Below are 69,733 nucleotides of genomic sequence, written 5' to 3' on the forward strand. Positions count from 1 at the left end.
CCTGGAAGTCTGACTAAGCTGGAGAGCCTTTGCCTGTACCCTGGCCTGGGGCTCTTCTTGCCTCTGGGCCCTAGATATTAAATTTGTCACACTGGAATGGGCACCCCTGGGGAGTCCAGGAGACTATGCCAGGATTGGCACATGAAGAAAAGGATGGGAAATTGGGAAATCTTATCTCAGTTATTCTCCTTTTGTGATGCTTGTATGACCTTGGGTCAGACACTTCCCTTTTCTGAGTTCACTGTCCTCTGTAAAGTGAAGGAGTTGGTAAGAGAACTATTATAAATTAAGAACAAAAAGCCTCTGATGACCGATGTAGGAGTCTGAACTTAATAAATCACAGGGAGTTGTTAACAACAATGAGTTGTTAAAATACAGAGCCTCAGTTTACATATCTGTCAAGAGGGAAGGAGGTTGGTCTAGATAAGGTATTCTTAACTTATGGGGGCACATGGTCCCCTATCATGGTCTGCTGAATTCTTTGAATCCCTTCTCAAAATAATTTTTTAAAGTATAGAACACAATTCCAAGGATTACCAGCTAATTATGCTGATGCAAAATTGTATCTGAGTTATTTGTTCTTCAAAAGAAGCTAAGGGGTTCGTGAGGAACGAATACAGTCCAGGTATGGGAGCCACTTCTGACCATGTTGCCTGGAATAGAAAGTGTCTGGAAAAAACTATCGTAATGGAATCTAAGCCTGGAAAGGGAGGTGGGTGCCAGATGGAGGAGGGTCATTCCTTGAAAATTTTGAAATTTAACCTCGAGGTCACAGGGAGTAAGGGGAAGGGTGTGTTCAGATCTGTGGTAGAGGAAATATTGTTTGTCTTTCAGTTTTGAAGAGGATCAATGAGATCATTGGGGATTGTGACTTTTGTTTTTGTTTTTTCAAGGCATGGGGTTAAGTGACTTGCCTAAGGTCACACAGCTAAATAAGTATTAAGTGACTGAGGTCAAATTTGAACTCGTGTCTTCCTGACCCCAGGGCTGGTGCTCTATTCATTGTGCCACCTAGCTACCCCCTTCTGGGTGATGTCTTGCCTGGTGTGTGAATTGGATTTAAATGAGGAAGAGTTGCACAGAGTCATTGACCTTCCTGACTGGGGAGCATAAAGAAGATATGGGGAGATGAGACAGAAGAAGAGATAAGTCAAGACTTTGACCTCAGATTTGTTGTTTCTATGGAGTGGTTAACTTACAAATCTGCTGCCCATTCAACATACCCGTTGTGGTTCCTTGTGAATAGCCGACATAGAATATTTTTTCCTGGCCCGTTTTCTGCAAAATAAAGTTTATCACTGCTGGAAGGTCAAACCTAGCCATCTCATCATAACTACAAGGGGAGAGAAAGTTTTGTGCAAACATTACCATTCCTGCATTGGGAGTTTTAACATTTTAAGTACAAAACACAAGCAACATATTTACAAGAATATTTCTGAGGGAGCAATGTAACCATGAGTCCCATAGTTTGGATTCTGAAGCATGCTCCTCAACGGATGGCCCAAGCCAATGGGCATCTGGCTGGGTCTGTAGAACTGACCAAAATCCCACAGATCACCCCAGGCAAGAATCATCAGTAATACCTTTTTACAGAGCATACCCCATGCCCCATTGAGGTAGGAAGCACGTCTTACTGTGACTTCTGTTTCTATTGAAGTTTGACATCACTGTCTTAAAGTAGCAGACAAATGCTGGTATTAACTCATTTTTATTATTTTTTTTGATGGAGTTCAGAGAGACATGACCCAAAGATGAGTCACTGTCTTGTTATTATGAATATATATATATATATATAATATCCTATAGACTTTGGTGCTGAGATGAAATGACTGGTTTTTGTTACAAATAAAGAATATTCAGATGTAGATCCATCTTTTGCTGAATCATTGAAAGCATCTTTGGAATGACTTTTGTCATGATTAGGGTTAGGGCTAGGGCTTGGATTGGCGATTTCATTGGTTTCTACATGTGTATATCACAGATCCCTTTGGTACTCTAGAGAAACCCATGGACCCCATCTTTAAGTACTGTTTCTAAATGCATAAAATAAAATATATAAAATTGGAGAGGAAAGAAGTGCTATTGAGGATATTATCAAAATATCAAAAATAAATTAATAAATTCACAGACATCAGGTGATGAGCCCCTATCCTATATCAGCATAGGTTTCTGTGATGTACAGCCTCATTGAGCTGTAGAAGTTATAACTAGGATTACTTATTTCATCTGGGTCAAGAGCTCTTGCCACAGAGTCTTCCATGCCTAAAATAGTCTCATTTTCATCTCCTGGCTTCCCTGGCTTTCTTCAAGATTCTGACCCAATCCTACCTTCTTAGAGAGAGAGCTTGCTGGCTCCTTCCACAGTAGCCCATTCCACCATTATTCCCAACATCCCCATCTACCTGAAAGCCCAGAACTCATCTTGGTCGACTGAGAGGGTCTTGTGCTTGCAGGACCAGGTGTTCCCTCGACTGTTACCCATCCACACGTCATAACCGGCATCGGCCAGGATGAAGCCCAGGCTATTGTTTGGAAGATTCAGGATCCAGTTGCTTGCATCACCAAGCAAACCATGTTGGAGTAATACCACTGGCCTTGGCCCTAGAATGGAAAAGAAAACCATTCAGATATCACAAAGGGCCACCATATTGGAGGCCAAGAAGGAAGTTGGAGGAATGATGTTGGTCACAAGACAAAGACCTCTAGTATTTGCCTTTTGGTGGCCCAGCAGGAACCCCAACAGGACATCAAAATTACCTTGGCTATCAGCCTGTCAGGTAAATAAACCAAGGTTGTCTTCATGGAATAAACAAACAACCTCCCCCCAAAAAACCTCCCAAACTAGAAGAACAATTTCCAGTTGAATCAGTTGGTTTTTCTCATCTGTTCCAGGGGTATTTTGACCTAACCCCCAACCTTAAACTGTGTTAGACTTAAATTTGCCCTTCCCCCCATTAAATCTGTCCTTATTAAATGCACACATGATGACTGGATACTGGAGTATTAAAAGGTGGATTGAAAGTCAGGAAGGGCGACTTGGAGAGCTCTAGTCTCAGATTTATCAGATTATAACCCTCCTCTCCTAGAAAATGTAAAGGGGAAGGGCTACTTGAAAACAATACTTTATAAAAAAATCATCATGTCCCCTGTTCCCCCAAAAGAATTCTTAATTACTTTTTTTAGTTTTTTTTTTTTGCAATGCAATGGGGTTAAGTGGTTTGCCCAAGGCCACACAGCTAGGTAATTATTAAGTGTCTGAGGTCAGATTTGAACTCAGGGACTCCTGACTCCAGGGCTGGTGCTCTGTCCACTACGCCACCTAGCTGCCACTTAGCCATCCCCCCCCCCCCAATTACTTTTCAGATGTACTCATAATGGTAACTTGGTGGAGGATGTCTGCCCAGAACAGAGGAAGGAAGGCAACAAGATTTTATGAAGCACCTGCTATGTGTTAGCCGCCATACCAAGCACTTTACAAATATTCTCTATTTGATCCTTACAACCATCCTGGGAGGTAGAAGCTATTATTATCTCCATTTTACAAGTGGGGAAACTAGAGAGGGGTAAAGTGACTTGCCCACACAGCTAACGAGTATCTGAAGCTCAGGTTTTCTTGCCTCCAAATCCAGCCCTGTCTCCACCAGGGCACCCCTTAGCATGAGTGCTTAGCTATTTGGGGATCCTCAAGACTGAGACTCACAGAGCACACTCTGCTTCACTCAGCTATGCTTCCTCCAAGTTGGGAGCATCCCAATAACCACCAACTGAGGTGCCTCTTACCTGGGTCCTCTGGGGTGTTTTTGCCCCAAGGAATCCTGTTGACTGTGAGGATGTAGCCATCTTCTGTGGCTACCTCATACTCCTCCCAGGGGTAGCCATGGTGCTGTATGATCTCACTCTATGGAAAGAGAGCAGGACTTTTGGTTCAGGCTTGGTAGGAAGAGAATATATACTAACTCCTTCAAATGCAGAGGGAGTAAGTCTGCAGGGCCAATCTTAGACCTGACCTAGCAATGCCATCCTTCCTTAAGCCCTATCCTTTGCCTGGACCTCAGTGTTCCTTTCTGTAAAATGGAAGGCTTGAACTAGATCTCTATACTCTTTTCTAACTATTAAATTGACTTTTTTTCAAAGTGACTTGGGCGTTGCCCTAGGGGCCCAAGATTCTGTCAGTGGTGAAAACCTAAGTTTGGCATCTAGTTAGCATGATGATCATTTAACCTAGGGAGCTAGTGTGTGGCATCCCGGATGAGCTCCAATGCAGGTGTATATATGTGTATGTGTATGATATGTGTATGATATGTGTATGTATGTGTGTGTGTGTATGTGTGCCTCACCTCACACAAGCATTTCTAACTGTGAGTCTGGTTGGGCATTCTGGATGAAGCCCAGCCCAGTGGAGAGGGTATTGAATTTAGGGTCAGAGGACCTGGGCTTGAATGTAGACTTGGCCAATTGCTCTCTGTAGGATTGTAGACAAGCTAAAATCTCTCTGGGCCTCAGTTTCCTCATCTATGAAATGAAAGAGCAGCTCTAATTGACTTCTAGAATCCCTGAGAGATCTTGTGTGTCTGGTACAGGACCACATGCACAGTAAGAGTTTAGTAGATGATTGCTGAATTGAATGAATGAACAATGTTTATAAATGTTTAAAGCTCTGACATCACAAAACTCCTGGGTGAAGAGTAGACTTCTTTCCGTGGTCCCTGAATGTCTCATGGACATGACTCCACATCGAGGTGAATGGGAGCATTGGAATGAAGTGGGATGGATATTAGAGCTCTGCCTCGGGAGGTGGGAAGACCTCAGTTCAAATGTGGTCCCAGATGTTCGCTACTCTGTGACCCTCTGTGAGCCTCAGTCTCCTCAACTGTAAAATGGGCATCATAGAAGTCCTCACCACCTAAGGTCACTGTGAAAGTCAAATCATGATTGCAAAGTGCTTTGTAAAGGCCAGTTCCATCGGCCCATCTGCTAGTCTGGCCCACTAAGCAGTCACATCTGTTCAGAGCCCCTCGGCCACCAGGCGTAAACCAAGATCATCTGAGCACCCCAAATTGATGCAACCGCATCCTACAAGTTTTTAAGGTAAATATTCCCAGATTCTGACTCAGAGTGAGCATTAGATGATGGTCTAACTATCTGGAATTGACTGTGGGGAACTTAAAAATAAAATGAGTTCGAAATGGGAGGAAAAAGATGGGTCCTAGAACTTAGAACTTGAAAGGGGGTAGAGATAATTTAGGCCAACTCTCTATTTCGCAGATCCTGATAATAGTAGTCATTTCCATTTAGAAAGCATGGTGAGGTCTTCAGAACACACACTCACTGGCTGATACTCAGAAGAATGTTATGAGGCTATTCCTTTTATTGCTTCCATTTTACAGAAGAGGAAACTGAGGCTGAGAGAAGGAAGGATTTGAACTAATTTGAACTAAAAGAAAGTGTAAATGAATGAAAAAGTGCTATTTACTATTTGCCAAGGGCAGCTAGATGGCACAGTGAGCACCTAGGGGATGCCAGAGTGCACAAAGCTTGGAGTCAGAAAGACTCATCTGATGAGTGCCTCAGTCACTTATTAGCTGTGTGACCCTGGGCAAGTGACTTCTCCTCTGTTTGCCTCAGGCTCCTCATCCATAAAATGAACTGGAGAAGTATCTCTGCCAAGGAAACCCCAAATGGGGTCATGGAGAGTCAGATATGACTGAAAAGACAGAACAACAGCAACATTTGCCAAGCACTTGGCTGTCTGCTGGGGGCATGAAGGGGAAAACAAGACCAATTTGCCCCCTCGTCTCCTGGAGCTCACAATAATGTCCAGAGGCCTCACCCTAAGTCTTACGAGTCATGAATAATAGAGTTAGGACTTCTAGTGCTGCGACTACACAGTCAGGCTCCTTCTTATTGGACCTTTAGAGAGGAACTAAGGGTGATCTCCCTGGGCATAGCTTACAGGCATCTGGGCATGATGGATGCTCTTAAAGCAGAGTTGGACCCCAGGATCCTGGAGCTAGAGGGATCACCTCATCTAACAGCCCCCTCTGAAAGAGGAGGATCCAAGACTTGGAGAAGAGCCATCACCCGCATTCAAACCCACCTCTTCTGATTCTAGCCAGAATAGTGTTGGCAACAAGGTGAGAGAAGAGACTGCATCAAGAGCTGAAGGGAGCCAGCAGGCAGGGTAGCTTTGTTAGGGGCAGAGAGTTCTCCCCTCTCCCACCACCACAAGCTCTTCTTTGCATCATAGTGGGCATCCTTGGGGAGGAGACCAGAAGGAGCCCTGCCCAGCTAGGAGAGCAGAAGACTCTGTGACACATGGTGAGGAAAAGGCCTTTAAAAGCCCTGGTGCTTCTACTAGTTTGGGAGGTAGCCTTATGTGAGCAAGGACCCCTCGCCATCCAGGGACAGTGGCCAAAGGAGGCTCACCAGACACAAGACAGTGGGTGTTTCTCTCTGTCTCTCTGTCTCTCTCTGTCTCTGTCTCTCTGTCTGTCTCTGTCTCTCTTCTCTGTCTGTCTGTCTCTGTTTCTCTTTCTCTTTCTCTCTGCCTCTATTTCTGTCTCTTTCTGTCTGTCTCTGCCTGTATCTATCTCTGTCTCTGTCTCTGTCTCTTTCTGTCTCTCTTCTCTATCTGTCTCTATCTCTCTCTGTCTCTCTATCTCTGTCTTTCTCTTACATCCATGCACATATGCATATATTCATTTCATTCACAAGCCTCAAACAGGACAGAGATACATGGAAAGACTGGGGAATCCATGATTCTGCCCTGAATATCCCAGACAGCCCAACTTACAATGTTCATAAATGCCTCAGGGTCCACAGCCTTGGGCCCGATGAGCCTGGTCTCTGCTTGTCCTTGGAGCAGCCAGAGCACCGCCATAAGCAGCCACATCTTGGTCTTGGGGGGAGGGGTGACACCATCCACCATCTACTGCAGATCTCCTGCTTAGTCCAACATCAATCTTCACTTGGGACTTTAGGAAAAGTCTTCTTTTGTTTAAAGCCCCAGTTAATCCTGCTCAGAGAGAGAGAGGTTGGACCACAGGAAGCTTCAAACCCCCAAATCTTGGAGACAACTTTCTGTGATGATGGTTTGCTTCTGGAGAAGCTGAGGAGTGAGTCAGAGGCTTTTCTAGGTCAGGTTTGGCTGCCTCTCTGTTCTCCCCCGCAGTCCCTGAGCCATCAGCTGATGGGCGGGGAGAGCTTCTTTGATGTCACCTGGACTGGTGGTTTGGTACCCAACCCATAAATCCAGTGCCTGGCCCTTCCCTCTTCTTCTGGGCAGGGTTGGCTTCCTTACACTATCCTCCCCCACCCCCACTCCTATCTGATTGTCCTTTCTGGAAATCTGGTCCTCTTCAGAGACAATAGTAGTCATCCAAAGACCATCATTTATAGGACACTTTAAGATTTTACAATGGGTCTTAAGCAGATCAGGTGGGAGAGCCTGGACTTGGAGTCCCAAAACCTATGGCCTTCGTGATCACTTGGGCTTGGCCTCAGTGTCTGCATCTATATAAAAGGGGATTGGACTTGATGACCCAAGACATCCCTTCCAGATCTGATTCTATGTTTCAGTGTTCTCATTTCAGCCTCAAATAGCTCTGTAAGTCTGTGGTATTCTGAACCCCATTTTACAGATGAGAAAACTGAAGTTCAGAGTTGTTCCAATGTCATACAATTATATGTCTTAAGGTAAAATTTGAGTCCAGGTCTTTCTGATGAGGCCAATAGGCCACACTGCTTATAAATGAACTTCATGCTCAGCTCAAATCTCGTCTGGTACAGACAGACCTTTCCTGCTCCCACCCCAGCTGTTGAGGACTCCCCCTTCAGATGATGTTGCTGTGATGATCCGGTGTCCCCCATCTGTTCCTTTGTTCCCTGAGCTGACGAAGCGCACCACTCCTGTTCCTTTCTTTGCAGACCTTATGATTAGCACAGCCATGTAGTAAAAGTTTAATTAAGGCTTGTGGACCCATTTTTTACATTCTGCATCTTCTGCAACCTTTCGGGGACTCGTCGACAAAGCTGGAGGTCTAGGATTGGAGAAGCCGGGTTTGTATCTTGCCTTTGGTGCTTCCCATCCATGAGCCAGTGGTCAAGTCCCCTTTCTTCTGTGGGCCTTGGTAAAGCAGGTGCTGACTCAATGAGCCATGTCTAAAGAACAGCCTGGAGATACCTGATCATTAGAGAGTCCGGGAGAACCGGCCAAGCCGTTGTGATTCTGGCTATTCCTAGCAGGGAACCAGATCAACTTATTTGTAGGCTTTTTGAGGGTTTTTCCTTTTTTTGTTGTTTTTTTTTGTTTTGTTTTTTTAAGGCAATGGGGTTAAGTGACTTGGCCAAGGTCACACAACTAGGTAATTATTAAGTGTCTGAAGCTGGATTTGAACGCAGATGTTCCTGACTCCAGGGCCAGTGCTCTCTCTATCCACTGCACCACCTAGCTGTCCCTCCATTTGTAGGCTTTTTGGCAAGGCCTTTACACTTAAACATATTTTTTTTAGATTTTTGCAAGGCAAATGGGGTTAAGTGGCTTGCCCAAGGCCACACAGCTAGGTCATTATTAAGTGTCTGAGACAGGTTTTGAACCCAGGTACTCCTGACTCTAAGGCTGGTCCTTTATCCACTGCGCCACCTAGCCGCCCTACTTAAACACATTTAATGGAATATTTCTGGGATAGCTTCCATCAGAGACACCAGATAGGATAGATCACTGGCCAAGAAGACCTGGATTCAAGTCTTACCATTGATACAGACTCATTATGTGACCCTGGATTTGTTACTTTTCAATAGACCAGACAGGTCTCTGAAGATCTCAGCTACAGATGAGCTGTAGAGGCAACTTCTAATCTTGAAATTCCCCCCCACACACACACATACACACATACCTAGAATAGTCTCCCTCCTCCCCTCTAGCTCTTAGAAGCCTTTCGAGGGTGAGCTGGAGTAGCACTTCCCATGGCGAACCTTCCTTAATTTCCCAGCTGCAGGTGCCTCCCCTCCCCCAACATTGTCTTTTGATTTATTTCACATATATTTTGTTTATACATATAACTCCTATGTCAGCATATAACTTCCTTGAAGGCAGGGATTGCATCAATTTTTCAGGGTATCCTCAGGCATACAAAGCATAGCTGTGAAACACTATTTGTTGTTCATTCATTTGCATTCATATCTGACTCTTTTTGACCTTATTTAAGATTTTCTTGGGAAAGATTTTGGAATGGTTTGCCATTTCCTTCTGCAGCTCATTTTGTAGATGAAGAAATGGAAAGTAACTTACCCAGGGTCATACAACTAGTACATGTCTGAGGTCAGATTTGAACGCAGGAAGATGAGTCTTCCTGATGCCAGGCCCAACGCTGCATCCGCTGTCTGCCCAGCATCCCTTGGACAGCTGGGAAATACAGATAAATTCAATCCAATCATAAATCATTCCCAAGCATTTATTAAGTTCCTACTATATACTGGACTTTCTAAGTGCTTGCAATTCCTACAAAGGCAAAAACAGAAAGGCCTAATTGAGCTGGCCCGCAAGGAGCTGAAATTCAAATGGGGGAGACAGAAAGTTAAAGCCTAGGTAGATACAAGATCCAGAGAGTCTACCTCCAATGTCTCATCAGAGTGTGAAGGCAATGTGGGTCTCTCCAGGGCTCTGAGAGTGAAGCATGGACCCATATTGATGTCACCAAACTGGAAAGGATGAGTGGGGGGCAAAGTTGAGTGTTGATCTTCTGGGACCATCGGACTATCCACATCCCTAGGGGATGCCTTTGGTGTGTGTGTGTGTGTGTGTGTGTGTGTGTGTGTGTGTGTGTGTGAGAGAGAGAGAGAGAGAGAGAGAGAGAGAGAGAGAGAGAGATGCATGGATGAAAGGGTTCAATACTGAAAGGGTATAGATCCTTGCAGCATCTCCCATTCGAAACACATTTATCTTACCACAATCTATCTGAATATCTTGTCAACAAGCCCAGACCAGAAATAGATGTGCTGACATGTTCACTCTGTCTTTGGAATGCTGTTCTAGAAGGACCTAGCCTGAAACCAGGATGATCAGAAGCTTTGTTCTGAGAACATTTGTTCTTGCTAAATTAATAGCGCCATTGAGCATGCTTTCTGAACTGGTTGGATGGGGATAGGGCACCCACCCTAATATCTCAGGGGTCTAATCAGAATTTATCAGAACATTCATGCTGTCATCAAGAGGAGGAGGAGGAGAAGGAGGAAGGGTGTGGGAGAGACATTCTTGCTTTGGCTCAATCCTACCTGCCACTACCTGTGTGACCTTGGGGAAGTCACCTACCTCATCTGGACCACAGTTTCATCATCTATGTAATGAAAGGATTGAATTAGATCATGTTCTAACTGTGGATCCATGATCCTACGACTCCATGACTTTATTTGTCTCTAATAATTAGTAATGAAACACCTGAAACAATAATCAGCCTATTTTAAGGCCAAAGGAATGCGTGACATAATAGGCCCTAAGACCCATGAAGTCTTCTCTTCTTTGGTACTGGGGAGCTTAGAAAAGTGGCTTTATAAATGGTCACTATTGCCCTGAGCTTCTAGCTAGGAAAATCCTTAACTTGGGCAGAGGATGAACTTCTCTGTAGTTATCGCTAGTTCAGTTTTGGCTTTGTTGTGGTTGAGGCAAAATTCAATTCCCTGGAAATGTTTGGATTACAAAAAAAGGTTAGTTTAGTAACTGAGGAAATAGGCATTGGAAAGAATGCTGGGGAAAGAGCCAGCCTCTTCTTGGAACAGCCTCCAGATTGGAGACACAATAAAATATTATCCCCTCCTATCAGGAGATCTGAATCCAGGCTCACAAAGATCTCATTGGAAATGGCCGAGGACTTCCCCTAGAAGGGTACTTTGGATCTACTGTGTACCTGGCTTGCATATCGCTTCCCTCATTAAGAGATTTCCATCCACCTTTGAATACCGATTTAAGGGCGGCAACGTGCTTTGCATGCATTATCTCACTTAAGCCTCCAGAACAACTCTAGGAAGTAGGTATCATTAGCCCTATTTTACAGAAGAAGAGACTGAGGTCTGGCAAAGTAAAATAACTTGCCCATGCCTCCATGGAGAGTGCCCACCTGAGGCGGTTCCACCCCGATATCTTTATTATCCCAAGGTCAGCGTGCTGCTAGTCATGGCTCTCCAAAGCATAGGAGACTGAGAAGAGAATAGCAAAGATGGAGGAGAGACAAGACGAGACTACTTAAGAGACAAGCCCAACTACCAGCTGAGCTTAGAGAGGAGCAATGATTTGCCAAGAGCACCGAGTCATCTTAGGCAATAATTCCCTTGCACTAGGCTGTCTTCTCACGTGATAGAAAATTTAAAAAGAATAATGATTTTAATTGGCCCTCTTCCAGACAAGAACTCAACAGAAAAGGAGATAAAAAACTCACGAGGCAAGCATTTTTGAGTCTTACCTAGGATTCCAAACTCAGAGATATTCAGTGATTTCATTATTTCTCCAAACAGTTCTGTTTCCCAGAATTATTTCCAATTTCTTTATCACTTTACCTGCAGCATTCCCAGTAGATTACAAGTTCCTTGAGGGCAGGGTCTGTTTCCCTTCTATTTCCGTGCCCCCCATTTAGCGGAATGGCTGTGAATAAGTGGTTGGTACATATTTAGTACAGTCTGGCTAAGGTGATGCTCAGTGTAGCCCTATCACATCTCACAATGGTGAATCCCTGAAGACAATTTAGCAAGTGATTATGTATGTAGATAATTAATAAAAGTAAGATCTTATGAGTTTATAGACTAATGAACTTCATCATATACTGCCCATTTATTTTTTAATTTATTTAAGGCAATGGGGTTAAGTGATTTGCCCAAGGTCACACAACTAGTCAATTATTACGTGTCTGAGGCTGCATTCGAACTCAGGTCCAACTGATGCCAGGTCTGGTGCTCTATCCAATGTGCCACCTAGCTGCCCCATGCATACTGCCCAGTCAAGAGTAGGGATTATGACACCAAGATGTGAAGATGAGCTGCCAAGATCTGTCTGGGTCTACTTGGAGTCTCCGTCAGGTAACTGTGTCCCAAAATCTCAGGACTAGATGAAAGTTTCGTGACCACTCAGTTCAGGACATCCCTGTTGGAGAATGCCCTCTGCAACGTTCTTAAGAAGTGATCTCCCAGTTGCTGCTTGAGGACTTTAGCGAAGGAAGAACCCGCCATCCTGAGGCATCTTCCATGTTGGGACTCCTCTTATTGCTAGGAAGTTTCTTCTTTCAAACCTAAATTCATGCTTTAACTTTTGTTCACTACTTTTTGTTCAACCCTCTGGGGCAAAACAGAGCAAAACTGCCCCCAGTCACACAATTCATGTTTCTCAGGAACCTCTTTTCCCTTCAGTTTAAGAATCCCCATTCCTTAACTTAGTCCACATCTGACCTTTGGAATTCAGAGAAATTCAGCCCTTAGGAAAACTGAGATAATTCTATCTAATTACTGTCAATGAAGAGGAAGGGAAAAAATGTGTCCCATGGGTTGTTAGGTTTTTAGTCAGAACCACAGATGACTGATTCCATTTTCCCACTAGTGAGTTTAGTGTGGGGAATACATGGCTCAAAGGCCTGTTATTCAGTAAGGACTTTCTCAAGCCCATTCAGGAATTCAGTCTTTAGGCAGAATACCAGGATATCTCAATCTCATGTGTTCATCTCTAGATGACTTTATTGTAAAGTATGGGGATGTATTCTGCATAGAATTGTCTTTCATCTTATTTGGAGAAAAACTTAAAGATACCCTAGAAGGCTTCAGCATAAAAGGTAATGAGAAAGGATGGAGTCAAGGGTTGGTAGGGAACATGGATCTCCTTCTGGTTAATAGTCTTCCGTGACCCTCTCTCCTTTCCATTGCACCTTCCTTCATTCTGATTGTGCCCTTTGGGGTCCTTTATGTACAACAAGGGAATTCTCAAGTATTCCTTGAGCCTTCCCATGTTCAGGTTACACATGTCCAGTTCCTTCAAATGATAACCCTCTCTTCCCTGGCTGCCCAGGGATTCATTCTCCTTTATTAGTGTTTTCTACAAAAAGTTGTACAGCTCAGACTTAGGAGTTTATGCAGTGAAGGCCCATTGAATTTGGAGCCAGAGATCCCAGCTCTCATTTTTTACACCTGTGAAAGTGAGAGATCGGTCTTGATGGCCTCTGCTGCCTTCCTGCTCTAAGCCTAGGACCTTAAGGTTTTGTGAACTGAAAACATTTCTCTCAATGTGATCTGAGATATGCTGTAGCTATGGCTGGAAAGATAAGAGGTTATTCCCCCTGGGGTTTAGGGTCTGAATTTCTATGAATGCAGACTAAACTTGTTCAAGCTTTGTCTTAGAAGCCAATGTGATTGCAGCTACAGATTGTCAAAGATGAATTGTGTGGTAAATAGCACTGAGCATCATCAAGAAACAAGGAACTGGGAAAGGAGGGGACCTGATGCCAAGAGAAGATTAATGGTTGACCCCAAGGAAGGGGAAAAGACCCTAAGGAAGCCCCCAGCACCTTGAATGGATGCCCCATAGAGTTTGTATGGAAAAACATGAAAAGGACCACAAGGAATGGGGATGGGTGGATGGCTTAAAGGTCAGAGTCTGTACTGATGATAATGGGCAGAAGTGCCCTACCTAGGAGATCCCTCACTGGTCTTCAGAACCCCATCAGGATCACATTATTGGCTCACATGAACCAACTAACAGTCCCAGGACTTTGTCCAATGAGTGACTCTCAAGGTAAGTCTTTAAAATTTTGTACTTGTGTAGTTTAAACTTTGAACCAAGTTGAAGGACTTTTCATTTATACCTACAGCAAGATCACAGATCTCCAGATGAAAACCACCTTGGAAGTCATCTAGGCCGATCGCTCTTCATTTTGCATATAAAAAAATTAAGAACCAGAGATGAAATGGTCTACCCAATTTCCTATGGGTAGTTATGAGTTCATGGATAGAGCATCAGATGGGAAGCAGGAAGACTCATCTTCCTGAGTTCAAATCTAGCCTCAGATACCAGCTTTGTGACTCTGGACAAGTGAACTTGCTTGCCTCAATTTCTTCATCTATTAAATGAACTAGAAAAGGAAATAGCAAATCACTCTGGAGTCTTTTAAGAAAATCCTAAATGGGTGGCAGCTAGGTGGTGCAGTGGATAGCACACTGGCCTTGGAATCAGGAGTACCTGAGTTCAAATCCAGCCTCAGACACTTAATAATTACCTAGCTGTGTGGCCTTGGGCAAGCCACTTAACCCCATTGCCTTGAAAAATCTAAAAAAAAAAACCCAAAGAAAATTCTAAATGGCTCCTTCTCTTATATACACATATGTGAACTGGGTGTGCTGATAAATGTTTAACAACCAGCTTTAAAAAAATGTATGTATGACCTGCTTTTAAATGAACTCTTCATTAACATTTCCTCCATGACTTTCTTAGGGAGACAGGTAGGTGGGTAGACAATTAAGAAAATGATGAATCCAGTCCCACTCTTTTCCATTTGTCTATTTCTGAGATATAAATGCTCATATTGAATATTTGACACTTGGCTCTAGCTGATCTGTTTGAACTGGCTCCAGCAGATTCCAAAATAAGAATTTTCTAACTATTGGCACTATAATGGACTGCTAGTCATGTTAGAAATGTTGTAGAGGTGACCCAAGCGTCCAAGGAGGTTTGGAACAGAGGACACTCAAGGTCTCTTCTATCCCTGATAATTTATAATTCTGGCAGCCTTTGATATATTAAATACACCTAAAATACCACATATTAAACTGATTTTAAATAAATAGCATTTTCTGTGTAAATGTTAAAGCTTTTCATTTTTTTCTCAGGATATCGAATAGAGGAAGTTGTCTGATATTAATTGTTCCTTATATTAGAGAGTGGTCGTTTGGAGGTTGCTTTGTAGATTGACTGTGGTTGGGGACGGGCGGAGGTCCTCACATGGAGTATAAATGAGGCCAGAAGTCATATATTAGCGATTTGATGGAAGAAAAACGGGATTATGGAAAGTTTATGCAAATCCCTCCGGCAGATTCAAAGCTGAAACCCAATCACATGCTTGAGAATCAGGTACCATTTTAGGATTCCCAGGTTTTCCACTAACTAAGCATACAACCTTGAGGAAGTCTGAAGTTTTGGTTTCCTCCTTTCTAAAAAGGAGATGAAAACACCTGCCCTTTCAACCTCAGAGGGTTGTGGGAAGGCAGAAGCAAAACAATGAAAGGGGAAATGGTTTACAAACTCTAAGATGTCGTAAAAATAAAGCATAATTCATTCCAAACTCTCACATGGATTTTTGAGACTATTTGCACTACTCTCCCTTGCTACCTCTAAGGGCAAGCACTGGTTTTTAAGCTCAAACACCTTAATTCTAAACCCTTCATTGAATGATCTAAATCCTCCATTTCATGATTGAATTAACTCCCTGTTGCTGACCCAGAGCATTGTTTCCACTGATAACCGAGGTAGCAGGGGAGGGCTGACTGCCTCACCCATTCCTGCTGATCCGGCCTGTTATACCTGTCTGGGATCCATCCCCAAGTGATGAAAAATATGTTGGTGCTTTGTGTGAGACACTCTGCCCGCCTCCCTAGATATGGGAACAGTGGCATGGCAGAGAAGAGGAGTTCTCACCATTCATTCTGGGGATGACTCCTAATTTCTTAAAAATCTGAGAGGGAGACTCAACCCTAATGCCTCTCTCCATTTTACATCTGAGAAAATGTGACCAGAAAATTTCATTGGCTTGCTCCAAATCGCAAGAGCAAATGTGGCAGGTAGGACCCGTGTCCAGATCTTTTGATGCAATATTTACACCTCATGGCTTCTCTAGTCAGTGGGCACATAGTACAAATCAAATAAAGATAACTATTCCCTCACCCACCCCTGGTGCTGGTGCAAGGAGATGGTTTTCTGCTTTCTCAACCAAATCCTCCAAGCAATTTGCAAACCAGAGTATTTTCTTTTCAGGGACTTTATGTCCTAGATCCTGAGGTGGACATGCTCTTAGAAGCTAACTAGGCAAATCCACACCAACCCCCCAAACCCCTTTCTACTACTCCCAGGCAGTGGTTGTCCACCCTCTCTTGGGAGCTCTCTAGTGTGGAAGGACTCACTACCTGCAGAGACAGCCCACAGGGTCACAGATGCAGTACCGAAGCATCCTCAGAGCCCATATGGATCAACTCTTTCATTTTATAACTGAGGAAACTGAGACCCATGGAGATGAAATGATTTCTGCAAAGTCACGCTGGTTCTGTGACGAACTGAGATTTGAACTCATTCTAGAAATCTAAAAACCACATTTTCTATTGCACCACTTGCAAAACTCCCGGGGAGAGAGGGTAGGGCCAGATTTTTATTACGGAAGCTTGTGCATGAGGAACAATTGGAACTGGTTTTGGGTAGGGTATACTGTGGGTGGAAATGTGCCAGAAAGCATTGTATTCTCACATCCTGGAAGGGAGTGTTTGGAATAAGACATGCACCTCCATAGAAAATCTATTAAATTTGGATTCGGGGGACCTGGGCCCAAATTTCTCAATGTTCTACTAAATATCTATGTGACCTTAGGTACAAAATCTCCCTTCTAAGACTCAATTTTCTTCACAAAATTGTGTGTCATCCCTGCACAGGGGCCATGCTAATCTTCTCTGTATTGTTCCAATTTAGTGTATGTGCTGCTGAAGCAAGCCCTGAGACTCAGTTTTCTTATCTTTAAAATGAGGCATGTGAAGGGCAGCTAGGTGGTGCAGTGGAGAGAGCATCAGCCCTGGAGTCAGGAGGACCTGAGTTCAAATATGACCTCAGACACTTAATAATTGCCTAGCTGTGTGACCTTGGACAAATCACTTATCCCAATGCCTTAAATAAAAATTTTGGGGTGACTAGATGGTGCATGGGGGTGGCTGGGTGGTGCAGTGGATAAAGCACCGGCCCTGGAGTCAGGAGTACCTGGGTTCAAATCCGGCCTCAGACACTTAATAATGACCTAGCTGTGTGGCCTTGGGCAAGCCACTTAACCCCATTGCCTTGCAAAAAAACCAAAAAAAATGAGGCATGTGGACTCAGAACTACAACTAAGGTTTTTACCATTAGCATTTACTTCTTTTGTGACCCTGGACAAGCCATTTCCCCCACTCGAGGACTCAGTTTCCCATTTTGAAAAATGAGGGGGTAAGTTATATAATCTCTAAAGTCTTATCCAGCTCTTAATTCTAGGAAGCCTGTAGTTTCCCTTAACACGGTGTAGACGTGAGACTGAAGAAAGTAAGTGTTTGTGTCCATCTGTATTAGAAGACTATGCCAGGTCATGGCTGATTACTACAGAACCCCTTAGAAGTTGAAAATACAGGAAGTCTGATGTTGAAAGGACAAATGCAGAAGTCACTAATTTCCAGATCACTAATGATCATTTTCGTTGGTTGAGCTTTCTTTCATTCCAAAAGCATTAGAGTACTAGTCAGGCTTTATAAAACTGGCCAATGAAGGAAGGAAGAGCAGGGTCACATGGACTTGGGCTTGATGCCAGCTATGTGGACGCTAGTTATTGAAGGGTTCCAGGATGGATCCAGGATGCAGTTTCCTTCACGGGTACAAATTACAACCCATCCAAGCCTTCTCCGCTGTGGGACTTGCAAAGCTCTTTCAGACAGCACCCAAGGGAGAGGCTGGTGGTCCTTGGGCTGGACTTCTTCCTCTTGTTACATGCCATGCCCACTCCTTCTCTGGCATGGGTCATTTATGCAGCTTCTTCTGTTTGAGTCAGTTGGGGAGACATAGCACGGTCTGCTTGCCCCCATGTTTTGTCCCTTTCATGGTGCCTGTTTGCAGTGGTCTCTGCTGAGACCTGGAACTAACAAGGAAGCAGACATTTCAAATATGAATCTTGTCTCCTTTATCCCCATGTCCTAAGTCTGTGTCTTCAAATAGGATATCTCTCACACCAACATTACCTACTATCTCCAGAATTTCTTTCAGGACTCAGCTTAAATCCCACCTTGTGGAGGAGTCCTTTCCTGGTGATTCCCCTCTTCCACCTGCTAGGGCCTTGCCTCTGAGCTTATTTTCCATATCCATAGTGTCTATCGTGGAGTACCTACATGGTTATTTATGTCTGTAAGCATCTAGATGGCACAGCGGATAGAGAGCTGGCCTTGGAGTTAGGTAGACCTGAGTTTCAAATTCAGCCTCAGACACTTACTAGCTGTGTGACCTTGGTCAAGTAACCAATCCTCTGTTTGCCTCAGTGGCCTCTACTATAAAATGGGGGAAATAACATGTCTCCTTCCCAGGCTTACTGCAAGGATCAAATGGGATCAGCTTGGTAAAGTTCTATAATGCCAAAATTCTAACAATTCTTTGTATAGTTTCCCCCCAATTAGGATGTGAGTTTCTTGAGGGCAGGGACTGAGATTTTGGTCCTAAACACACAGGAGCTTTTGAATGACTCACATACTTGCTGACTGATGACAGTCTTTAGGACCCTGGACCCAAGCTCCTTTCTGCCTTTTTTTTTAGATTTTTTTTTCAAGGCAATGGGGTTAAGTGGCTTGCCCAAGGCCACACAGCTAGGTCATTATTAAGTGTCTGAGACCGGATTTGACCCCAGGTACTCCTGACTCCAAGGCCGGTGCTTTATTCACTGTGCCACCTAGCCGCCCCTTTTTTTGTCTTTTCTTCAGACCAGTGACTTATTCTGTCTAGGGAGCACCTAGGAGGGAAATGCCTCTGCCAAAGGAGCCCAGCATCAGCCAGACAAGTTCTACTCTTTAAAGGGTGCCTGGACCCAAGTCACCTCAAGTCACTGGGCCCGACTGCTCAGCACAAGTATCCAGGCTGCCCTGACCACCTGGCCAGCTCCTTATCCACTCAGCCACACTGACCCCTCTAAGAGCCCCCTTCCTGTTTCTCAGGGACATCCTTCAATGATTAATCTCCCTGGAATATGGGTCAGGGCTATCTCCAAGCTGGCAGGGACCTCAGAGGCATCTCATCCAACCAGTAATTGAACCATAGCTGCCACCACCAACCTTCTTCAACATACCAGAGAAGTGGTCAGCCAGCCTTTCTTAAATACCTCTAATGATGAGGGGTTCATGACTTCCCAAGACAGACCTTCTGCTAGGGGATGCCTCTGTTGTTATCAGAAGCTCCTTGCAACAAGCCTTAATCTCCTTCTTTGTGATTTCTCCTCATTGCACCTGGTTCTATTCTCTGGGGACAAGAAGAGAAAACATAAAATGGATCCCCTTTCTAGGGGGACAGTCTTTGGAATATTTGAAGCAGACACATTCTGGCTTGGCCATTTAACTGTGTGAGCCTGGACAAGTCATTGGATGCTCCTGACTCTCAGTTTCTTCATTAATACACTAAGATAGTGCATTCAGTAGAAAAAGCATGACTTTGAGCTCAGGGCTTGGGTTCAAATTCCAGCTCTGAAACTTCCTATGTCAAGAACACTGCCTCCCCACCCTTCTGCTCCACATGAACATCTGTCTAGAGGCAGCTGGGTGGCACAGTAGGCAGAGTCCTGGGCCTGGAGGCACGAAGACCTGAGTTCAAATCCAGAAAGTCAACTAATCAACATTGCTATGGGCACTGGATTCAACAGGATTTGGATTTTCTGTCCAAAATCACAGATCTTAGCCCGGGTTTACTTGAGCAAGTATCCTCTGCAATGTCTCCAGCAGGTGGCAGTCCAACCTCTGCTTAAAGGTCTCCAGGGACGGGGAACTCACTACCACAGAAGCAGCCCATTTCTCTTTTGGGTAGCTCTTACTGTTTGGGAACTTTTTCTTACTTCAAATGAAAATTTGGATAAATCTTTGGAATTATCCTTGATGCCTCATTCTCCCTTACATCACCACCAATCTAGCTATCTGTTAAATCTTTTCAATTTTACCTTTACAAGATCATTGATCTTTTCATCCTTTCGTCCCTCTATTGGGGCAACTTGGGGATTTATTTGAATTTTTATATATTGTATCACAACTCAAGAGTTCTATCTTTTAATTACTCCCATACTGAAATAGGAATTTCCCTAAGGGGTTGGGGTGGGTGTCAGTTTTAATAGTGTGTTCTTTCCCTGATCTCATGCCAAGAGAAATTTTATCCCATAGGAACCCTTCAGTATTTAACTCTTATTGAAATCTATCATTCCTTTAAAGTGAGTTATCCTTCCCCTACCTTCAGGGTTCCCAGCAGTGTGGGTGGAAGCCTTATCCCAACCCTAAACCTTAGCTTGGGAGAATTTGAGATCAAGAGCAGTCTTCTGCATCAGTGAGAGATTAATTCGAGTGTTCTGGGGAGTTTTCCTGAGAGTCTGTCGTCTTGAGGGGGGGTCACCCAAAACTCTGGTGAGGAGAAGACATTACTCGGAAGCAAGGTCTGGTCTTCCAAGGGTATTGACTTTAATAAGTGATACATGCCAGTGTTTAAGAAATAGAGACAAGGTCTCCTCAACTTGCCCTGGGCCCCTCCATCCAGGGAGAGACAGATTCTATTTATTGAAAGATAACAATGAATAGAATAGAAACCAGGATAAAAGATTAGGCCATCTGATTTCTAATCGGAGGAAATATTAGGGACTTTACAAGTTGGGAGGAGGGAGCAAACTGGTGCAACCCCCTAAAAAAGAAGTGTCTCATTCCCCCACCCAGCCACCCCACCTCTGCCAAATGTCTATATTCAATCAAAGGAGCAAGGAAACAATAACCAACCCATATGGGATCAATTTTTAGATAAAATATATGACTTTCTTGAGATATAAAATCTTGAGAATGACTCCTTGCATCTATCCTTGGATGTGACTGAGTTTCTAGTTAGCATAAACCAGGTCCCAAGTTAAGGGTCTCTAAGAAGCAGGTAGAGGGGGTCCTGCCTCCCAGGCACGCAAGGCTAGGTTCAAACAAGGCAGTGAAAGTTTTCTCACATTTTTATCGTTCACAAATTGAACTAGATCCAGAAAAGGGACTGAGCCAGATCCAGAACTGAGTCACAACTTGGAATCACTTGGGTTCACTCGACTCCCTCACAGGGTATGCTTCGGTTGAACCCAGTTAAAAGAGAGCGAGGGATGCTATGAGGCAGAAGAGGGGAGAGAATTCTAGTCAGGGGGACCATGTGGAGCAGGGTGCTCTGGGAACAATAAGCAGATAAATGAAATGTCTAGAAAGCTAGGTGGGGCCAGTTCCTGAACGGATTTAAATAAGGACATTTTTATTTAATCCTAGAGACAATAAGGAGCCAGCAAAATATAGCGAACTCGAAAAATCACACAGTCAAGTTCATTCATCAGTAATATTCATCTGACTGCTTTGTGGATGATGGGTCAAAAAGAGAGACTGGAACATGGAAGAACAATCAGGGAGAAATTTCAATAACCCAGATAAATAGGGGTGAGGACCACTCGGTCACCAAGGACCTACTATTTTTCAAATAGCTGATAATTTTAAAAGACAGAAGCGTTCGTTTTCCAAGTTAGATCCTCATGATTTTTTCAAAACAAATTATTTGAGGTTCAAGGTTCAAGGTAAAGATAAAAACAGCAAGTAGCATATAAAAATGGAAAGACTTCAAACTCAGGTGAATCATGGGCTTCTAATGGGATTTTTTTCCTTAAAATTATACTGTTACTAGGATTAGAACCATAAGACTTGAACTGATTTTCCCCACAAGAATTAGTTATTGGGAAATCAAACAGAAATTTGTACTAAATTGTATTGTCTTATAACTGGAAAACGAGTAGGATTATTATCTCTACAAATCATTTGAAACCAGGAAAACAGAGACCCCTTCAGAGCTGTCTTGAATGAGACCCATTTCAGAACATCCAAGAGGACATGTTTTCAGAGACCAGATGATGATAAGAGACATCCAGGACTCAAAATATGCTGAATTAATGAACATTGGGAATAGGTTCCTGGGATACAAGGAGACATGATATTATTTAGCTTTGACCTTTTATTTCCCGGTATTTATACCTGCTGAGTTTTCTTGGTTACCTTGGTGACATGGAAACCTCCCTTCTGAAAATTAGTCCATTGTGAGCCCTCTAAAGCAGTTTGATCTGGAACCTAGCTTTTGTAATTCCAATTAAGAATATGAAAAACCTTCTATATTGGCTTATAGAGAAGTGATCCATGGAGGGAGTGGGCTGACCCCTCTCCCATGAATCAAAAGGAGAAATTGAGGAAACTGTGGGAGGTCAGTGAAGCACATTGACTCCGTGTTGGGACCCAATTCGGAATCTAGTTCAACTGCCTTTCTAGTCCGTTAGAGATCTAGTCCAATTTCTGTCTTGTGAGAAGACTTTGCTCTATTATGGGAATTTATTACTTTCACTTTCCTACACTTTTCTATAACTTTATTGCATTGTTTAAACCTAACCCTGCATGGCCAGGAAACCTGCTGCTTAGAATCCCTTAACGAAGGACCTGAGTTATGCTGATGAGAAATTATGTAGCTCAAGCAACCCCTATGTCTTATCTGAAAACTTTTCCAATATTGATCAGTTACTGGCTTTTTACATGATTGAATATAGACACTTAGGGGGGAATGGGACACCTCTTTTTCTGATTTCAAGGAATAGCATGTTTGCTCTCTCCCTACCAGCTCATTTTCCTTCCATTAGAAATAAAATGACCTAATTTGTATTTTGATTTGTATCCTGTTAATCATCTTCTTTTCGTTGATTTTATTTGAGTCAGGGTTTTTTGTTTTATAGTTTTTGCAAGGCAATGGGGTTAAGTGACTTTCCCAAGGACACACAGCGAGGTAATTATTAAGTGTCTGAGGCTGGATTTGAACTCAGGTACTCATGACTCCAGGACTGGTGCTCTATCTACTGGGCCACCTAGCTGCCCTGATTTGTTGTTTTTAAGGCATAAAAATCTGTCTTCCCTGTGTGTTCAGGATCCAGGGCCCAGAAGAGGAGGTCCAGTCCCTCTTTGTTTGAAATTGATGGATTGATATGATCAGAAGCTCAAACCTTCGCTTCCTCAGTCATTTCAGATTTTACAGGCCACACCTGCTACACTTGGTTGTTCTGGATATCATCGGCTTTTTTTTGTGTTCCAGCCTCAGATTGTTTCTATTATGCATTCATTTATGAGTGTGAGTGTTCTCCACTCATGGTCATATTAAATTAATTGGAATTATTCTCATTCCCAGGTGAATAGATTGAGGCTCAGAGAAATAATGGGAATATATTATGTCAAAAGAGTCTAACTCCAAACCCTGGTTTCTTTAAAAAGAGTATGCTATCCATTGATTGCATCTAAATCCCATTTATTTGATTTGGGAAGAATTCACTCTTACCATAAGAGGGCACTGGCCTTCAATTCTACTCTGAAATTTTAAAGTTTTACTCCTTGGGTCAGTTCTAATTGCCTGCACCAGCCTCCTTATCTTTTGTCCTTTTGAGGTATAGAATTCCTTAGTTATCGGACTCCGAGTGCGGAACAGTCCGGGCAGCCTGCAGAACAATTAAGCCCATGGAAATAAATGCTAACATTGTGTAACAACAGAGAATGTGGCTGCTCAGTCATTTCAGTCATATCTGATTCTTCCTGACCCCATTTGGGGTTTTCTTGGCAAAGATAAGGAAGTGATTTGTCATTCCTTCTCCAGGTCATTTTACAGATGAGGAGACTGAGGTAAATAGCGTCAAAGTGACTTGCCCAGGGTCATCCAGATAGTAAGTGTTTGAGCCCAGATTTAAACTCAGAAAGATGAGTCCTGACCAGTATTCACTTTGACCATCTTGGTTAGATGTTTTATCCACTGCCTTGTAAACCTTAAATGATATTCCTAAACATTTGGAGACCCTAACACCCAGAGTCCAACTGCCTTGGTTTTCACAGAGGAGGAGACTAAGACCAACCATTTCCTGACATTGTTGGGTGAGGTTAGGTCCTTTCTTTAGGAAAGCTTTTCTTGAAATACGGTGTCATACTTCATGCTATAGAGTAATGGAAAATTTCAAATTATGTGACTCAGGTCTCTGGTTCTGAGGCCATCTTTTCTGTGCATCTTGCAGTCCAAATTAGACAAGAAAGCTGTTATTTTTATTATTATTCTCAATCATAATAAGAGAGGCAGCTTGCAGCTGGGATCGAGAGCTGACCTTGGAACCAGAAACACTAAGCTAGCTGTTTGACCCTGGACAAATCACTTATCTTTTCTCATCTGTAAAAACGGATAATGCTGTTCTGAGGATAAAATTAGATAATATTTGCAAAACTCTGCAATATAAATACGAGTCATTCTTATTCTTTTTTATGTCCCACTTAATACATAACCACGGTTCCCTATTTCTGGCCTCCAGGAGAAAACACTAGCTCATTTGTTAGACATTTTAAGAGCTTCACCTCTTGGACCCTTGCTATCTTTCCAGTCTTCCTGGAAGTTTTCCAGGACCTCCTTCCTTACACTCTACCCAATAGACATTCTACTAGTCTCTTTGCCACTCCTCATACACAGCATCCTTTGCCCTGGCTGACACTCCAGGCCTGGAACGAGCCTCCTGCTCACCTCCACCTCTTGGGATCCCTGACTTGCCTTCCAGACTCAACTAGACCACATTTTTCATGAGTCTTTCTTAATCATTCCTGGTTTGGCCTCCCTCATTCAGCTATCTTTCGTTCAATTTATACTCATATATGTTCTCTTACCCCACCTTATTAGAATGTAAATTTTTTGAGGGCAGAGACTCCTTGGGCTTTTCCCCTCATATCTCCACTGCTTAGCACAGGGTCTGGCCACTTGTTATGCCGAATTTTAATAAACACTTAGTGATTGACCAATTGGAAGGCCCAGAACTTGAATCCAAACCTTCCAGTTTAAGATGATCTCTCTTCTATCATCGTTATCTCAAGTGACAATTATTGAACCATTTCAAGTTTTCAAAATACTTTTTATACATTATCTTATTTCAACCATAAATCTGGGAAGGAGAGAAGTGAAGAATATTTTAACCATTTTACCAATGAGCTTCACCAAGGGCTTCAAGAGTTCAATGAACATATACAGGATCTCTTCAAAGGCAGTGTCAAAGGCAAGACTGCACCAACATCTGCCTCTAAACAGGGCTCTATCCCCATTCTCCTGCTTGCGAACTCAGAATGTTCAAGCTAGAAAGGATCTGAGATCATTCCCCAGTTCAACCAACTCCTTTATGAATGAGGAACGTGAGACTAATCAAAGCGTAGCGTCTTAGCTGCCTTGAGACATAAGGTCAGTAGAGACTAAAAGTCAAAGTCTCCCTTCAGCTGGGTTGGCATGCCCTCCATCTGTAGTCACTGCAGTGTCCAAGCTCCCAGTGAAAGGCAGGTAGGCTTTAGAGAGTAGGGGTCAACTGAGTGATTGGACTTTCCCAGATGCTACAAAGACTATTGACTTGTGAATACTTCCATCTTAGTAATAGTGACTTTTTTCTTTTGGCAATTTTTGATGGCAAATTGCTTTTTTTTCAGCCCACAGGCCTCAGTAACAATATTAACAACAATAATAATAATTAGCATCGTGAAGCTCTTTAAGGCTTGCATCCGACCCTCACAACAATCCTGGAAAGAAGATAGCATTATCCCGATTTTAAGGGTGAAGATCGTGAGACTGATGGTGGTTCTGTGATTCATGGCAGAATTCAAGCTCAGACCTTCCTGACTCCCAGGCTAGCATTGTCTCTTTTATACCATTCAGCTGCTTGGGTACTTCTGCTACCTGTCATGAGTAATTGCCCCAAAGTCACCAAAAACCAGAAGCATGCTGGGAAATTTGCATTGATACCGTCCATAGTTTCCCCACCTCCCTTTCTCCTTGCCTTCCGTTGCCTTCTTTAATTTTAGTCAAAGAGAGCAGAAATGATTGATTGATTTTTAGTATTGATTTTAGAATTGAATTTAGCATTGATTGATTTTTGGGGGGGTGGTTTGCAAGGCAATGGGGTTAAGTGACATGCCCAAGGCCACACAGCTAGGTAATTATTAAGTGTCTGAGACTGGATTTGAACTCAGATACACCTGACTCTGGGGCCAGTGCTCTATCCACTGCACCACCTAGCTGCCTCCCATTGATTGATTTTTAAAAGCAAAGCAGAAATCCCAATCTCTCTTTATCAATCAAGTGTGTTCTGTACCTATTCTGCGCTATTCAAAGTGGAGTAAATGTTGTCTGGCTAACAAGGCCAGAGCCGAGCCGACCACAGCTTCCCTTCAGGATATGAGGGTGCCATGAAGAGCTTGAGGCTGTCTCTGCTCTCAGTTTGAGGCCTCCCATGTTTCTCCACTATTAGCCAAGCATCCTTGACAAACACACTTGTACCGTTTAGCTACTCGATCTCAATCAAGTTTTATAAAATGATATTTATTTCAAAGTTATAGTAAAAAACAAATCAACATGCCTCCCCGATACCCTCATTATCTCCATCTCTGAGGGAAGTAGGATCTCTCTGTTCCTGCATAGCATTGGCTCCAACACATTCACACCAAAAGGACATTGACACCAGATTGCACCAGCCAGGTCCCTCCTGGCTTCTTAAGACATCAATGCCAGATTGGCTGCTAAGCCCAGCCTGGACTATGCTTGGATTCCTGTGACTTACTCTTCTGCCCCCTCACATAAATCGACTTCTCCAAAAATGGAAAAGGGCAAATGTAGAAACTAAGACCTGAAGTTCATATTTTGGAGACCAGAAGGAAGAATTCTCCTTCAGCGTGGCTTCTCACTGAACATTGAGGACTCAGGTCCAGTGACCAAATTGGCTAATGCTCAGGTAGACAGTCAAAATGCCTCCCTTGTCACCATGTAGTTAGCAGGTGGGATCAAGTCCCCACTCTTCCAGAAGCAGGCTACTCCACAGGGTGCAGGTTCCTGATGCCCATTGCAAAAGACAAAAAGCAAAAAGGTCTTGATTCCCAGGGGATTACAATTTATAAAATTATATGGATCATGTGGAAGAACTGGAGTTGAGATAAGACAGAGGCCCTGCCCTCATGGTGGTCACAGTTGAGTAGGGATCCAAGATTTTACACAGATATGACTGCAATAGAGTATCTTGTAAGGAAAATGCATCATAATATTACCAGAGAAAGGGAAGAGTGAGCTGGGGGGCGATAGGGGATATGTGGGCAGGGAGGCATTCCTGACCAGGGCAAGCCACAAAGACTTCTAGGATTAGGAGGACCTTCTTAACTTGCTTTAGGTTAGAGATGGGGAGTATACTTTGTCATGATTATTTTTGAGTCCTATCAAAGGGTGGCAATTGCTGATCACAATTGAATTTGTGTGTGTGTGTATGTGTGTGTGTGTGTGTGTGTGTGTGTGTGTGTGTGTGTGTAAGGTGGATCTACATGGACCCACCAATTATTCATCAGGGTGAATTTTTCTTCATTTCTCATGCAATGATTGTGGAAACTTGCAAACCCTACTTGGAGAAAGTAGACAAAAGAGTTGGAATCCAATCCCTTTATTTAACTCTTGAGGAAATTGAGGGCCATGGAAGTAAAGTGACTTTACCAAGTCACACAGTAAGTCACAAAGATGGAATTTGAATTCAAGTCCTTTGTGCAATGAATAGAGTACTGCTCCTAGAATCAAGAGGACCTGAGTTCAAATTTAACCTCAGATACTTGCTAGTTATGTGACCCTTAGCTCTTTTTGCCTCAACTTCCTGACCTGTAAAATGAATTGGAGGAGAAAATGGCAAAGCACTCCAGTATCATTGCCAACAAAATGCAAAATAGAATCAGAAAAGTCACATATGACTGAAACAGCCCAACAAACAACTCTGACTATAAATCCATCTCTCCCAGTACACCAGGATGAACAGGGAAGTGAGGTATGTAATGTATGAATCATCACTCTTTAGTAAAAATAGAAATACCGGTTTGTTGTTGACAATAAATTGCAGGATTTCTGGAAGGCAGAGTCATCCCTAATCATAGGCACAGAAGGTGGCTACTACCTTCACAGGAATTTCCAGGGTGATGTCTTAATCATGGCATCAGAAAATTAGATATGACTTTAGCAGGCACATTAGGTAAGTCTTGTAATACAAATGAGGAAATTGAGGACCAAACAGAAGTAATTTGTCCAAATTTACATAGATTGTGAATGATTGAGGTAATGGAAAGGACTCCAGTCCCTGAAATGTCTCCTAAATGGCTTCTACTGACCCTTTTCTCTCTTCCTATGAAGCTTGAAATATTTCTCTTTAGAGTCATTTTTTTGATTGAGACAATAGAAATTGGGGCTTTGCTTCCAGGTCACTGTAAAAGGAAAAGAGAAAGGGGCATCTTCTTTCTCCTCTGGAAATTTAGGACACATATATCAGATCAGCTAATTAGCACTGTCTGAAGACTAAAATGAAGAGGATTTAAGAAGGCCAAAGAAGAGAATATCAAAAAGCAAATGAAGTTTAACATTAAACAATGAAACAAAAAAAAAACCTAATTGGTCCCATCACTTCCTGGCATATAGAGGAAGAAGAAATGGAAGCAATTTGAGATTGTAAATTTTTGATCTCAAAGACCATTGCAGAGAGTGATTGTAGGTGTGGAATTAAAAGATCCTTGCAGGGGCAGCTGGGTGGTACAGTGGATAGAGCACCAGCCCTGGAGTCAGGAGCACCTGAGTTTAAATCCAGCCTCAGATACTTAATAATGACCTAGCTGTGTGGCCTTGGACAAGTCACTTAACCCCATCGCCTTGCAAAAAACCTAAAAAAAAAGATCCTTACTTCTTGGAAGGAAAGCTCTGGCAAGTCTGGATAACTTACTAAAAACTCAATTTGAGAAACTCAATTTGCTGACAAATGTCCATAGAGCCAAAGCTATGGTTTTTTTCAGTAGCAGTATGTGGCTGTGCTGTTTTTGAATTGTGGTGCTGAAGACTTTTGAGAGTCCCTTGGACAGCAAGGAGACCAAATCAGTCAATACTTAAGGAAATTAATTCAGGTTATTCACAGAAAGGTCAAATACTGAAGCTGAAGCTTAAATACTTTGGTCACATCCTAGGAAGACTCATTGGAAAAGATTGTTGGGAAAGATTGAAGACAAAAAAGAGAAGGGGATGGCAGAGGAAGGGTTGGAGAAATAGTATCATGGAAACAATGAAGAGAAAGGGAAACAGATTTCAGGAAATAGTAGTGGAGAAAAGAGCCTGGTATGTTGTAGTCCATGGAATCAGGAAGAATCAGATATGACTGAATGGCTGAACAACAGCAACAATTAGCAGTGGAGAAAGGAGAGTTTGATGATGACGACGACGATGATGATGATGATGATGATGATGATGATGATGATGATGATGATGATGATGATGGTGCAGCTGGTGACTCATGGAAAAACCTGAGTTCAAAGCCAGTCTTAGACATTTATTGTCTATGAGACTTCCATTTGACTCAGTTTCCTCATCTGTAAATTGAAGATAATCTTTTTCAATTGTTTTCAGTCTCATCTGACTTGTTGTAAGCCTATTTGGAGTTTTCTTCACAGTAGAAAATTTTGCCTTTTCCATTTACAACTCATTTTACAGATAAGAAAACTGAGGCAAACTGGGTTAAGTGACCTACCCAGGATCACACAGCTAGGAAGTGTCTAAAGCCAGATATTAACTCAGGAAGAGGAGTCTTCTTGACTCCAGACACAGTGATCTGTCCACTAGCACATTGTCCTTCCTAAGCATAATAATAACACCTACTTGTGAAGATCAAGTGAGATAATATTTACAAAATTCTTTGGTTTCCAGCACATAGTGGGGGCTTTATAAATACTTATTCTCTTCCTTCCTTAGTAATAACTAGTATTTACATAGTCCTTTCAGTTTTGCAAATAACTTTATACATAATTCACAATTCTAAAAGTTATTCTCTCCAGTATTCTCTCATTCTCTCTCTCTCTCTCTCTCTCTCTCTCTCTCTCTCTCTCTCTCTCTCTCTCTGTCTGTCTCTCTCTGTCTCTTCTACCTTTTTTTTTTCTCTGCCTCCTTGTCTGTCTCTTTCCTTCCCCTTCTCCCTGCAATTCCAACAGAGATCTATCAGTGAAGAAACTGCTTTTATCAATACAAATCCTGCAATTCTTTTTTCATCTTACAGATTGGACTGCAAAGAAGTTAAATCACTTGCCCAGGATCACCCAGCCAACTGTGCCATAGAAGAGGCATAAAGCAAGTCTTATTGTCTCTGTGCCACACAGATGCTAAAATTCTCTTCCCTTCACCTTCCTCCTTCCCTCCTTCCCTCCTTTACTGACAAGGCTAAATGTCTTCTCTCTGATTACCAGGATTTTCCACTATCCCATAGAGCCTCTTCCTTGAGATTCAGACTAGCAAAAGTTCAGAGGAGGGAGAAAGAGACCACAGGGCCTCAAGAGCTTTGGGTAGCATTGGGCCACTTTGGTGATTACCAAGCAAGGGGCGAAGGGCCTGAAAGTCTGACTCTTTGCTTATGGACTTTGCCTCTGATGGACTACTTGGCTCTGGACCTCCAGGATGATTGACTCTTTTTTCATAGGTTCTGCTTCATCAGAGAGAGGATTTTACTGTAAACTCGTTGGGATGCATCAAGGGCCCAGATGAAGTCTACGTGGTTCCAGTCTGGCAGCATCTGGTAGAATTGGAGATTCTGGATTTGGGGGAGCAGAATGGCCACATCAAGTGGGTCGACAAGCAGATCTTTCCCACCAGCCCAGATAGCTGTGGGTACCTTGATGGTAGTCAAGTCATAGAGTGGGGGGAAGCTCTGTTGGAGAGGAAACAAGGGTTTTTCAGAAGAACGTTTATATTATAGCTTACCAAAGTTAAGCATTTTTAGAACTGGAAGGGAACTGAAAAGGATCCCCTAACTTTATAGAGGAAGAAATGGAGGCCTATGACTTTTCTAAGATCTTTCCATGACTAGTAACATGACTAGTTCTTGCACTTAAATCTCTTTACTGACCTTCCAGTGTTCATTCTACTCTTACTATCTCATCTTTCATCAAGTCATATTGATCTCTGTTCTCCCCACTCCATAGGCACTTAGTATCTACTTAGACTCATAGATCATATGGCTCCAGGAGGAAGAATCTTGGAGATCATCACATCCAACTCCCTAATTTCATAGACAAAGAAATTGAAGCCCAGATAGGGTATATAATTTATCCAAAATCAAATAGCTCCTAAGTGGCAGAATGGAGATTTGATTCCAGGTTCTTTGACTCCAAATCCAGCATTTTGTCCACTATTTACAGAAAATGAGAGACCTTTGAAGGTGGAGTTCTCCTTAGCATGGAAAGTCCTTAAGCAAAGAATAGAAGACCTCATGTCAGGTACATCAAAGGAGAGATTTTTGGTTAGGTAAGGGTTGACTCATTCATTCTTTTAATTTTTGATAGTGTAATTTGGTTTTCTTTAGTTTTCTAATCAAATCAAACAATCATTCATCTACCCAGCTTCTGGTTTTATTTATAAATTCAAATTTTTTCTTTTATTAATTTCTCCCTTGATTTTCAGAATTTCTTATTTGGTGTTTAAATGAGTATTTTTAACTTGTACTTTTTCTAGTCTCTCTAATTGCACACCTAATTAATTGATCTTATATTTTTTCTATTTTATTGATGAAAGTATTTATAGATATAAACTTTCCCCTAACTGCTGTTTTTGGCTACATCCTAGAAGTTTTGATATGTTTTTGCCATTCTCTTTGATGATTTCTTATTTCTATGATTTGTTCTTTGACTCACTCATTCTTTAAATAAGTTTCTTTAAATTTAGTTTCCAATTAATTTTTAATTTATGCTTCCAAAGCTCTTTATTGAATCTGATTTTGATTGTGTTACAGTCTGTAAAATATCTATTTAATGTTTCTGATTTTTTTGACATGTTTGTGAGGCTTTTATTTCCTTGGTCAATTTTTATGAAAATGTCATGTTCAGCCTTTTATGATTTTTTTCATGTTTACTTTTTAATGCTACTCTTGATTTTTACTCTTTCTAGTTCCATTTATTTTTTCCAGAGATCTATCATATCTATTTTCCTCCTAAAATTCTATTTAAATACTTTTTTCTTATTTATTTTATGTTTAGATTTACTGAGTTTTGAGGGAGAAATTGAGGTTCTCTTCTACTATAGTTTTACTGCCTATTTTCTCCTGCAACTCATTTACTTCAAGAATCTGAATGCTCTACTATTTGGTTCATGGATGTTTAACATTGATATCACTTCATTGTTTCTAGTATCTTTTAGCAAAATGTAGTTTTCCTGTATAATTCGCTTATTAGTTATACTTTTGTTACCCTGCCTTTCTGTCTTTATCTGAAGCTTTATAAATTTTCTTCCAACCACTTATTTTTATTCTGTGTGTATCTTCTCTATTTCAAGTGTACTTCTTGTAAACAACTTATTTTTGGAGTCTGATTTTTAATCCACTCTGTAATCTGCTTCTATTTTATGGGTGAATTCACCCCATTTCAATTCATAGTTATTACTAGCTATATACCTCTCTATTTTTCTTTTTCTTTTTGCAAGACAATGTGATTAAGTGATTCACCCAAGTTCACAGAGCTAGGAGTGTGTACTTCTTTCCAACCTGTTTTCCCCTCCCTGTTTGTCTTCCCCTTTCTTACTTTTTATCCTATCCCTCATCAAAAGTCTGTTTTGCTTTTGACTATTCCTTTTTTTTTTTAGGTTTTTACAAGGCAAATGGGGTTAAGTGGCTTGCCCAAGACCACACAGCTAGGTAGTTATCAAGTGTCTGAGGCCAGATTTGAACCCAGGTACTCCTGACTCCAAGACTGGTGCTCTATCCACTGCCCCACCTAGCCACCCCTATTGCTTTTCTTAATCTCTCCTCCCTTTTATCAGCCCTCCTTCCTCTTTCTTATCCCCTTCCCTTCTTAAATACTTGGTGGGTAAGATAGAGATTTGCACTCAATTTAGTGTGTATGTTATTCTTTCTTTGAACCAATTCTGATGAGAATGAGGTTCAAGTATTTCTCACCACACACTCCTTTTCCCTTCCTTTGTAAAACTCTCCCTTTCATTCCTCTTTCATGTGAGATATTTTTCTCATTCTTCCTTTTTCTTCCCCTTTCTTTCCCTTTCTCCTGGTATATTCATCTTTCTTACCCCTTGGAGTTTTTTTTTTTTAAGATTCTTCCATTAAAGTTAACTCACATTCATGTCTTCTGTTTATATATGCTCCTTTTAACTACCTTAATAAAAATAGCATTTTGGGCAGCTAGGTGGTGCAGTGGATAGAGCACAGGTCCTGGAGTCAGGTATACCTGAGTTCAAATCCGACCTCAGACACGTAATAATTACCTAGCTATGTAGCTCTGGGCAAGCCATTTAACCCCATTTGCCTTGCAAAAACCTAAATAAATAAATAAATAAAAATAGCATTCTTAATAGTTACAAGTATCAACTTCCCATAAAGTAATGTAAATAGTTTAAACTTATTGAGTCCTTTATGATTTCTTTTTCATGTTTACTTTTTAATGCTACTCTTGATTTTTGTTTTTGAATGTAAATTTTTCTATTCAGCTCTGATCTTTTGTCATTGTTGTTGAATCAGGAACACCTGAAATTCCTCTATTTCATTAATTATTCATTTTTCTGCCTAAAGGATTACACTCAGTTTTGATGAGTAGTTTGTTCTTGGTTGTAATCTTAGTTCTTTTGCCTTCTGGAATATCATGTTTCAAGCCCTCTATTCATTTATTATGTAAGCTGCCAAAACTTAATCCTGACTGGCTCCAAGATACTTGAATTTTTTCTTTTCTTTTTCCTTTTATTCTGACTGTTTACATATTCTCTCCTTGTCCTGGAAGATCTAGAATGTGACTGTAATATTCCTAGGAGTTTTCATTTTGAAATTTCTTTTAGAGAATGTTTAGTGGATTCATTCAATTTCTATTTTATCCTCTGAATCTAAAATATCAAGGCAGTTTTCCTTGTTATATATTTTTTTAATTTGATGTCTAAGTTTTTTTCAAGTATGGCTTTCAGGTATTCTAATAATTCATAAATTACCTCTTCTTAATCTATTTCCCAGGTCACTTGTTTTTCTGATGAGATGTCTTACATTTTCTTCTATTTATGTTTATGACTTTATTTTATTTCTTGATGTCTCATCAAGTTACAAGCTTTTAGTTGCCCACTTCTAATTTTGAAGAAATTGTTTTCTTCAGTGAACTTCTGTACCTCTTTTTTCATTTTGCAATTCTGTTTTTAGAGAAATATTTTTCTTAAATGAATTTTTGTGCATCTTTTACCATTGGATTGTTTTGGCATTGCTATCTTCTTCTGAGTTTGTGTTTTAATCTTTCTTGTCACCATAGGAGATTTTTATGGTCAGGTTATTTTTTTCTTTTTAAACTCTTATTTCTCAGTCTATTTCTTGACTATTATTTTGTGTTAGAGTTGGGCTTTGTTCCTGAGAAAGGGGAGGCATTGTCTCAAATTTCAGATTTTTCTGCTCATGTTTTCAGATCTAGATCTGAAGGGCTTTAAGTTTTTGATGCTTCAAAAACAATATGATTAAAGGAGAACTGTGGTCACTGCTCTTCTGGCATATACTCTGATCTTTATTCAGAAAGGGAACTTGGTTCCCCACAGTCATAAGTGCTCTATTTCCTTTTGCCCTGTCAACTATGCTAATGCTCCTTTCTGTCTTGAAACCGAGATCAGGGTTCCTACTTCCTTGTGAATGACCAGATTCACCCATTTCTACCCTGGAACTATGACTAAAGGTAATGCTTGTCTTCACTTAGGATTTGTGATGCAAAACTGTGTATAGGCAATACAACAGCATCCTACACCCAGTGCCACCAAAGGGTTCCCTGTAATTTCTTTCTGATCAATTATTTGACCTTCTTACCACCTCTGAACTAAGAACTTCTAAAGCTGCCACCACTTCTGTTGCAACCACCTCCAAGACTTGTATGTACCATGCTCCAGGTTAAATATTACCCTGGTGTTACAACCCTCTTCTTCTGACCTCCTACATTATCATGGACTGGACAAATTTCTCACTGTGACCAATTGTTGGTTTTGGTCCTCCAAAATTCTATTAGTGTCATTGTTTTAAAGTTGTTTGGAAAAGAATATTGGGAAAGCTCAGCTGAATTTCTGCCTTTACTCTATCATATTGGTTCTCCATTCCTGTTTTTTAATCTCTCTCCCTAGGACAAAAATCCCTCTGGGGAAATAGAGAAAAAGAAGCCAGGGAAGAGGAGACCATTGAATGGGAAGTAACTTTGGAGGATGGATGACAGAAGAGAAAAAGAGGAAGGAAGGTAGAGCCAAGATGGTGGAGAGAAACTAGGAACTTTCTTAAGTTCTCCTGGGTTTCCCTCCAAATCAACATAAATAAAGACTCTAAATGATTTTAGAGCAAGAAAACTCACAAAGAACAGAATGGAGCATCTTCTAGCAAGATCATGGGTGTGCCCAGGGTAGGGAATGGAAAACTAGCATGTGGACAGTAGGGTGAGGTTCTCAGTTACAGGAGAGCTGTGTATCAGAAGCCCCTAGATTTTAGCCTCAGCATGTACATGGCTTGACAGGCAACCTGGGAGAACTACAATACAGGTACCCCAGGCTCTCATTCAGCCTGCATGACTGGACTGGATGGGCCAGCTCAGACAGCATGCCACTAGCCTTCCCAACCTGGAAGACCTGACCCAGTGAGCAAGTTACTGGTGTTCCCAACACAGATGATCCAGAGAACAAAGTTGCTGGTATTTCCCACTTGGGTGATCCAATGAGTAAGTTGTTGGATTTTTCAGTGCAGATGGTCCCAGGTCAGTGAGTAGGGCTTTAGTATTCTCTGTACAGAAGACCTGCAAGTGAACCCCTCCTGCAACACATGAATCTTGAGATAGTGCCCAGTAAGAAAACTCAAAATGAGTAAGAAAGGTCAGAAAAAAGCAAGGTCTATAGAAAGTTACCTTGGAGATAGGATGGACAAAATACCATCTCTAAAGAGGATGGAGGAAAAAGCACTACTTGTGAATCTACAGAGGAGAATATGAATTGGTCTCCAGCTCAAAAAGATTTCTTGGAAGAGCCCAAAAGGGATTTTAAAAATCAAGTAGCAAATTGGAAAAAGAAATGCAAGAGAAATTCAACATCTTACCAAAAGGAACAATAAAAATTCAGAGTAGAAGATAAAAATACGCAAAAATACAATTGAGCAAATGCAAAAAGATAACAGGGCCTTTAAAAATAACATTGATCAAATAGAAAAGTAGAAGCAAAAGCTAACTGAAGTAAATGCTTGAAGAGTATGCTGGGGCAAAAGGGGAATAAAGGACTCCATGAAACATCAAGAATCAGTCAAGCAAAAATAAAAAAAGGAGCAAATAGAAGTAAATATAAAATACATCATTGGAAAAACAACTGACCTGAAAAATACATCAAGAAGAGATAATTTAAGAATTATTGGACTACCTGAAAGCCATGATTAAAAAAACAAGCCTGGATAACATCTTTTAAGAAATCATCAAGGAAAACTGTCCTCATATCCTAGAACCAGAGGGCAAAATTGTTATTGAAAGACTCCATCAACCCCCTCCTGAGAGATTCCAAAATAAAAATGCCAAGAAATATTTTAGACAAATTCCAGAATTAGCAGATCATGGAGAAAATCCTGCCAACAGCCAGAAAGAAGCAACTCAAATATAAGAGTAACAATTATGCAGTACATGGTAGCATCAACATTAAAGAATCAAAGGGCCTGGAATATATTCTGGAGAGAAAAGGAGCCTGAATTACAACTAAGAATCAACTACCAAGCAAAATTAAGCATACTCTTTCAGGGGAAAAGATAGACATTTAACAAAACAGGTGACCTTCAAACTTTATTGATGAGGAGACCAGAGATGAACAGAAAATTTGATCTTCAAACAGGAGACTCAAGAGATATATAAAAAGAGAAACAAGGGAAAACAAAAAGACTGCTATTTAATAATATTAAACAGATTACATCCCTATGTGGGAAGAAGATTTTCATAACTCTTGAGAATTGTAACTCCATTAGAAGGAGTATATTTAGACTGAAGGTATGGACATAAATTGATTTTGATGGGATGATGTAAAAAAATTTAAGACATTAAAAAAGGGGGATCATAATGAGACAAGAGGAAGATGTGGCATAATGGGGTAAATTTAATCACACAAAAAGGCACAAAAGACCTATTACTGTAGAGAGAAAGAATAGAATGGGTAAGAATTGCTTGAAATTGGATTTGGCTCAAAGAAGGAATAACACATACAACTCAGTTAGGTTTAAAAATTTATCTTACCCTTTAGCATTAGGAGGAAAAAGGGAAGGATGGACTGATAGAAGGGAGGGAAAGAAAGGGGAAAAGTAAAAGGGGAAAGGGGAAAGAAAAGATGGGTGGACTGATTAAGGGAGGTTTTATTCAGAAATAAAATACTGCTGAGTAAGGTTAAGAAGAAAGGAGAAAAGTATAAATGGGGGACACAGGATGGAGGGTAATAAAGAGTTAGTAATCATAACTATGAATATGAATGGGATAAACTTTCCCATAAAACTGAATATCTACAGATAGTAGGATGGATTAAAAACCAGAATATTACAACATGCTGTTTTGAAGAAATACATTTAAAGCAGAGAGATACACATAGAATAAAGATAAAAGGCTGGAGCAGAATATTATTCTTCAGGTGAGGAGAAAAAGGCTGGGGTAGTAATCTTGATCTCATACAAATAATAAAGGACCATGGAAAGATTAAAATTTAATTGGAAAACAAGTAGCCTAATTTTAAAGAATGAAAGGATCATACAACAAATCAAAGAAATAATTAATTTCATCCAAGATGATGACAATAATGAGGCAACATACCAAAACCTGTGAGATTTGACCAAAACAGTTACTAGGGGAAACTTTATATCTCTAAAAACTTACATGAATAAAACAGAGAAAGAGGAGATAGAGAATTGAACATGCAACTAAAAAAAACTAAAGAGAGAACAAATTGAAAATCCCCATTTACATACCAAATTAGAAATTCTGAAAATCAAAGGAGAGATTAATAAAATTGAAAGTTAGAAAACTATTAAACGAATAAATACAACTAAGAGTTGGTTTTATGAAAAAAAAAACCCACAAATATAATAGATAAGCTTTTGGTTAATTTGATTTAAAAAAAGAAAGAAAATCAAATTATCAGTATCAAAAATGAAAAAGATGAATTCACCAACAAAGAATAGGAAATTAAAAAAAATAATAATAATGTGGAACTATTTTACCCAACAGTATGCCAATATTGCTCAAATAACAGAAGATGGCATTAAATATTTAGAGAACTCCATTTCACAAAGAAATACTTAAAGAATTCCCTATGAAAAAATCTCCAGGGTCAGAAGGAGTCACTAGTGAATTCTGCCAAATATTTAAGTAAACATTAATTACAATTCTATATAAATTGTTTGGAAAAATTGGTGAAGTAGGAGTTCTGCTAAATTCCTTCTATGACACCAATATGGTACTGATACCCAAACTAGGAATAGTCAAACCAGAGAAAGAAAATTATAGATGAATTTCCTAGCGAATATTGATGGATTTTCTCATCTCAGCAGTGCAATAATTATAGACAATTCTAAAGGACTTGTGATGAAAAAGACTATCCATAGTGAGAGAAGAAACTATGGAGTCTGAATGCAGACCAAAAGCTACTATTTTCAATTTTTTAAATTTTCTTTATGTATTATGGATTTTTTTCCTTCTCATGGTATTTTTTCCCCTCTCATGGTATTTTTTCTCTTTTTTGATTTGATTCTTCATTCATAATATGGTCATTATGGATACATATTTGACATAGTTTTATATATATATATATATATATGCATATGTGTGTGTGTGTGTGTGTGTGTGTGTAAGATTGATTTCTGTCGGGGGAGGTGGGGGAGAAGGGAAGGAAGGAGAAAGATATGGCACTCAAAACCTTACAAAAATGATTGTTGAAAACTGTCTTTGCATGTAATTGAAAAATATATGAATAACATATTTTCAAAAAGAAAAAGAGGAAGGAGGGATGAAGACAAAATTCAACTATCTGAAGCAATTGTCTGTCACTTCTTAAATTATACCCAGAAAATACCTGGTGTTGTTTAAAGGAAAGTGTGAGGATGAAGCAGTGAAAAAAAAAAAAAGAAACAGTAATGGGATTAGTTCTCTTCCTTAAGATGAACTAATGTGTAAATAAGTAAGTGAATGAATGAATGAATGAATGGAAAAGCCTTTATTAAGTACCATGTGCCAAATACTGTTTTAATTTCTGGACATACAAATATAATAAGTTTAGGTGGTCTCTACCCTTAAGGAATGCTACAGGCAAATATGATAAAGGAGAGTAGAGACCAAAGGGAGTATTTTAGTTTGGAAGGTAAACAAAATGGTAAATAGAGCAATAGGAAAATAGATTTCTTACATTTCCTACAAGCAGTGACAGTAGTGAAATAAGAATCCAGAACTGGGGGCAGTTAGGTGGCACAGTGGATAGAGCACTGACCCTGGAGTCAGGAGGTCCTGAGTTCAAATGTGACCTCAGACACTTACTAATTACCTAGCTGTGTGACCTTGGGCAAGTCATTTAACCACATTGCCTCGAAAAAACCTAAAAACAAAGAATCCAGAACTGAAAACAGGTTGAGTATACATGTAGTTGCATGGTGACTGGCAAAAAGATGGTTAGGGAATAAATGAACCATGGAAGGGCATGCCTAGATAAGGAAACCACATGAGCCCAGCTATCAAATCAACCAGACAGACATTAGATGAAATTCAGGGAACAGCTGCCTCTCTTAGTCTCCAGAAGGATCAGAATGTTCTGGAGACTCATTGAATAGAATGGTAGTTAGAACTTCAAGCAACCAGAGAATTGAACTCAGCACAGAATAAAATAGTTAAGAGGTGAAAAGGATTGTAGAGATGTAGAACAGAGCTGCCATTTCGAGTTAGAAAGCTGAAACCAGCAAAGAAGTGGTTTGGATAACAAGGCAGACCCCGCTAATAGGAGTGCTGGGATAACGGTGGGGGTTGGTTTTAATTGTTCATTAAAATCTCTCCCCCTGACCAACAAGAAGATCCATTTGGAGTTCAACCCTTGGCTGCCTGATATGTGCCCTTCCTGCAGATTGTGACAAGTGATTAGGCTTAATTTTTACATTAGTTATGGGAAACTGAGGAAAGTAGTTCATATCTTACAGATGAGGAAAGAAGCTATAGTGGTAGAATCTGAGGAATGTTGGCTTACAGACATAAATCAAACTAATTTACATCTTCCTGCGAACAAGAGGGATCTCCATTGAGAGGAAGGGAATGGACTGGCAGCAGAAAAACAAGGGACCATAGAATTAAAAAGTAATGAACTGGCGCCATCTAAGTGTCAGAATCACACATCTGTTTCAGATTTTTCAAAAACCTGGCTACCAAATTGTGGGGAAGGAGAGGTTTAATAAGGAATTTGAACCCACATGGGGAGAGAATCACATAGACCTTTGAACTTGGTAATACCCAGCCAGTTGGGGACATGGGAGGAACTTGTGTTTCTAGATGGGAGAAAAAAGATCCTGATTTCATGTGCCCATTTCTATTTTTGGACACCCATTCTGAAGGACATTTCAATAAAAGGATCCTCTTTGGTCCACTAATGGTGGTTCTGAGATTTTGGTAAGACCTTTGTTTCTTCTAAGGTGAACTTTAGAACCCTTGGTTTACAATTGTGTGATCTGCAGAGGAGCTAACCTGATTGTAATGACGCATGTTTTCAGTCTTGTTTCCCCAGTCGTAAGCTCTGAACTCATCTGAATGGAAAAGCTGAAATGGACAACAGATGGCACATTACAATGGGGAAAAGGCTGGTGCCTCAGGGTGCTAATCACATCACTTTAAGAAAAACCCAGCCTTCCCATGTCCCCAGACAGAGCCATGGACACACACACACACACACACACACACACACACACACACACATAGAGATTGGGGAGGGGGGAGCCAGAGCCAGATGCACAGATAACAGACACAGAGACATATAAAGAAAGGGAAAGATGAAGATGGAGAAAGGGAAGAAGATGGACAAAGCATAAGAGAAGGAGAAGAGAAGGAGAAGCGAAGGAGGAGCAGAAGGAGGAGAAAAAGAAGGAGAAGGAGAAGAAGAAAGAAGATGAGGAGGAAGAAAAGGAGGAGGAGGAGGAGAAGAAATGAAGGAAAGGAAGAAAGAAGAAAAGAAGAAGAAAAGGAAGAAGACAAGCAAGGAGGGGGAGATGGTGGAAGAGAGCTCAAGAAAAAGCAAAGACAAAGAAAGAAATGGAGACAAAGTACAACACAGAGGCAGAGAGAGAGAAGGGCAAAAGAAAGAATTAAAATAAGAAAACTATAAAAAGAAGAGAGAGAGAGACCGAGAGACAGACAGACACAGAGAGAGAGACAGAGACAGAGACAGAGACAGACAGAGACAGAGAGAGTAAGAGAGAGACAGAGAGTAAGAGAGAGAGACAGAGACAGAGACAGAGAGACAGAGAGAGACAGAGAGAACAGAACTTAGTGATCAATTACTCTTACTTGTTTCAAATGAAGAATGTTCTGTATTGATGTTCCAGTGGGAGAATGGGAAATATAGATGGAAATTCGACTCTGAAAGAAAAAGCTCACTTAGCATGTCATCTAAAAAGACAGAAATCTCTACTTCTCAATTATTATTCGACAGAGAGTAAAGATCTCAAGACCTAGATTGTAGAGCAGAAAGCAATCTTTGAGTTCAGCTGATCTAAGCCCTTTGTTTTACAAAAAAGGAAACAGAGTCAGAAGAAGACATGAGAGTTGGAGTCAAGCAGCACAAGGAGGAGGAGGGTTTTTTTTGATTGGCCTCAGAGGTAAGAACCAGGAGCAGTGGGGAAACCTGGCTAGATTGAGACCTTCTAGGCTTCTAGGTTACAATGGAGAAGAACCTTGGAGGCCTTTGATCCAACCACCTCATTTTATAGGGGAAGAAATGGAAGTTCAGTTTGACTCAGAGATTACAAGTAGGTGATGGAGCTATGATTGAATCTGTGCCCTCTGATTGTAATTCCACAGCTCTGAACCATAACTGATTGTAGGCAGGCAGGTGAGAAAGCAGAATCCCACAGGCTTCTCTACTAGAAATCTGAAGTACAGAAAAGAACCTACAAGCACATGTGGCTTCACTCAATTGGAACAGGTTTTTTCAGCTCTCTTCCTACTCTGTTTTGAGGGTGTTCTGTGGGTGGGGGTGCTATCTTGGGTCCTGCCTGGGGTAAAGCCTTCATTTTGAATTGGGTCTCTGAGGAATTGGGGTCCAAGAAAATTTTGCATTTGGAACAAAGTAGTAGGGGTGGGAGGAAAGGAGGCACAGTCAGTATGTAGCACCTAGGAAAAGGAAACATTCCTGAATATTATACTCAGGATTTTGTACTCAGGAAATATAGGTGTTGAGAAAGCAGAGGTTGGGATGTGACCTCTGGAAACAGAGACAATCAGAATAGGGAATAGAAGGTTCCCCTTACCCATGGGGCAAGGTAGTTCAGGGCCCTCCTCTATATGTCCCACCCTGGGGGCAAAATGTTAATGGCCTTGCCCTGGTTCCTCTTGCTATGTTAGGGACTTGTTTTTTCCAACTTGGCCAGGTACACTAGGGAAAAGTCACTCAGTCATTGGGGCATCAGATGTGGATGAATGGAATAATCTGAGTGCATCATCAGTGACTGATTCTGGGCCATATGGGGCTATAAATTCCTAAAAACTAGATATGGACAGAGATGGAACCAGGAAAATCAACGAAACAGAAGAAATCCCTTAAGGTCCTTGGGTTTTACGTACCGTATTCAGATTTTTAGGGTCATATCCAGCCCACAAGTAGAGAAACCCAGAACACATCCAGGAGAAGATTTTTCGGTTGCACAATTGAGTAGATGGTATTTTCTTAGGATCTTCTAGGAGGAAACCTTTATTTCCCCACTGAGCCTGTGAACATGGCAGACAGTATGCTTTGAAAGAGCAGGCAAACTTCTTGACTTGGGGGGTCATTTTTATCAGTTGTAACCTTCAGGGTCACATTCATTGGTAACAAATCAAGTTTCATCTAAGACAAACCAGAACAACAATAGACATGTTGGCATAGCCCTGGGCACATGAAAGATGGTACCCTACAATAATAGCCAGCTTTTATATAGGACTGATTATATATCAGATACTATACAAAGGGTTTAATAAGGATCAGGTCATTGGATCTTCAAACAACCCTGGAAAGGAGCTGCTGTTATCATCCCCATTTTACAGAAGAGGAAACTAAAGCAAACAGAGGCTAATATAATCTAAGAGCATATAAAGGGCATTCTATATGGCAGCCACTCTACTAAGGCTTGGAGATTCAAGCCCTCAATTGATCCAGTCTTCCAGGAGCTTACATTCTGAATGGGTGAGATCATACACCAAAGGAAGCTGAGGGAGTAAGCAAAGCCAAAAAGCTAATATAGACAATTAGTACAATGCAACAACACCAAACTCCTACAAAATAAACAAAAGAGAATGCTGCAAAATTATAAATAACAAGCATAGTCCAGAAGTAAGATAGCACCCTCACCCTATTCCTTTGGGAGGTTCGTGGTTGGGTTAATTTATTTATTTTTAGGATATATTGATTGATATTCCTTATTTTTTCTTATTTTTTCTTTTATTTAAAAACTTGTCATTTGTTATTTGAGATGGCTCTTGGGTGGGAGAGGGCTAGGGTTACCAGGAGAAATTGTGGTGACATAAACAAAGATATAGGTAAAAATTAATTTACAAAGGAATAACATGCACATATGATTTTGAAAGGGTATGGAAGCCATTCCTTGCTCATTAATCTATGAGAAGATTGGGGGAGCAGACTGGGGGAGCAGTGATCTTAGAAACTATCTTCTCCGACACCCTTATTTTACGGCTGAGGAAACTGAGGCTTGAAGAGAGGGACATGATTGATCAAGGTCACACTGGAGGCAAGTAGCAGGGGTGAACTTTGAACCCAGATCTTCTGTGTTCTTCCATTATACAAGGAGCCCTAAATATTTAGCTGTTGCCTGGAAAAACAGAGAGCTGAATATGGGATTTCAAATTTAGAACCAGAATAGATTGGAACTGTCTAGAAAAAACCAGATTAAGTGACTTGCTCCAGTCATGAAGAAATGAAAAAACCAAGTCAGGATTCTAATTCAGGACTTCTGTCTTCAGAGACTGTATTCATTCTATTATCCTGGATAAGAAATCAATCATCAACCATTTATTGATAATACCTTTTATCAGGGGACTTAGGGTAGTCGAGATGAATGGATTTAGCTTGGGATGAAGAAACTATGGGGTGGGAGGCACTGCCTACAGAAGGAATGTCGGGTGGGACCCTGTAATGGGTGGTTACAGGCAGTTGGGGCACCTGTCCCCTTATTAAGAGTGTTTGAAAAGAGAATTGAAGAGGGTATTGGAGAAGCCAGATTCTTCACCTTGAGCCTCACCTGTCTGTCTGCTACAATCTGGATGGGCAAACTGGTTCGTTTCCAGAAGAGCATGTTTAAGGATTATTACTAATGTTATTCTCCAGCCTTAAGCTGGAAGGACAAAGCAATGAAACTAAACCCCATCTGGCAGTCTGCCCTGGGGGGGGGGGGGTGGCAGTAAGGAGAAGACTTGCCTGTAACACCTGGAATTTCTGATTTTGAGGCCTGCCCCCTTTTAAGGTCTCATTGGGTCATCCTGGGATTACTGCAGTGGATTCTGATTTCTTTACCTATTAGTAATTAGTTTTCAGACTTAGGAGACCCAGACTCCTGAAGATCCTGTCCCCAAAACTCACCCTATGGCCATGAGCAAGTCTGCCCCTCTAGGTCTCAGGTTCTTCATCTAAGAAAGGATCATAGAACTTATAGGTGGAAGGAAACTTGAGAGGTCCCCTAGTTCACAGGGTGATAGAGCCGGAAGGAACCTTGGAGGACCTAGGCTAGCTGCCTCATTTTATTGCTGAGGGTCTCAACCCTTTTGACCATAGTCAAATTAAATCAACTAAGCATTTATTAAGTGGTTGCTATAAACCAGTGACTCTGCCAAGTTCTAATACAAAAAAAAAGGCAGAACTCCTGCCCTCAAGGAGATCCCAGTCCATTTGGGGAGACAATCAACCAACAAGTGACAAGCAGGGTCCGCTGGAGAACTATCCCAGGGAAGGCACTGATTGCAGAAGGTGGGGTTTTAGCTGAGACCTGAAGGAAAGTAGGGAAGCCAAGAGGAGGAAATGAGAAATGAGAGAATTTTAAGCATAAAACATCCCCAGAGGCAAGGAATGAAGTATCTTCTGTGAGGACCAACCAGGAGGCCAATGGCATAGGGTGGATTCTAGAGAGCTCAGAGGGAAGGAAGGTGAAGAAAAGGTAGGAGGGAGCCATGTCAGGAAGGGCTTTAAAAACCAAATGGAGAATTTTATGTTTCATCTTGGAGGTAATAGGGAGCCACTGGAGTTTACTAAGAAAAGGGGTGACATAGTCAGACCTAGGTTCTGGAAAATTCACTTTGGCAGCTGAATAGAGGATGGACTGGAGTGAGGAGAAATTTGAGGCAGGCAGTTACTGAAATAGTTCATGTGTGAGGTGATGAAGGTCTGTGTAAGAGTTGGGGCAGTGTCAGAGGAGAGGAGGGGTGATTTGGAGAGATATTGCAGAGATGAAATCAATAGACCTTGGCATCATATTGGATCTGGGGCGGGGGGGGGGGGGGGATAGTGAGGAATCCAGGATGACTTCTAAGTTGTGAGGCTAAGGGACTAGAAGAATGACAGCACCCTCTACAGTCATTGGGAAGACAGAGACGAGACATTGTAGAACCTGACAGCCAGAGGTCATCTGGATCAACCCTTTCATTTTACATACCTAGAAATGGAGGCCCAGAGAAGGAAAGCAACTTCCTTAGGGTTACATGGGGTAGATTGCATGAGAGCCAACTGACTCCAAATCTGGCTCACATCTTTTTCATTTTCTTCAATGAAATCAGTTATGGGATGCTACCCCCCAAAATACCCAAGATACCCAGGGCTCTAGATTGCCATTTGGGGCTCCAAACTTCCATTCTATTTGTATGAGTATATGTGTCCACTACACAAGCCAATGGTCACCCTCTGGTCACAGGCTGGGCTAGGCACCTGGTCAGTCCCCACTGGGGTGGCCTGCTGCTTCTCTCTCTGTAAACTTCATGGTCGTATCCTTCTCCACCTCACAGCCCAATTCACCCTCCCCAGCCCCTACTCTCATCAGATCATTGTTTTCTTCTCAGTGAAAGAACCTCCATCTTAGAGAAGTGTCCAAGCTGACTGGCCTTCATTCTCTATCCAGTTCAGCCTCTGACTTATTCCGAGTGGCGGCAATGCCCCTTCAAGTGCACTAACCCCTTGTCAGGTCCTTTAGGGGTTGGCTTTCTCGTTAGAATGCAAGCTCCTTGAGAACAGGGTCTGTCTGCCTTTGGCTGGTAGATTTATCGCAAGTTTGTGTCTAATAAATGCTTGTTACCTCCCCTTGTAAAAGGAAAATTTTGGACTGCCCAAATTATTTCTCCATTCTAAGTTTAGGATCCTTAAAGGGGTAATGTCAACATTAGTTGGCAAAGTAGAGCAAGGGCCTGCCTGAGAGGTCCAGCCTGCAGGTCTAGAGACAGAAACCCTAAAGTTCATCTGGCCCAAGTCCTTCATTTTACAGATGAGAAACTGAGGCTCAAGGAGCAACTTGCTCTACAGCAACTTGCACATTATTTTCTCTGTAGGAGGTAAATGCCTCCAAGATGGGGCCCCACTTGATTCTGGTCTTTGCACTTCCAATAGACCATTTATAAATGCTGACTGAGGGGCACAGTGGATAGAGCATTGTCTCTGGAGTCAGGAGGACCTGAGTCACTCACTTAAAAATGACCTAGCTGTATGACCTTGGGCATGTCACTTAATCCCATTGCCTTGCAAAAACAGCAACAACCCCCCCAAAAAGTAAATGCTTATTGATCTATTACTAGTCACATAGGTATGATCCCCAGAGGGAAGATTTGAATCCAGATACTCTGACTTCAGAGTCTCTGTTCTCTCCTTTGCAATGCAGGGTCCTTCAGAAAACTTACTCTTGTATCCTACTTCCAATATTTGGTGACTGTGGGGTCCCAGGGAAATCACTCAACCTTTCTGAGACTCAGTTTCCTCAAGTGTAAAACTGAGATGTTCATATTTGCCCAACTTAGTTTACAAGGTTGGCAAGAGGAGCAAGCAGTATGAATATTCGATTCTCTATTCAGGTCTCCATTAGCAAGAACGATGGTGGGCGGCTCTGTCCTCTTCGACCATTAGTATTGAAAGTCCAGACTTGGAATGCACACACACCTATGGACAGGCACCCACACATAGGTATCATGTGCAGGTGTCCATTTACAAGCTGCTGCACAGCCAGACATACACAGATCATGTGCAAAACACACCTACACATAAGTCCACATACACAGAGACATGCAAACCCAGGCACGCTAAACACAAAACACATATAGATCATACAATACACAGTGATATGGGAACCAATGCTACACACACCCAGGTTGTATACATCCACACAATGCACAAGAGACATGTGTGTGTGTTTTACACACAATGCACACACATGCAATACAAAAAGTTCAAATGTGCCCTATACCAAGAATGCATCAAAACAATAAACACACGTGTATTGTGAACACATGTGTACTATAAACATAGTGTGCTATGAACACACAATATTCTATGAACACACATGTATTCCATGAACTTATGTGTCCTATAAACACACAGCATGATGAACACACGTGCCATAACACATGCACTATGAACACACATGTGTTATAAACATATGGTGTGGTGTGAACATATATGTACACGATAAACATGCATATGTGCTATAAGCACAGTGTGCTATGAGTGTGCACATGTACTATAAATGCACATGTGTGTAACATATGTGCACAAGCAATTGTCTACACTGATATACTCATACACATACACATATGCCAAGCCATGTAAAAGATTTGTAGTCTTCCTTTCCCTTTCTTCTCATGGTTCTTAACATCATCTAAACCTCTGAGACTCAGGCTCCAAGCAGGATTACCAAACCTCTAGTTGGAGCTTGGGGTAGGGGTGGGGTGTTGCCTACCTTGATGACCGACTCTGGAAGGAAAAAAAAATTGGCAAAGATACTCTTGGGATATTTGAAGGAAACCACCGGACCCAGAACAAAATTCATTTTGATTCTTCGGGCTATTTCTGGCCTAGTGGCGAAAGCAATAAACCCTAAAAGAAGAGAATAAGACAAGGTGATGAAGCAAGAAGCTTCTTGGTCTCTTTCTAGGGAGAGAATCCACCTTCAGGTCCTAAAGGGGTGGTGGTGGTGGCTCATAATGCCAAGGGTTGTGGTTGGGAAGGACCATGCTCATCTGGTCCAACGTCCTTGTTTTTATAGGGGAACTCTTGTCCTGGAGATCCTTTAAGGCGATCTAAGTTTTTCTCCCATCTTCAAGATGTATTTCCATTCTCTCTTCCTAAAGGAAGTCTTCTCCCCCCCTCCCCTCCCTGTCCTGCCCCACACTACTTTCTCAGAGATCGACTACTTCAAAGCCCTCATTTTACAGAAGAGGAAAATGAGGGCAGGAGAGAAGTCACTACATCAAGATCAGAGAGCTAGTTTATGGGAGATACTTTCTAAACCTAGGACCATAGGCAAGTCACATGTCTCAGTTGCCTTATATTCATTTCTTATACTTTTTCCCCTATAAAATTATTTTATATTTGATAAATACATAATTTCCATTTAATATTTATTATTTATTTTGGAATTGATGGATAAACATAAATTTACATAAGGCTTTCTTGGGGGAAAGGTCCAAAAAAATGAGTGAAAAATAACCTCAACTACAAATTAGAAAGTTGAGACCAATGCCTCTGACATTTCTTCCAGGGCATGTCTCCTCATGCTTAGAATCCTCTCCTTCCTCATTCCTGCCTTCTGACCTCCCTGGCTTCCTTTAAATCCAAACTAAAATCTCATCTGCTGCAGAAAGCCTTTCCCAGCTCTCATCATTCCACTGTTTCCTCTCTTATACACTTTGTATTATCTGCTTATCAAGTTTGTTTGTACAATACATCCACATTGTCTACCCCATCACATTGGCAGCTCCTAAAGGTGGGGCAATCATTTGCTTCTTTTTGTGCTTAGGACAGGGTCTGCTTTTCTTTACTGTCCAAACTCCATGAGGTCACAGCTGGAAGAGCTTTGGATTGGTAGTTTAGAAGACCTTGGTTTGAATCCCAGAGCTGCCATTTAATTAGTGTGATCTTGGGCAGAGTCCTCTCTGAGTCCTGTTTCCACATCTGTAAATCAAGAGGATTGAGCTAGATAACCCCTGTGATCACCTGCTGCTTTTTGTCTATGATCACAAGACTCCCTCTCATGTGTTCCATGACACCTGCCACCCATTAGACCTTGATATGCAGGAAGAATATGCCAATCATTTGTCATACATTCACCCATTTTCTTCTAAACATACCTATGGTGGTACCCAGTGAATGGCCAACAAAGTACAACTTCTCTTGCCCAGTCTTTTCTACAATAAAGTTGATCACACTTGGGAGGTCATACTTGCCCATTTCATCAAAACTAGGGGGAGAAAAAGAGAGCAAAATTGTAGTTTGAATTCAGAGAACTTGACTGTTGAATATTTTATTGGAATCAAACAAAATAGGTCTGCCAACTAGGGTTTCATTTAATCATTGATTCAGTAGACTAGACTAAGGATCAAATTGTGGGTATCTATCTACTTTCTGGGGTTCTAGCCTAGGTGATTCAGGAGAGGCTCATCACCAGAAGGGTGGTTGGGGTGGGGGGGATGGTGAATTTATTGGTCAAAGCAATTCAGAAGCACCAGTTACTATCAAAGAAAGGCAGAGTTGCCAGTCTGAGTGTTAATACTCCCAAGTTCCAAAAGCAAAAACTATATAATATAGATACCATATATAATATATATAAAGTTATCTTTATAAATAGATGAACAAAAAGATAGATACAGGAATTGATGAATAAATAAATAGATGAATAACTAGATAAATATAAAGACAAATAAGTGAATAATAAAAAGCCAAAGAAATAAATAGATGCTAACTTAAAAAAGGAAATAATTAATTAAACAACAAATGGATAAGCACATTTTGAAACTGTCTGATGCAGGTCAAAAGATCTGAATTTAAATCTTGTCTCAGTCACTTATTAGCTGGTTATGCGACCTTGTAGTACTAACAATATTAACAGTACTACACTTTTCTAAACCTTCCAGATGAATTTCCTTTATCTCTCAAATGCAACTGGAAACAATGATTTGACCATCCCAATGTTCTCAAAAAGCTATGTGGTACAGAGGGGAAAGAACTATATTGGAGTCACAAGATCTGGATTCAAATGTTTTCTCTAAAAAACTCATTGAACTCATAATAATTGGATCAGCAGAATGCCCTGAGGGTGGGAGTTACAATGAATGTGCAAATGAATGAACAAATGACAAAGCATTTATTGCCAACTGCTTACGTGCCAAGAACTATAATAATCACACTCTAATTATAGATAATATTCCTATGTTGATTTGAGATTCGCATAGGACTTTACATATCTCATTTGAGATCTCAAGAGTTATGTCTGGGAGATAGGTACATTAACATTTATTATTGTCCTCATTTTACAGGTGAAAAAAATTGAGGCTCAGTAATATTAAGTAGCTTGCCCAGGGTCACACAGCTAATAAATGTCAGAGATAAAAATCTCTTGACTATACAGCTTATAATTTAGAATGAAATGGAAATTAAAGGCTGTTTGGTTCAACTATCTTGTGTTACAGTTAAGGAAGCTGAAACATAGAGAAATGAGAGAAATGAGGACTCCTAAGGTTTAGAGTTGAAAGGGACTTTCAAGAGACCTGTAGTACATTAGAAGTCCTATGTCCAAATCCTACTTCTATGTGAATTTGGGCAGGTCTGTTAAGCTTTATACCTCAGTTTCCTCATCTCTCCTCTGAGATTCCTTCAGATGTAGAATTATTATTATTATGAGGGCTTTCAATTTACAGATAGGAAACTGAGTTCTAAAAAGGGCAAGTGACTTGCCCATGGTTAGAAGCAGCAAGAGTTGATATTTGAACCCATGAAGTCTGATTTCAGAACCTCTTTCCCTTTTTTCCCTCACACCTTCCAATTATTGATCTTTTTCCTGAAGCCTAGTTTACCTGAAGGCCCAGAATTCTTCTTGCTCTACTGAAAGAATCTTGTGTCTTCTGGACCAAGTGTTACCCCGGCTGTTGCCCATCCACACATCATACCCAGCATCTGCTAGAAGAAAACCCAAGCTCTTATTGGGCTGGTTTAAGAGCCAAGCAGCATTATCTGCAAATAGGGGGTGTTGCAAATACACCACAGGCCTTGGATCTGAAATATAGAAAGAGAGAGACATAAAGCTAGAGAAAGAGAGACACACACAGAGAGAATGATCACAGTGACAAAATAAGGCAAATGGTAGTTTGGAGGAACAGAGGTCATAGAACTGGAAAGAACTCTAAAGTTCATCTAATCTGACTACCTTTTTTTTTACCATAGGAAGAAACTGAGACCTAAAGTGGAAAATGACTCATTCAAAGCCACACACATGTTAAACAGATACATCCTGTCAGAAAAAATTTCAAACCACAAGGACAAATGATGCTTTAAAATATGTCAGAATATTTGATTTTCAAATACAAGACCCCCCAAAAGCCATAAAAAGATAAACAGGAAAGAAAAATCATAATGGAGTCCATAACGGAGACTATTATAATCCTACATTGGAAGGTGATGCTTATAACTTTTTAGAACTTTGTCATTATTAGCACAGTTAGAAGGAGTATAATTCATATCCAGACGACCTGGGTATGAATTGACTATGAGGAGATGATATTCAAAATGTATGTGTTTGTGTGTGTGTGTGTGTGTGTGTGTGTGTGTGTGTGTGTGTGCATGTATAATTAAGAGGTGAAAAAAGGGATACATTGGGAAAAGAGGTAAGGGAGATGTAGAATGGGGGTAATTATGTTACATAAAAGAGACATAAAAGAACTTAGTGGAGGGTGGAAATAAGAGGTGGAAGTGGGCAACACTTGAACCTTACTCTCTTTGGAATTGTCTAAAACACTCAGTTGGGTATAGGAAGCTATTTTACCCTATAAGGAAATAGAAAGTGATCAAAAAAAGGTGGAGGTGCGAGAACTGCTGATTGAAGGGAGGGCAGATTGGAGGAGGCAGTAGTTAGTAACAAAACAGTTTTTAAAATGAAATGGGGTTTAAGGGGAGAGAAAGAAAAATAAAGAGGTTAAGAAGCAGGATGGAGAGAAATAAATAGTAATCATAACTGCAGATGTGAATAGAATGAACAACCATAAAAAGGATAGCAGAGTGTATGAAAAAACAGAATCTTACAGTACGTTGTCCACAAGAAACATTACTGAAACAGAAAGATACATACAGAGTAAAAGCAACATTCTGGAACTATTATGTTTCAGTTAAAAGATCAGGGCTGGAAATAATGATCTCAAACAAAATAAGAGCAAAAATAGGTCTAATTAAAACAGAAAAGCAGGGAAACTACATTTTGCTAAAAGGTACTATGGATAACGAAGAAAACTAAATATTACACATATGCACCAAGTTATATGGCATCCAATTTCTCAAATGAAAAATTAAAGGAGTTACCTGAAGAAATAGAAAAATAATAACATTAGGGAACTACATAAGTCTAACTATAACATACATTAAAAAGAAGTTAAGGAGGTGAATAAAATTTTTGAAACAGATCAGATAGACCTCTAGAGAAAATTAAAAGAGAACAGAAAGGCATATACCTTTCTCTCAGTAGAATATTACACCTATCTAAAAACTGACCATGTATCAGGGCAGAAAAAAAATCTCAGAAAATGCTGAGAAACTGAAATATCAAATGCATCCTCTTCAAAAAAGTGATGAAATAAAAATTGTAGTCAACAGAAAACTGTGGAAATATACATTAGAATTAATTGGAAACTAATAAATTCTTAAAAAGGTGAGTCAAAAACAAATCATAGAAGTAATAAATAATTGCACTAAAGGGAATAACAAAAATGAGACAACATACCAGTATATATGGGATACAAGAAATCAATATTTATATATCCAAATGCTTCAATAAAATAGAGATCAATAAAATCAATATAAAAATAAAAATCAATAAACTAAAAGAATTAAGTAATAAAATAAAAATAATAAAAATCAACAAAACACAGAAAGAACAGAATAATGAATTGAGTGTGTATCTAAAAGAAACTAGAAAGAGAACAAATTAAAATTTTGAATGAAAACAAAATTGAGAATCCTGAAAGTCAAGGTAGAGATTAATAAAAATGGAAATTAAGATGACTTTGAATGAATAAATAAACCTAGGATCTGGTATTATGGTGGGGGGGGAAGCAATAAAATAAATAAACTTTTGGTTAATTTGAATAAAAAAGGAGAAATAAACCAAATTGTCATTATCAAAATGAAAAGATTGAATTCACCACCAATTAAAAATGAAATTAAAGCAATTGTTAGGATTTATTTTGCCTAATTATAAACCAATAATTCTAACAAAATGAAATGAATGCATACTTACAGAAATGTAAATTGTTCAGCATAACAAAAGAAGAAATAGAAGACCTAAATAACTCTATCTTAGAAGCAAAATTGAACAAGCCATCAATGAGTTCCCTAAGGGAAAAAAGAACACTTGAACCAGAGCGATTCACAAATTAATTCTACTGAACATTTGAGGAATAATTAATTTGAATACTATATAAACTATGTGGGAAAATAGGCAAAGAGATAGTCTTATTAAATTCCTTTTACAACACAACTACAATGGTAATATCTAAATGAAGAAAAATGAAAACACAGAAAGAAAACTAACCAATTTCACTAATGAATAATAATGTATGATTTTTTTTTTTTTTAGCTTTTGCAAGGCACTGGGGTTAAGTGATATGCCCAAGATCACAAAGCTGGGTAATTTTTAAATGTCTGGGGTTGGATTTGAATTCAGATCCTCCTGACTCCAGGGCCAGAGCTCTATCCACTATGCCATCTAGCTGCCCCATAATGTACAAATTTTAAATAAAATACTAAAAAGAAAATTATAGCAATATATTATAAATATCTTACAATATTACTTTTTTATTTATACATTATTACTGGTTTATTAACTAATACTAAGGAAACTCAGAGTAATTGATCATATCAATAGAAAAAATATAAAAAACCAAATGGTTCTGTCAATAGATACAGAAAATGATTTGACAAAATACAATACACATTAATATTATAAAGACTAGAAAGCAATGGAATTAATGGAGTTTTCTGTACAATTATTAATATCTATCTAAAATTATTGGCAAGCATTATCTGTAATGGGATAATCTAGACATCTTTCCAGTAAGATCGGGTGTGAAGCAAGGATGCCCATTGTCATCACTACTGCTCAATAATGTACAAGAAATGCTATCTATAGTAATGTGTGAAGAAAAAGAAAGTGAAGGAATCAGAATAGGCAATGAGGAAACAAAACTTTAAAACTCTTTGCAGGCGGTATAATGGTATATTTAGAAAATTCTCAGAAAACCACTAAAAAACTCATAGAAATAATTAAGCATTAAGCAAAATAACCCTACATAAATCATAAACATATGCATCTATTACCAAGAAAGTCCAAGGGGAAGAGATAGAGAAATTCCATTTAAAATAATACTTAGCAGTTTTCCTGCCAACAAATCAAGGAACTACATGAACACAATTATAAGACAATTTCCAAACAAATAAAGTCAGATTTAAAGAATTGGAAAAATATTTATAGCTCATGATATCAAGTCAATATAATCAAAATAACTATTCATTCACACCAATTAAAGTGCCATACCATTTAAAGAATCAAAAATCCTTTTGTGGAGTTAGTGAAATAATAATAAAATTCATTTCATCAAGAAGATCAAAGAAATCAATGGAAAAAACTGTATGATAAAGCAGAAATAGAATGGTGAATCAATTGAATAGATTGAAAACCTAATACACTGTGGTAAATAACCACAATAATCTACTGCTTGATAAACCTAAAGAACTAAGGTCCTAGTATAAGAACTCATTATTTGACAAAAAAATGCTGAAAAAAACAAAGCTTTGGAAGAAAGTAGGTAAAATCTATCAACTCATAGTATACCGAGATAAGGTCAAAACATACTTTAGATATATAGGTTGATATTTTCAGCAAATTAGTGAAACAGTAATAGTTTTCCTGTCAGATGTAAAAATAAGAGAAGACTTTATAATCAAAGAAAAGTCAAAGAGCATTATGAGGGGTAAAATGGATAATTCTGGTTATATTAAATTAAAAAGTTATTGCACAAACAAAATTAATGCAGCCAAGATTAGATGGAAAGCAGAAAATTTGTGAAAATGTTTTTACAAGTGTTTCTGATAAAAGCCTTGTTTCTCAAATATGTAGAGAACTGAGTCAAATTTATGAGAATACATATCATTCTCCAATTGATACATAACCCAAGGATATGAACAGGCAGTTTGCAGAAACAGAAATCTAAGCAATCTATAGTTACATAAAAATGCTCTAAATCACTATCAATTAGAGAAAAGCAAACCTCACTCCTATTGGATTGTCTACTGGACAGAAAAGAAAAATAACAAATGTTGTAAAGGATGTGGAAGGCAGGGCAGTCAGGCAGCAGAGTGGATAGACCACTAGCCTCAGAGTCAGGAGGACCTGAGTTCCAATCTGGCCTCAGACTCTTAACAATTTCCTAGTTATATGCATGATCTTGGACAAGTCATTTAACCTAATTGCTTGCAAAAACCAAAAACAAACAAACAAAAAAGGATGTGGGAAAATTGAGACACATACATTGTTGGTGGAACTGTGAACTATTCTGATCATTTTGGAAAGCAACTTAGAATTATGCCCCAAAGGCTGCAGTATTGGGTATATTCTTTGATCAGACAGTAGCACTAATCTATTCAGTCCATATCCCAGAAGGTGAAGGAGAAAGGAAAAGAAACTTTTTTTTATAAAAAAATATTCTAACAGCTTTTTTGGTTCCTGTTATAGCAAACAATTTGAAATTGAGGGGATGTGCATGAATAAATGCCGAATAAATTTTGATATATGATTTTAAGGAAATATAATTATGTTATAAGAAATGGCGAACAACGTGCTTTCAGAAAAACTTGGAAAGACTTACATGAACTGATGCAAAGTGTATTGAGCAGAACCAAGAGAGTATTGTGCAATGTTTTATGTTGATCAACAGTGAATAGCTTATGTATTCTCAGCAGTACAATAATCCAAGAAAATTCCAAAGTACTCATGATGAAAAATGCTAAACATCCCCAGAGAAAGAACTGCTGGAGTCTGAAAGCAGATGATAGCATACCATTTTTTCATTAACATCTACTTCTTTCCTTGTTCCTACTTCAAATGTGGCATTTTGAATTGTTGCCCAGTCCTCATACTTTTTCCCCCTTCTGAAAATGGAGAACTGGTTGTAGAATCTTTTTCCTGGGCAACCAGTCCCCATCTCCTTACACTCACATTGTGTTTAGCTCTTGAGGGGTTTATTTGAAACCTCCAAAGTCAGCGTCTTTCTTTTTTCCAAAGGAAATAAAAAAAAGACATTCCTCTTCTCCCAAGTAAAGCCATTGCTCATTCCACCTCTAATTGCTGGCTCTAAAGAAAGCTGAAGTGGTTTGGTTCCTCTAATATAAAGTATGACCAGGTCCTGTTTCTTGAGTTTTGCTATGGATCAACTAACTTAAGTGATCAGCAGATTGAGATTACATTCATCATTTATTTTATCCTTCAAGTTTGGAAAGTACAGTAGGAGAACTATAGGTAGCATAACACCCCCCTCCACAAACATACCATTTTACAGATGAAGAAACTAAGATTCTGGGAGGTGTAGTGATTTGCACTGAGTCATACAGACATGAGTTGCCTGTGCCAGAGGCAGAATTGAAGCTGTTGTGATTCCAGAATCCAGCTCCAATATAGTAGCTTGAATATAGTAGCTTGCCCTCTGTAGCTAAGATCTATTCTGACCCCACTACTAGGTGTTCTTGTACACTGCATTTAAAATCAGGAAACTTAGGGGGTGGCTAGGTGGTGCAGTGGATAGAGCACTGGCCCTGGAGTCAGGAGGACCTGAGTTCAAATCCAGCCTCAGACACTTAATAATTACCTAGCTGAGTGGTCTTGGGCAAAACACTTAACCCCATTGCCTTACCAAAAAAATCAGGAAACCTATAATCAAACTCTGGCTTTTCTATTTACTTCCTCTGTGACCCTGGGCAAGTTGCTTCTCTTCTCTGGGACCCAGTTTCTCATTTATAAAATGGTAGGATTGGATGAGATGGTCTCTAAAGCCTCTTATTCTCAAGTAAATCCTTTCCTTAATGTCAGAAGCTGATCATTCCAATTACATGAGAGCAGGAAGGGAAGTATTTACTCATTTTAACTTTTGTCCTTCCACCAAACCCTCTATTAATACCCCTCTGGTAAGTTGCTAGTAGTGCCTTTTTCCACCAAATTTTTTGGATAGACCTCTATAGAGTCATTTCTTCTTTGCCTAGGTTATAAACTCCTTGAGGGAAGGCATTGTCTTACATTTTGTCTAAACACTTGCAGACTGATTGATTGAGTCATCCCCAGGGCCAGGGTTCCCAAACTGATCTAACTTGACTTGCTCAACTGGATCACCAATCTTACTTCCCTTCCTGAAACAAGGCATACCTTTTCTCTCAGGGGGTCTTTGACCATGCGGAATTCGATTGATGTTGAGTATGTAACCATCTTCAGTTGGAACATCATATTCCTCACTGGGGTAGCCATAGTATGTAATGAGTTCACTCTGTGTAAAAATACAAAATGCATTAGCAACAGGAGTTGGATCACATCTTTTTTGGATATTGTCAGAAATGAGATACAAGTCCCCAAGATGCGACTTTCTTTTATTTCTAATGTCATAGTAGGCATCATTGTGGAATTCAAAAGAATGTGGAAGGGGCTATGCTAATTTCCAAGCTGATGTTGTAGCTCCTATCACCTCCTTTAAAACCTCTAGGATAGGGGCAGCTAGGTGGTGCAGTGGATAGAGCACTGGCCCTGGAATCAGGAGTACCTGAGTTCAAATCTTGCCTCAGACACTTAATAACTGCCTAGCTGTGTGGCCTTGGGCAAGCCACTTAACCCCATTGCCTTGCAAAAACCTGAAAAACAGCCTCTAGGATATGTGATCTTTTCAGTTTAGGGTCCTTCTTCATGCACACAAATCTCAGGTCCTTAGTTATTTGGTACATAATTTTTAACATCTATTCTTATGATCAGTCAAATCCATCAATAAATCCATCACCTAGAAGTTAGTCAAACATAGGAGTCCAGAACCAACAGAGACCTCAGAAGGCACCTTAGAACCACCCATCATTGGATAACAATTCAACCCTTATTGGAAGACATTCAGTGAAGGAGAACAAATTAGATATACAAATCTGATATTTCCATCCCCTTTCCATGACTTACAACATTCATCCACACTTCAGGTTCCACAGGATATTTTGAATCAAAGAATTCTTTGGCATTTAAAATTCCACAGGTGAAATATATCACTGTTGAAAAGAGCCACATCTCAGGATACCTAGAAGACACTATTAATATTAAAGCATCTTTGTTATTGTTTCTCTTCAAAATTGATTGGTACAGCAAAATCTGAACCTTTAAAAAATAAACCCAAGCTTTGAATGAAATGTCAATGGCCAGCTCCTGAGAGTGATTTACACATATTTTAGGTGAGCCTTGCCACTAGAGATATGCATATATTCTTGCCCATTAAATGGATTTTTTGGCTCACCAGTGAACTCTGACCTCAGACATTCTGTGGTGTCAAGAGGTGTTTGCAGACTTCTAAGGATAAATATTGTAAATTTAATTCTGGAAGCTATACAGTTGGGTTTCGTCTAACTGTCACTCCTGAGATAAGTTTTTGTTATAAAAGTCTGAGTATCCAAGAATAAAGCAATAGAATTTGTATCATGACCTTTCATGTTGGGCAGCTCTGCTTGGACTGACTCTAGTCAATGCCAGACGCACACCTGAATTGTCACAGGTGATAATGAAAGACACTATGAAAGAAAATATTACTTAGGATGGAAAGTCAGAGTCAGCATTGTCTGAACAAGAACTGAAGTGACGTTTCTAATTTATAAAAAAAAATTATGCTGAATTCAGAATTATATCTGTCAAATCTTATATCAGTGTTTTCCAGCATCAACTTTTCCATTGATGACACACCAGGAAACTCTCAGAAGTTGTGGAACACACTAACATACCAAAAGGGAAGCTTCAATGCCTATTGGGATTGCAGTTGGAATGCAGAACCCAACTAAACCACTTTGTGTGATGAAATGCTCTCTTCCCTGGAAACCTCCTAATTTTTTATGACATTTAAATATGTCATTTTGCCATTATCTAGTTGTACAAAGTTGCATCTCCATGGTAGAGGATGATAAATATGATTTCAGAACTTTTGCCATAGATAGCAAATTTGATACCTGTATGACTTGCTATGCCTCGGCAGCAAAGTTATATTTCAACTAATATTTGTGGGTTTGGTTATGATTTTAGATTTTGAGGTATTACATAGAACAATGAATGACTTTTGTTTGTTCGTCTAATGATCTTCCAAATACTCAAATCCTCTTTATTCTAAGTGATCTATCAAAATTGCTTGACTAGTGTTGTTCTTATTTGCATTGTATACTAGGTTAGGAAGTGGATACAGGGACAGTTGGGCAGCTAGGTGAGGCAGTGGTTAGAGTAATGGACGTGGAATCAGTAAGGTTCGTGTATATGAATTCAAATCTAGCCTCAAACACTTACTAGTTGTATGACCTTGGACAAGTCTCTTAACCCTATTTACCTCAGTTCCTTACATGTAAAATAAGTTGAAGAATGAAATGTCATTCCAGCATCTTTGCCAAGGAAGCCCCAATGGGGGTCATGGAGAGTCAGACATGACTGAACACAAAAAATAACAAAATAGGAACATTTACAAATCTGTGACATTTCTGACAATGGAATGAAATCACTTAACCTTTCATATTATTTAAAAAAAGGTAACTGAGGGTCATGGAGAAGCAAGATCACAGAGGTTGCAAAGGGGAAAGTCAGAATTTGAATACAAATTCTTTGGACTTCTAAAGTGGTGTGATTTTCAGCACACCTTAATTGGTTTCCTATATGATTATAGCTAGATGCCCTCTGGATGTTCGAGGACAGTGATCATCAGAATAGGAAATGGTGATGGGTAACTAGTTTGGGTACTTTTTTTTTTCATTTTTTTTAAATCTGGTTGCTTCACAAAGGAAAAATAATAATTTGCAAGTGCTATGCCAAGATGTCAAAACAATGCACCCTCTCCATGCCCCACCCCAACTCAACTTCTGTCTCCTCCCCTGCATCATACGCTTCTCCTTTCTTAGGGACTAGTATCTAATTTCTTTCTTTTTGGAGACATTAGATTAGGTGACTTTGCCTAGTATCTAAAGCCAGATTTGAACTCATATCTTTCTTACTCCAGAGCCACTGCTCTATCCACTGCATCACCTGGTTGCCCCAACTGGCATCTAATTTCAAAGGGAAAATGAGCAAGGAGGCAAGCAGGTTGGGACTACTTAGTCTTTTGTCTAGAAATGATTCTCAGAAACAAAATAGAAGAGAGGGAAGAGGAGCAGAGAGGGAGCTGTCAACTCCCCACCAATTAGCTTAGCATGACAAGGTAGAAATACAACCTTAAGCAAACAAAATGAATGATTGAGGACACAATTGGGATGGTGAGCCTCAAATAGCTCCATCTGTCTTTTAGCAGATAGGGATTTTGAAGACTAGGTACCCATATGTGACCTTGGACATGTCATTTTCCATCTTCTGAGATTTAATTCCTTCATCCCTAAAATAAGGGGATGAGACTTGATGGGATCTAAATCCTTTTCAACTCAAAAGCATAGATAATGAAGATTATCTAGGTGAGATATGGTGAGAGGTTAAGGTGAGTGTTAATATTTCTAGAACATTCATAGAGCTTCACAAAAGGGACTGGTTCAAGACACTCACACAAAAATTATAGAAGCTTGAAGCATGTGTGCCTAGAGTCGTTGCTTCCTTTTGTGAAGCCAGGCAATTATTAAATTTGTCTCATAACGTTTTTCATTGCCTAACTTGGAGAAGAGAAGGGGGAAGGGAGAGGTGAATTGATCTCTGGCACACTTGAATCACTTGAGAAGATTGGTGCTCTTAATTTTTAACCTGCTTCTGAATCTTATGGGGGGAAAAGAGGGGAAATGCATATTATAGTTAACCCTGACCTCGTCACAAAGTTTTGTCCATCTTATTTTGAAAAGTTGTATTCAAGCCATGGGTCACAATAGACATGGTCTTCCTTCCCCTCCATGGACCTCAGTTTGATCATCTGTAAAATGGGAAGATGGATTGGATAACTTCTGAAGACTCTTTTAACTCTAAATCTATGATCCCATGATATTCATTAGCAAGGACTTGTGTGAAAGGTGCTCCATACTCAACCCCAAGCAAGAATCCATGAAAAATACATTTAGGTTATGAGATTTGATGCAGATTACCCAAGCAACAATTAAAGAATCAGTCAGTTGACTAATAGGTCTTCATGAAGCTCCCTTTGTGGATCTGGAGCTGTGCTATATGCTGAGAATTCAAAGATGAAATTGAAATGGGTCCTGCCCTCCAGCAGTCCATATTCTAATGAAGGAGAGAACATGTATGAATAAATACAGAACAGTTCTAAAATAATTGGGTGGGAGTACTAGCAGCTGGAGGATTAACAAAGCCTTCTCCAGAAAATGAAATTTAATCTGAGACTTGAAGGAAAGAGATTCCAAGAACCAGAGGTGAGGATGGGCCATATTTCAGGCCTGCTATTGCAAAGGTACACAGATGGGAGATGGACAGTTTTCTGAACAGAAAAGTAAATATGGCAGCATGTCTGGGCCATAGAGAGCTTTGAGGGAAGTTAGGGTCCTTAAGACATATTTGTGAGGAGTTATGATGCAACCCTGGAGGTAATGGAAACTTGTCAAGTCAGCTTGGGGATGGACAGGACCCGACAGACTTGCTCTTTAGGAAAATCACTGTGGCAGCTGAGGGGAGGGTGGATTAAAGAGAGGGGAGGGTGGATTAAAGAGAGGGGAGATTTGAATGCTCAAGATCAAATATGGGGATCTTATGATAGTGCAGGCCAGAGGTAATGAGGCCCCAAGCTAGGTCTGTGTGAAAGATAAGGGAAGGTTTGCACTAGGTTCCTTGGATATAGATCATCTCACTCCAAAGATCTTCTCATTGCCCTATGCTTCCCATCAATGGTGTTTTGGGCAGGGGGAGGGGGCACTTTTGGATTATTCATCCAGATGATGAGGTGTTTCCTGAGTTCTGTGTGGGTGTCTACAATTACAGATGTCACTCTATGTCCAAGTTTCTGCTAAAGAATTCCTCTAGGTCTTTGGATGACTCAGAGGTGTGAGCACTTGGATCTACTTTTCCTGAATGTGAGTTACCCCATCTGGGTGAACTCAGCTTAGTCTGTGAATTTAGGAAGGCATCTTGCCTTGTTGTCTCACCTTCTTTTCTGTGCATCCTCAGAGGGCTGGGGCACAGGAGATACTCCACCAGCATAAGTGGACATTAATTGAAGGGATTAGAAAAGACTTCCAAAGCACTCTATGGGCCCTAGTAAGGAGGGGAAGGAGAGATTTTTCTCTCCTGAAGGTGAGTTTCCTCCCTCTTCAACTATGATTTATTTTACTTTACAGCACGTCAGGAAATGAGAACCAATGTGGAACATGCATTGTTCTAAGATAGAGGGGATTATCATGTCTTTATTTGATTTCTTATTGTGGGTTTCTGACAATGACTGTGAATAATCTCAGAGACAATGAAGTCCTCCTAGTATCCTCTGAATTCACTGACAACAGCAAAGAGAGCTAAGTATCGGGTACATGGGAGATCCAAAGGTGTTTAGGCTCCTCCCCTAAGTCAAGTTGTGGAAATCTGGAAAATGGCAGTCACATCTTTCCATTGCACATTGCCAGGCTTGACAGGATTTCAAAGTTTAAGGAACTGACTCATAATTGCTTCTCCCTGAAATAATATTCATAGGATTAAACTATTCAACTACAGACTGGGTAAAACATTTTGGAATCTCAAAGATGAGATTCTGTCACTAGAGAACTGATGACTTAGCCAATTTCCAAATATTGAAGCCTTTGGTTGCCTCAGTTTCTTCATCTCCAGGATGAAAACACTAGCCTAGATAGTCATTGAGGTCCCCAAAAGCCCCAGTTTCATGATTCTTTGGTTTAATACCTTCCTGACATAGAGACTTGAGGCTTACAAATCTCTTTATCTAAGTTATCCCTTTGTGTCATATTATAACCCTGTGAGGGAAATACTACAAATGTTATTATCTCCATTTAACAGATGAGGGAAACTGAGACTCAGAGAGGTGAAACAACTAGGTAGGAGGTATACATCTAGGAAATATTGGAGATTGGAGTCAAACACAGTCCTTTTGAGTTTAGCACTCTTTCCACTACATATTCCATGATGCCTTTTACACTAGTTGAATTTCTATTTATCTCTTTATCAGATGAGAGTGGATCAAATGGGACAAAGTAGGTATGAATGTGCCATCAGGGAGCTACTGGTCCCCATTTGATTATTTTCTAAATCATTATCAATATTGAATTTCCTCAGACTTCTCAGAGCATAGAGAGGCAGCCAAACTTTCAAAGCAAGGCAATAGAGCACAAAAGATACTAGGGTTCATTTCCCAACTCTGGACATTCTTTTGTTGGGAAAGAAGAAGCAGTTTTGTTAGTTTTCAGTTCAATTCAATTCACTATAATTTAATTAAATTCAATTTAACAAATATTAATTAAACTCCTAAACTGAGGAAGACCCTGCCTCTGGTCTGAAACTCATCCAAGAAAGGAGACTAATGTCTTGCTATAATGTCCATAGAGTCTCTACTGAGGTCACTTTGTCTAAAAATTCCTTCCTATCGCACTCATGTAGCTCAGGTCTGAGCCACACTTCCTCAGTCCCCAACAGGGTCCTTGGCCTTGGATGATCAATCATATCATCCCTTTCCAATCTTAAACTCATCAATTCCTTGAATACACTAGGGTTTTGATTTAGAGCTAAAAGACTCAGCTTTGAGCCTGGACTCTGCCACCTTCTTCTCTTAGGATTTGGAGGTGACATTCAGCTTCTCTGGTCCCAATTATTCACCTGTCAAATAAGGAGGTTGGATGAGATGACTGAGAAGAGTTAACTCTATGATGCTATAATTCTCATACTAAAAGACAGATTTTTATTTTCTCTCATTGGAACCAGATAAAATAAGGAATGACTGAGAAGGAGGAGATCAATTTTTCTGTTGCCCTTTGCGGCAGACATTCTGGGCCATTTCTTGGGGGCTCTTGGGTTCTCACTGGTATTTTGGAGTATCTTGCACCTAATGAGGCAAAGAGAACTAGATTGCAGGGATTAAAAGATGCCTATCTCTATAGCAAAAGCTTTAGACAAAGACATGAAGCCTATGTCCTCTCCAAGGGCGGTTCAATCCTTCCTCCTAGACGTGCCATGTCTCATTCTGTGTCCTTCTCTTCACCCAGGTATCCGCACATCAGACATTCCTCACTCCTTCTGAACTATTGAAATAGCCTCTCATTTGAATGTCTGTCTTCCACTTCACTGCCTCCTCTTTTCATCTATATACCACATAGCTGCCAATATTCGTAAAGCACAAGTCTAGAGGTGGGTTGGCGGTGCAGTGGATAGAGCACCAGCCCTGGGGTCAGGAGTACCTGAGTTCAAATCTGGCCTCGGACACTTAATAATTACCTAGCCGTGTGGCCTTGGGCAAGCCACTTAACCCTATTCCCTTGCAAAAAACAAACAAACAAACAAAAACACAAGTCTAAGTATTTGCTTTACCAAGAACCATCTGCGGCTTCCTAATGTCTCTAGGATGAAATACAAGTCCTTCAGCTTTGAATTGTAAATGATTCATTATTCCTCATCTCCATGAATTCTATGTTTCAGTCCAACCATCTGCTCACTGAGCTTCAAAGGATCGCAGTTAGATTTAGAGACTGAAGAAATCTTGGAGACCACAAAAATGTATCACCTCCCACTTTACTGATGAGGACACTGAGGTCCCAGAGAAGTGACTTGACTTGTCCAATATCAATTAGTGTCTGAGATGACAGCTGGATCCAAGTCTTGGTGACTTCAGGTCCATACTTCCCCTGTGACTCAGAGGCTGTCATGTCCTCCATGATGTCTTCATGCATGTCCTTTTTCACTTTCATCTCTTCATTCAGTTTTAAATTCAAGTGTCCCCTGCTACTGGATGCTTCCCCTGATACCCCTAATTGTTAATTTTCTTTCTCCCTTCTCAAATCATCACTCATATACTTATCTGTTTATATAAACTCTAGCCTCCACACTCAGCATCATAAGATGAATGCAGGGATTACTTGTGGGTGACAGTGATGTTCCTATTCCATCACTTAGCACAGTCCTATGCATATGATAAAGCTTAATAAATCCTTCTTAAATGGAAATCAAATTCCATATAACTTGTGGATGAAAAAGCTATGAAGTTTATCTTTTTTAAGATAAATAAATCTCTGTTAAAGTGTTTTGTTGCAGAGGTAAGGACAAAAAAACTTTTGCAAGTGAGCTTTCATGTTTGTCTCAAGAACAGAAGAGTTTACAGCATTTTTAAAGCCCCTCCCTCTTCCCCCCTCCCCATCAGACAGAAAGAAGCCATGGAAAGCAAAGAAGATAATATTGTAATAACCTCAGTGAAATTCAGTATATTTTCTCATGGGGGGACATGATTGTTTAGAATATTTATGCCCAGAGAAGGCTTTTCATTAACACTCAAAAAGTATTTTCTTATAATTCAACAAAAGCATTGACTCTGAAGAGCCGAGTCATTATTACATACCATCACCATTCATGTAGCAATCCGCTCAAATGGAGAATATTATCCTGATTCCTAGTTCTGGTCTATTTCTCTTCAGTTCCTGCCAAGCCACCCTATTCTGACACATAGAAATGAGAAAATTTAATGTGGCAGGTGATAAAGCTTTAAAAGTCTTTCATCTTGCATTCTTAATTCTAATAGGACCCCCTCCACCCAAAAAAGGTTTAGGCAATTGAGGCCACTAAGGTTCTTCTGAAGTACTCCCCTTTTTGTCTAATTCAGAGGAAAGTCTCCTAACGACATAAGAATCATAATTACCAGTTTCCAAAGGCTGGAGGTCCCAATAACTTCATACACAATAAGATCCAAGCTTAGTAATGGCAGGACCAGGGGTGGTAACAGAGCTTAGTACTTTCTGAAAAAAAAGGGAAGGGAAGGAATATAAAGTATGGGAAGCAAGGAAATGACCCTGCTTATTTCATCCAATTATCATCAGCAATATTCATACCTGCCTCATTGCTTGCTCAATGGAACCACTTTAAGTATGGTTGGTCTACTTTGGAAATCTTTCTGTGTTTGAATACTTGCATGGGGCAGATTCAAATGGTGACTTTTTCCCCCTAGGCATGTCAAACAAGTAACCAGAAATTCAAGTTGGAGCCAGTTCTCCATGAGCGCCTCACCCAATGGCCCTGGCCTGGTTAGTGTGTCTTTAGCTCATGGGGATGATTGCATATAATTGATTCATTCAATGGTTTCTTCTATTTCAATTATATAATCATCAAAACCTACAGGAATTGCTCCCATGTCCCATGATGTTTCCTTTAGGGTTTGAGTTATGATAGTTTGTTCATAGGCAGAAATAGGACATGAAAAGTGCCTTGGGTTAGGAATCAATAGAGACAGGGATTCAAATCCTGCCTCTGACACGTTGTAACTGGGACCTGATCTTATTTGTAAAATGGAGATGATAATAACATCTACTTTGCATTCAGGAGGAAGGTTCTTTGTTTAGCTTGATCCATTCTAGATATGGAAATTAATCTCAAGTGAAACCATGGAGAGGTGATGCTAGCTAGAATCCCAAACTAAGGGCAGATAGGTGATGCAATGGATAGACTGTGGAGTGAAGAAGACCTGAGTTCAAATACAGCCTCAACTACTACAAAATTTTTACTAGTTGTGGGGCACTGGGAAGTCCCTTCACCCTGTTTGACTTTGTTAAGTTTCTTTATATGTAAAGCTGGAGAAGAAATGATAAATCACTTCAGTATCTTTGCCAAGAAAACCACAAATCGAATCACAAAGACAGGGACACTGTTGAAATAACTGAACAGGTGATCACAGACTGTTCCAAATGGTAGCTTCTAGAAGATTACTTTCCTGTTTTTTTTTTTTAGTTTTGATTTGCAAGGCAGTGGGGTTAAGTGGCTTGCCCAAGTCCACACAGCTAGGTAATTATTATTAAGTGTCTGAGGTTGTACTTGAACTCGGGTCCTCCTGACTCCAAGGCCGGTGCTTTATCCACTGCATCACCTAGCCGCCCCTAGAAGATTATTTTCAAAAATCATTACTGGCAGGGGCGGCTTGGTGGCGTAATGGGGCGGCTAGGTGCCATAGTGGATAAAGCACCGGCCTTGGAGTCAGGAGGACCCGAGGTCAAGTACGACCTCAGACACTTAATAATTACCTAGCTGTGTGACCTTGGGCAAGCCACTTAACCCCATTTGCCTTGCAAAAACCTAAAAAAAAAAATCATTACTGGCACTTTTGAATGTGTCAGGCCTATGGAGGTCACATGATCCATCAGTAGTTAGTTCCCCAATAGTTTTTAAACCATCTACATATTTCAATGGAAAACAGAAAAATTGCAAGGAATGTTTAGGTACATGGGGAAAATGAGAGATGGCTATTGAGTGATCATTTGTCTGTGTGGGAGTTTTTCACTTATAATAAGGGAGGTCTACTGCTTATAACTCAGGTGGGGCCTGAATTCCAAAACAGATGCCATGTCAGATACACACCTGGGATATTGCCCAGAAATGCTGCAAAGAAATAGTTGGTTTATGTCATAAGACTTTGATCTAGAGGGAACCTTAGGGATGATCCATCTAGTCTAACAGCCCTCATTTCATTTTATTTATTTTCATTTTCATTTTTTAAATAAAAATTTTCATTTTTCCCAAATTACACATTAAAATAATTCTGGACATTTCTTAAAGTTTTGCGCTATAAATTCTATTTTCCCCAATTGTAATTTGTATATTACAGTTATTTCCTTAATAGTAATAAGAACAACAATAATTAATGATCACATAGTGCTTTAAAGTTTACAACATGATTTACATATTTACATATGCTAATTATTAACTTTAATTGATACATGAAGAAACTGGGGCTGAGAGTTCAATGACCCATTGAATAAGTAACTGACCCAGGATTCAACCTCAACGCTTCCTGCCTTGGAACCTAGGGTTTTTTCAGCTAAGATTGATTGAGATGCCATCTCCATGCCTCCTTACCTCCAATCTAATCCTTTCTTGTCAAATAGAACAAAATATTTAAGGGAACTCAAAAGCCAGTAAACTTGTCTAACAGTGGAAGGAAGTGGTGTCAACCTCTAGTAGAAACAAAGTCACTAAATCATATATGAGGTTCCCTGCATCTGCTAGTGACCTAGAAAACCACATTAACGTTATCTTTGTCTTGTTGTGCTGTTGCTTATTTTATTTAATTATCTCCAAATTACATTTTACTTTGATTCCAGGCTATATGTTTGACACTTCCCATATAAATCTTGTTCTATATTTATGGTCCTTCTAACTCCTACTGATAAGATGGAGATAGCAGTTTGTTAGGATAGAGAGTACCATTATGATGGATCAAAATTCAACAGACTTCCAGTTGCTCCCGCCCATTGTTATAGTTACTGTATGTTATTTTCCTAATTCAATTTAATTTGCTCTGTATTCATTGTTTCTCAAAAATGTCCTTTCTTTTTAAAAATAATATTCTATTGGTTCATATTCCACAATTTGTCCACCAGGGTCCCAACTTATGGACACCATCTTTGCTTCCAGTCTTTTTTTTCTTTAACTCCAAATGTAATGTCATGATCTGCTGTAATGATCATGGTATTTTGGTTTTATAAAAAGGTACTGATTTGGTGCATTTTATGACCTTGCTTTATAGTGGAATCTAAGGGAAGGAGAAAGGGGTTAGAACTCTGATTATTTCATTGATATGAGGAATTCTGAAATGAGGAAATTCTCTCTACCAATGTAGGTGACTTTAACTCAATTGCAACCTTCTGAAGGGGATCTTTCTTTATACTATAAATAAAGATCTCAATATATCCCAGAAAGCTCGCTAAATAAATCACTCTGGAGTCAAACCACAGTCACAGACCCAACTAATGATAATACAGATTCCTGAAAACTTAAAAACAACAAGATCACAGTGTAGACTGTCCAAATAATACCTTCTAGAAAATAAAATAAATTAA

General features: G+C 40.1%; 2 protein-coding genes and 1 non-coding gene across 4 annotated transcripts in view; all 3 read right to left on the reverse strand.

Moving 5' to 3' along the window:
- LIPM (lipase family member M) overlaps window positions 1-7,140 on the reverse strand; it is a 20,213-nt gene extending 13,073 nt beyond the window's left edge. Inside the window, exons 1-4 of one of the 2 annotated variants that reach the window (XM_074232237.1) lie at window positions 6,794-7,140; window positions 3,781-3,898; window positions 2,403-2,601; window positions 1,224-1,333 (exon numbers count right to left, since the gene is read on the reverse strand). In XM_074232237.1, coding sequence (XP_074088338.1) covers window positions 1,224-1,333; window positions 2,403-2,601; window positions 3,781-3,898; window positions 6,794-6,928 — 562 coding nt within the window. In that variant the 5' untranslated portion in view covers window positions 6,929-7,140. Of the gene's footprint in view, window positions 1-1,223; window positions 1,334-2,402; window positions 2,602-3,780; window positions 3,899-6,097; window positions 6,186-6,793 lie in introns of those variants that run through there. The other variant, XM_074232238.1, reaches the window with a different exon arrangement.
- Window positions 7,141-16,614: 9,474 nt separating this feature from the next.
- Window positions 16,615-16,716, reverse strand: LOC141523121 (U6 spliceosomal RNA). Its single transcript, XR_012478336.1, has one exon. It is a non-coding gene; the product is annotated as a U6 spliceosomal RNA (small nuclear RNA).
- A 13,802-nt stretch (window positions 16,717-30,518) lies between these two features.
- On the reverse strand, window positions 30,519-58,733 carry LOC141520600 (lipase member N-like). The gene is made up of 9 exons (XM_074232240.1): window positions 58,725-58,733; window positions 57,930-58,056; window positions 51,337-51,535; window positions 49,615-49,724; window positions 48,225-48,361; window positions 42,871-43,014; window positions 41,596-41,667; window positions 40,780-40,851; window positions 30,519-30,764 (listed from the first exon to the last, which is right to left on the reverse strand). The coding sequence occupies exons 1-9, from the start codon at window positions 58,731-58,733 to the stop codon at window positions 30,531-30,533; spliced, it is 1,104 nt and encodes a 367-aa protein (XP_074088341.1). The 3' UTR covers window positions 30,519-30,530.
- Window positions 58,734-69,733: the final 11,000 nt, after the last annotated feature.

This window comes from Macrotis lagotis, chromosome 4 (genome assembly GCF_037893015.1).
Source record: "Macrotis lagotis isolate mMagLag1 chromosome 4, bilby.v1.9.chrom.fasta, whole genome shotgun sequence".
Taxonomy (NCBI): Eukaryota; Metazoa; Chordata; class Mammalia; order Peramelemorphia; family Peramelidae; genus Macrotis; species Macrotis lagotis.

Coding starts and splice junctions, on each gene's coding strand:
- LOC141520600 (XM_074232240.1), bottom strand. Junction 49,725..51,336: donor GAAGAATTCTGGGCCTTCAG/GTAAACTAGGCT, acceptor TTCTCCCCCTAG/TTTTGATGAAATGGGCAAGT. Junction 41,668..42,870: donor ACCCTAAAAATCTGAATACG/GTACGTAAAACC, acceptor TTTTTCTTTCAG/AGTCGAATTTCCATCTATAT.